This window comes from Phyllobates terribilis, unplaced genomic scaffold, assembly GCF_046119375.1.
Source record: "Phyllobates terribilis strain yellow unplaced genomic scaffold, ASM4611937v1 Scaffold_1__5_contigs__length_1240528914, whole genome shotgun sequence".
NCBI classification, from domain to species: domain Eukaryota; kingdom Metazoa; phylum Chordata; class Amphibia; order Anura; family Dendrobatidae; genus Phyllobates; species Phyllobates terribilis.
Window position 1 is genome coordinate 858,379,286 of NW_027362761.1, and position 72,089 is coordinate 858,451,374.

The 72,089-nt window shown below is 43.7% G+C and overlaps 1 protein-coding gene and 1 long non-coding RNA gene across 2 annotated transcripts; both read left to right on the forward strand.

Annotated features, from left to right (window-relative positions):
- Positions 1–2,585: 2,585 nt before the first annotated feature.
- LOC141171726 (uncharacterized) lies at positions 2,586–6,879 on the forward strand. The gene is made up of 3 exons (XR_012252370.1): positions 2,586–3,650; positions 5,861–5,970; positions 6,423–6,879. It is a non-coding gene; the product is annotated as an uncharacterized lncRNA (long non-coding RNA).
- A 13,646-nt stretch (positions 6,880–20,525) lies between these two features.
- Positions 20,526–51,852, forward strand: LOC141153760 (alcohol dehydrogenase 1-like). The gene is made up of 9 exons (XM_073638877.1): positions 20,526–20,680; positions 37,675–37,776; positions 38,531–38,672; positions 39,096–39,183; positions 44,178–44,397; positions 46,293–46,553; positions 49,099–49,234; positions 49,359–49,497; positions 51,567–51,852. Exons 1-9 carry the CDS (start codon positions 20,663–20,665, stop codon positions 51,598–51,600), a joined length of 1,140 nt encoding a protein of 379 aa, XP_073494978.1. The 5' UTR covers positions 20,526–20,662; the 3' UTR covers positions 51,601–51,852.
- Positions 51,853–72,089: the final 20,237 nt, after the last annotated feature.

A 72,089-nucleotide genomic window follows, 5' to 3' on the forward strand; every position in this document is an offset into this window, starting at 1 on the left:
GGCAGACAGTCGGGCTGGAGAGTAGACAAGCAGACGGACTGGACTAGTAGTCCGGATGGCAGACTGGACTTGTAGTCCGGCTGGCGGGCTGGACTTGTAGTCTGGCTGGCGGGCTGGACTTGTAGTCTGGCTGGCGGGCTGGACTTGTAGTCTGGCTGGCGGGCTGGACTTGTAGTCAGGCTAGCAGCGGGACCTGAGGACTGAAGCAGAGTATCACACACAAAGCTACAACCTTGCACGGGCACCTCCATATTGGAGGAGGTGCCTTTTATAGGGGAAGTCCTCCGGTCATTGGCCGGGGACTTTTTAGGACGGCGCGCGCGGCCCCTTTAAGAGGGCAGGAGCACGCGCGCGCGCGCCCTAAGCACAAGGACAAGAAAGCTGCGTGCACCAGCAGCAGCAGCAGGGAGGCCAGAAGACGCCAGAGCAGGACCGCGGCGGTAAGGGGGACGGCGTCTCTGCCGGGCAGGAGGCAGAGACGCTGATGCTACAGGAAGGGGAGCTGTGACTAAGCTTTCCCCAGAGAAAAGCACCAGAAACTGGACACCGGAGTCCGTGGTTGCTTGGGTACTGAAGTCCCGGCAGCTAAATCCGGAGGGCAGGAGACTGCAGGTCTCCTGGCCCCACCAAACACCCAGTGACTCAGCAGCATACTAGAGCCCGGAGCAGCCACAAAGGAGCGACACCTGTAACAGGCTCGAGCTGCCTGCCATATTGGCAGCAAACCTTCTTGCCACAGCTCGCATTGATGTGCCATCCTGGATGAGCTGCACTACCTGAGCAACTTCTGTGGGTTGTAGAGTCCATTTCATGCTACCACGAGTTTGAAAGCACAACCAACATTCAAAAGTGACCAAAACATCAGCCAGAAAGCATTGGTACTGAGATGTGTTCTGTGGTCCCCACCTGCAGAACCACTCCTTTATTGAGGGTGTCTTGATAATTGCCAATAATTTCCATCTATTGTCTATTCCATTTGCACAACAGCATGTGAAATTGATTGTCAGTGTTGATTCCTAAGTGGACAGTTTGATTTCACAGAAGTTTGATTTACTTGGAGTTATATTCTGTTGTTTAAGTATTCCCTTTATTTTTTTGAACAGTGTATATAAATAGTGATGTAGTCCTTTCTCTCTGCTCATATCTGAGAACCTAAAATTCATAGCATACACTAAAAATTTATCGCAGTGAATAAAACTTCTGTCTCTAAACTATTGAAATGCAAAAATGTATATTCTCACAATAGTAGAGTTTAATCATCGTTTACGATGTATTAACTCTGCCAGTGAAAGAAAAGCAAGATTCACAATGACTCTACTGTAATTACATACCCATGATACAATATTTGTGTGCATATGTGGGTGTAGCTCTCAAAGTGAACAATTAATCTACATGCATATATTTGTTTTATTCAGCAAGATTAAGTGTCAGACACATTGCCAATTGTTAAGCAGACACTGCCAAAAGTTATACGTGATAAACATAGTCAGAGTGGAAAAACTGGATTAAGGTTTCTAATGGTACAGTATAATCACAAAGTTTTTTAAGAAGTCTTTTGGAGAGGGTCTGTTCCAAAAAAACGCCTACTGAATAGCTGAAGAAACACTTGAAAGACTTTCGGTATTCATTTCTATTGTAAAAACACTTTGCAGTTCATATGCTGTGTTTTGAGCATTTTTTCTGTTTTAGGGTATGTGCGCACGATCAATATTTTGTGCAGAAATTTCTGCAGCGTTTCTGCACCTCTTGGCAGCAAAAATGCTGTCGAAATTCTGTTGCTTTTTTGCTGCATTTTGAAGCTTGTTTTTGCCAATGCATTAAAAACGCAGGCAAAAATGCACAAAGAATTGACATGCTGCAGATTTAAACGCACATGAAATCATGTGCACAGATCTTCAAAATTCTCATAGGCAATGCTGGCATAACGATTAACATGCGTTTTTGGGGCCAATTCTGCTCGGAAAAATGCATAAAAGATGCACCGTGTGCACACAGTTTAAGTGCACACATTGAGTATTTGGTGCACAAACCAGGAGCCAAACCAGGAGTGAAACAGTCAGAGGAAAAGTATAAAAGTAGAATAGAAATACGTCACTACTTCTATATTTATCACCCACTCCTGGTTTTGGCTTACAAATACTGATGTAAAAAACTCACCAAATACTCAATGTCCACGTAGATTTAGACTTTGAAACATGGCAAGACAAAATAAAAGTGTTTTTCACTTCTTTTTAACTGCTTCAGGACTGCCCATCAACTTTAAATGTCCAGGCAGTCCCGCTCCTACTCTGCAGTGTCGTTGTAAAACATCACTGCATAGGAGCGCAGCTGTGGCACCCCTGAGGGTTCAGTCGCCAGAGAGGTACTGCATCTCACCCAGAGGTGTGGTACCCCACTCTCAGGTAAGGAGGGAGTACTACCCAGGACCCACACATCCACACACTTGCATTCAATACACTCCACTTCAGTAGGAAAGGGCGAGATTGCTCCTAAGGGAGAGCACAGTCCCTGGTCCCTAGCTGGAGGGTGGAACCATTTAGTGGGTGTGGGTGGAGGAAGTAAGTTAGGGGAGCACCGTCAGAAGGAGTATAATAGAGAATGGAACCATCTAGAAGGGTCGAGTTCTGCTCAGGAGAGCAGTGGAGGAGGGTCCAGGCTCCTGTCCAGTGCTTGGAGCAGGAGTTGAGTGGAGAGAGAGAAGTCAGGCCTAGTCTGAGAGGCCCAGGAGGAGAGAGTGAGAGAGGACGGGAGCAGAAGAAAGGCTCCAGAGACAGAGGGGATCCCAGGGGCACGATGAGTGCAGGAAGTCAACCGTGCGCCCGAATCCACACGGACGTGGAGGGGTCAGGTCGCAGAAGGGGACCAGCCCCTAACTAGTGGAGAACAACCAAGCTCAGCTAGATAACCGGAGGCTGCTGTACTTGCAAGGTGCAGCTGCCAACCACCACAATTACATCGCCAAAAAGGGGGCCGCATAGGGTCCAGAGGATTGCAAGTCATCTGACAAGGCTACCGGCTTGGGACACTGATTGTGAGGCGCTGGGCAGGAGGGTGAGAGCCAGCGCAGGTATGACGACCGAGGAAGGAACATAGAGCGGGGTCCCGTTTAAGTACTTCTGAGAGACTTGAGAGTTTGCTGGACCCCTTCCCTGGTGAACACAGGATGACGTGGGAGGTTACACACTGGCATTGTAACCTGGAGAATTTAACAACTGTGAGTAAAACCTGAAGACTGCACCCCACTGTGTCCTGGAATTATTGCTGGTCATCACCAGCCCTGCTTTACACAGCATAAACAGCATCTACCTCATAAAATCACCATCTACTGCCCTGGAGCTAAGCTCTGCCTGTGGAGAGCTGAACCAACTCTGCTGCGTCACCATCAGCTCCAGAGGATCTGCACCGCAGCTGCGGCCCCATATAGCCGCATACCACAGATGGCGTCACGAACATTAACTCTAAAAACTTTATTCCCTTTAAACTTTCCCTTTAATTGACCGCCCTGGGTCACGGACCGAGTCACTGCCACCGTGACATCCCCCAGCATGGACCGGCCCAGCTACCGAGTACCCCACGGCCCAGGGGGCGCATCACAGCTACATGCAATCATGTAGCTGTGGAAGCGGTGGGTGTCCATAGAGAAGATACAGGTAGTTTATTACCTTCTGTGACTTTTTCATAGCTGTATACACAGCACTAACCCCTTCACGACCTTGGGATTGTCTGTTTTTGCTCCCCTTCTTCCTAGAGCTATAATTTTTATAAGTTTTTTTCCCCACCAACATGTGAGGGCTTGTTTTTTGTGGGACGAGTTGTATTTTTGAATGACACCATTGATTTTACTATATAGAGTACTGGAAAACGGGGAAAAAAAATCCAAGTGCGGTGAAACTGCAAAAAAAGTGCAATTCCTCAATTGTTTTTTGAGGCTTTTTTACCATGTTCACTAAATGCCAAAACTGACCTGCCACTATGATTCTCCAGGTCATTACGAGTTCATAGATACCAAGCATGATAGATTATGATGGTGAAGAAAAATCCCAAATTTGTTAAAAAAAATATATATATATGGCACCATTTTCTAAAACCCATAGCATCTCCATTTTTGCGCTCCGAGCTGACATTTTTATTAATACCATTTTGGAGTAGATACAATGTTTTTATCGCCAGTTATTGCAATGTTGCGGCAACCAAAAAAAAGTCATTCTGGCTTTTTTTTTTTTCTAGTTACGCCGTTTAACGATCAGATGGATTTAGTTTATATTTTGATAGATCAGCCATTTCTGAATGCAGTGATACCAAATATGCGTATTTTTTATTTGTCTTTATTTTATTTTCAACGAGGCAAAAGGGGTTATTTGAACTTTTACACTTTCATTTTTTTAAAACTTTTTTTTCTACTTTTTACTTTCTTCAATAGTTTCTGTAGGAGACTTGAAGCTACGAACATCCAATCGCTTGTGCTACACATAGCAGGGCTTCAGCCCCTCTATATGTAGCAGAAATGATCATCTCCTATGAACGCTGTCCATGGGCCGTCGTTCGTAGGAGATCTGCAATGACAAGCATGGGGAGGGTCTTCTGCAGACCCTGGTTGTGATGCCAACCCATTGGCGCCCTGCGATCATGTGACAGGGGCGCTGATGGGCCGTATTCGTGATGCGCTTCCTGTAAGTGTGAGTTAAATGCTGCTGTCAGAGATTGACAGCGGCATTTAACATGTTAACAGCCGTGAGTGGATCGCGATTCCACCCATGCCTGCTAGGGGCACATCAGTTGTCATGTGCCGGAAAAGATGCGGGCACAGCGCTGGAGCCCATATCAAATGCTGGGACATGACCTATGACGTACCTATATGTCATAGGTCGAGAACAGGTTAAAGAAGCACTGTGTACACAGTAATAGGAATCGCCCAAGGTGATCGCTATCTATCGTGAGGAAGGAAGAGCAACTGGGTCATAAGAGACGAAAAAGCTCTGCTATTCCTGCATTTCCCATTTAACTGGAGCTAATATATCAACACCAGTTATAAGGGAAATAAGATGAAAATAAAAATATTTCTATATTGAAATGGGCCTTGGAGGGCGCAATATATAAAATAAATGAAAAACAAAAAAAAACAGATTAAAAAAAAAATTAAAAATGCCACTTTCATTCCAATTCGCTGTTACCTGCCCTGCACCTGTAAAAGAAAAGTGTCCAAAATATAAAATGTATTTTAGCAGTACTGTGTGGCCGTAAAAAAATAAAAAATAAAAATGGGAAAAACAGACAGTTATTTCTGTAATTGTATAACTGATATCACACAATATCAGCAAAAAAAAAGAGAATATTACAGTGGCCTAAAAATGAAGTCCCATGTATGAGGAAAAAACACACGCTTAAAATTCTTTGAATATTAGAATGAGAAAAAAATGTATGTCTTTAAACCTCATGAAAAAAACAAAAATGAGCTTAGTTAGGAACAGGGGCAAATAGCCCGGTTTTGAACTTCTTAAGGATGAATTCCCCTCCAACCTAGACACAATCCATTGAAAAGGCAGCAAAAATAACTTCAAATACTTCAAGGAACAATTCAGGAAATAAAGTTTTTTCAAGGTGTTTTTTATTTAAATGTACAACTTTGTATTATCATAACTATGAATCTTTGTAGTGGAGGGTTCTCGAGAGCAGTGAGTACCTCCTATCTCATCCAAATAATATTTTATTTCTTTCTGTCAAAAATTTAAAAAAAAAACTTTTCCAAGAGGTCATCATATACTATAGTTAGCAGTACAACTTTTTTAGTAATTACTTATTTAATTTATGCATTTATTTATAACTATTGTTTCCCATCCTCAAAGATTACCTGTCGTTTCAGGTGACGTTTAAGAAAAGCTGTTGTGCGCATCATGAGGAAGAACACTACTTGCAATTATATGACTTGTATCCTGCAATTTTCACCTTTGAATGCAGTCGCTCTAATTTTCAGTTGAGTCTCAGCTTGTGGGTGAAATTATTTACCACAATCTTTCCCATACACTTCACAAACATGAGCGATTCCTCCTTTTCTTTCTCTATGAAAGACATGTACAGAAGCAGCAGCTGCTTGTAGGACATCATACCTCAGTACTAAGCAGTGTGGCATAAAATCCAACATTGAACAGTTAAAAACTGCTAAAAAGAAGCAGCACCAGCTCTCTCTCTTCTCCTCTACATTCCCCTCCCCCTATCCATAGACTTCAATAGGCAGTTATAGTATGATAATGTGATCTATGCATACTGTTAAAATAAAATCATTATGCAAGGTTGACTAGAGCCTAAGATATGAATTTATGTTTTCCTCGTCCTCCTTCAGATGTAACCAATATACAGGGTGGGAATTGTTGCTCAGGCCCTTGTTTTCTTATATTCTTTCTATATATTTTTTTGTCTTCTTCTAGTTTAATCCAGATTAACAGAAGAAAAGTAAAAAATAAAAGAAAACACAACAAAGTTTGGGATCAGATGCAAGCAATATTTCACTGAAAGACCACTATGTGAACGTGACTTATTTCTGGACCATAAATACAAAGGCAGAATTGAAAATGAGTCAGAACTATTCCAAGCAGAACAGTAGGAAAGCAAAAGATCATGGAAGAAAGTAAAGGCCCCCATGCACATTAGGGGGCACATTGCTGTTGGCCGAACAAAGCTTTTGCAGATCGTTCAGCCGGAAGCCATCCCAACCAACTCTCCCATACACAGGCGCTTTTTCAGCTGAGCTCTCCTATGTTTTCTATGAGATGGGCTGCCGGACCACGTGTCAGATACAGCTATCTCCAGTATAGGAATGTGACAGTCGACAGTGTAAAACTGGACATACCCAATATACATCTCCCCCGACAATCAGTTGACTGGTGCCCCCATACACATTAGATTGTTGGCTGAACCCATCGTTATCGGTGGGTTCAGCCGACATTAGTTTACTATTAGTGTTGAGCGAACATGCTCGACACTGCTCAGTACTCGCTCGAGCATCACACTACTCGGGATGTTGGGCGAGCACCGAGCATTTCCAGGTTACTCGGGCGGGAGCTCGGGTCTCCGCCCTGCATGTTTGGCGCTCTTTACAGAGCCAATGAACATGCAGGGATTGCCAGCCAGTCTCTGTAATGCCGCAGCCATGTTGTTTGTGGGCATTACAGTGATTGGCTGGCCGCACAGCGTCACCTCGAGTATTTAAAACCGGGCGCCGCAATCTTGGACACAGTCGCTCCGGATCAGACAGTGTAGGGACAGCGCTGCTGATTTAGGGAGAGATATATCCTGCAAAATAGTTAGTGTAGGGTCTGTAAAGGCTGCCAGATCAAACAAACAGTCCTTCTCAGGACTAATATCCATCCCAGGTATATCAGGCAGGCAGGCAGGCAGGCTGTATAGGAGACGCAGTGGTTATACCAGCAAACGCTGCATTACAGTCCTGTGTGCTGCTCCTGTTGCTGAAATTGCTGGACTTAGCTCCAGGTCCCGGGGGCCAGGAAAAATCCTTTTTTTATCTAAATCCTCTTTTTTTTTTCCTCCTTCACAATGTACAAATACCCATCTTATTAACCTTTTGGTGCCCCCCCCCCCTCCCAAAAAAAAAGTGTGCCTCTGATTTTTCAGACACAAATATATCTGTTGAAAATAGTCTGGTGTAGGCCAGAGAAATAGAAGTGTGGTTTTGCAGTTCTATGGGCCATTTGTATCTAAAAAAAACAGTTTGAGTGTGTCGCTCACTGTTCAGCCGCAAATATATATATATTTTAAAAAGCCTGGTATACACCAGTAAATTATTACTGTGGTTTTGACGTTCCACGGTAAAACATCTCTATTATCCTGTTTTTGGCATTTTTTGCTGTATAAAAATAATAAGTGTCTCCCTGATTTTTCAGACACAAATATATCTGTTGAAAATAGTCTGGTGTAGGCCAGAGAGACAGAAGTGTGCTTTTGCTGTTCCACGGTAAAAAATCTCTATTATCCTGCTTTTTGCATTTTTTGCTGTAAAAAAAAAAAAAATAGTGTCTCCCTGATTTTTCAGACACAAATATATCTGTTGAAAATTGTCTGGTGTAGGCCTGAGAAATACAAGTGTGGTTTTGCAGTTCCACGGTACAAACCTCTGTATTATCCACTTTTGGGCCATTTGTATCTAAAAAAAAACAGTTTGAGTGTGTCACTCACTGTTCAGCCGCAAATATATATATATTTTAAAAAACCTGGTATACACCAGTAAATTATTACTGTGGTTTTGATGTTCCACGGTAAAACATCTCTATTATCCTGTTTTTGGCATTTTTTGCTGTATAAAAATAATAATAGTGTCTCCCTGATTTTTCAGACAGAAATATATCTCGTGAAAATAGTCTGGTGTAGGCCAGAGAGACAGAAGTGTGATTTTGCTGTTCCACGGTAAAAAATCTCTATTATCCTGCTTTTTGCATTTTTTGCTGTAAAAAAAAAAAATAGTGTCTCCCTGATTTTTCAAACACAAATATATCTGTTGAAAATAGTCTGGTGTAGGCTCGAGAAATACAAGTGTGGTTTTGCAGTTCCACGGTACAAACCTCTGTATTATCCACTTTTGGGCCATTTGTATCTAAAAAAAACAGTTTGAGTGTGTCGCTCACTGTTCAGCCACAAATATATATATATTTTAAAAAGCCTGGTATACACCAGTAAATTATTACTGTGGTTTTGATGTTCCACGGTAAAACATCTCTATTATCCTGTTTTTGGCATTTTTTGCTGTATAAAAATAATAATAGTGTCTCCCTGATTTTTCAGACACAAATATATCTGTTGAAAATAGTCTGGTGTAGGCCAGAGAGACAGAAGTGTGCTTTTGCTGTTCCACGGTAAAAAATCTCTATTATCCTGCTTTTTGCATTTTTTGCTGTAAAAAAAAAAAAAAAATAGTGTCTCCCTGATTTTTCAGACACAAATATATCTGTTGAAAATAGTCTGGTGTAGGCCCGAGAAATACAAGTGTGGTTTTGCAGTTCCACGGTACAAACCTCTGTATTATCCACTTTTGGGCCATTTGTATCTAAAAAAAACAGTTTGAGTGTGTCGCTCACTGTTCAGCCGCAAATATATATATATTTTAAAAAGCCTGGTATACACCAGTAAATTATTACTGTGGTTTTGCTGTTCCACGGTAAAAAATCTCTATTATTCAGGTTTTGGTAGTTTTTTCCGTAAAGAAAAACAGTAGTGTCTCCTGACTGTTGTGACACAAAAATATATCTGTTGAAAATAGTCTTGTGTAGGCCCGACATCCCAGTGTGGTTTCGCAGTTCCACGGGTCAAATCGCTGTACTATTCAGTTTTGGGCCTTTGGTATCTAAAAAAAAAGCAGTTTGAGTGTGTCGCTCACTGTTCAGCCGCAAATATCTCTATTTAAAAAAGTGTGGTATACCCCAGTAAACAATAACTGTGGTTTTCCTCTTCCACGGTTCTAATCTACTCTTTATTACCCTTTTTCCATTGATAGTGCAAGTGTAAGCTATTTTACTTCATTTACAATGGGCAAGGCGCGTGGCAAGGGACGTGGAAGTGGACGTTCTGGTGATGGTTCGTGCAGAGGACGGGGCCGTGGCCAAGGTGAAAATGTGCCACAACCAACAGCCACATCTTCTCGCTCCCACTTCTTGACCGATTTACTAGGGAAGCACAGAACAACACCAGTATTGAGAACTGACCAGTGTGAACAGGTTATTAATTGGATAGCAGACAATACTTCCAGTTACCTGGGCACCACCACCTCCGGTCTGTCTTCCACACGGTCAACTCTTAGTAGCCGTGAGTCTCGATCGCATACTCCTCCTCACCCTGATGCTCCTTCCTCCCACCATGCCGAGTGTCGTCAGACAGCAAGTGATCCCACACTTGGACACTCTGAAGAGCTGTTCACTGGTCCATTTCCATATTTGGGCCCCTCGCCTGATACGCTTGAAGTGGTGGAAGAGGAGATCCCATGTTGCGATGCCCAAATATTTGAACAGCCACGGACACAGGAAGTCGACGTTGGCAATCTGTCACAAGAGGTGGACGATGACGAGACACAATTGCCAGGAAGTGAGGAGGAGGATCGTGGTGCGCAAGAGGAAGAGGAGGAGGTGGTGGATGATCTAGTAACTGACCCAACGTGGAAGGAGGACATGCAGAGTGAGGCCAGCAGCACACAGGGGGAGGGAGGCAGAGTACCCCAACAGGCAGGAAGAAGCAGTGTGGTGGCCGCAGACAGAAGGCAGGCAACCGTTCCCCGTAACACCAACACGAGGGACGTTGCCATTACAAGCGGTAGGTCTTCCAGAGTCTGGAATTTTTTTAAAGACTCTGCTGATAACCCCAAAAACTCCATATGTTCCACCTGCCATGCCAGCATCAGCAGGGGTGACAAAACTACCAGCCTGACCACCACCAGCATGATCAGGCACATGGCAGCAAACCACCCGACTTTGTGGGGCGAAACCCAGGGTCCACGACCAGTGTCAGCGGGTGTCACCACTGCTTCTTCCACTGTTGTGCGTGCAATAGAACCCCCTGTTGTGTGTGCAAGGCAATCCCCTGTCCATACTGCATGTAAAGATGCAGCCTCCTCTCAATCTTCACTTGTTAAGGCAGTTTCTCAAGAAACAGCATCAACGTCCACGTCCCACCGCAGCGTTCGATTGTCCATATCCCAAACCTTTGAACGAAAGCGGAAATTCGCAGCTAACGCCCCACAGGCCACAGTCCTAAATTCGCACATTTCACGACTGCTTGCATTGGCTGGTGGAGACGGAATCCTTCCGCAATCTTATGGCGGTGGCCGTCCCTCGGTACTCGGTCCCCAGCCGACACTATTTTGCCCGGTGTGCCATCCCCGCACTACACAAGCACGTGTCCCAAAGCATCTGCCGTGCCCTCAACAACGCAGTTACTGGCAGAGTCCACCTGACAACAGACGGGTGGACAAGTGCTTGTGGCCAGGGACGGTACATCTCTCTGACGGCACACTGGGTAAACATAGTGGAAGCCGGGACCCAGTCGGACCTTGGGACGGAACACATCCTCCCCACACCGAGGATTGCGGGCCCTATGTCAGTCAGAGTTGCCCCCACAGTGTACAGCTCCTGCGCATCCTCCTCCTCCTCCTCCTCATGTTCAGCCTCCATCTCAGATATCACCACATCAGTTACAAGCTGGAAGCATTGCAGTACTGCCTCCGCCAAGCGGCAACAGGCTGTGCTGAAACTCATAAGCTTAGGTGATAAACCTCACACTGCTTGTGAGTTGTGGACAGCTGTGAAAGAGCAGGCAGATCTGTGGCTGAGACCGCTGAACCTACATCCCGGCAAGGTCGTGTGTGACAATGGCCGTAACCTGGTGGCGGCTCTGAGGCGAGGTGAGATCACACACGTACCATGCCTGGCTCATGTGCTTAACCTCGTGGTTCAGCGGTTTCTTAAATCGTACCCCGAGTTGCCAGATCTGCTCGTGAAAGTACGCCGCCTGTCAGCTCATTTTCGCAAGTCGGCTACAGCTTCCGCCGTCCTTGATGTGTTGCAGCAGCGTTTGCAGCTTCCGGCACACCGACTGGTGTGTGATGTCCCCACACGTTGGAACTCTACCCTCCACATGTTGCAAAGGATTTGTGAGCAGAAGAGAGCAGTTGTGGAGTACCAGCTGCAACAAGGCCATCGATATTCAGGTCAGACTCCACACATAAGACCTCAGGAGTGGACCTGGATGTCTGACATATGTACCATCCTGACAAACTTTGAGGAGGCCACCAAGATGGTGAGTGGCGATGACGCCATCATTAGTGTCAGCATCCCACTTGTCTGTCTTTTGCAACGCTCTCTGCAGAGAATTAACGAGGAGGCATTGCAGCCAGAGTATGATGAGATGGATCAAGAAGCCGTAGCGGGCGATTACACACAGCCCAGCCTCATCTCATCCCAACGTGCATTGGGGGACAATGAGGGAGAGGAGGAGGAGGAGGAGGAAGAACAGGAGCTGCTATTATGCGTTGTAGACGGTAGTACCTGTACAAGTGTCATACCGTCGGTTCAGCGTGGGTGGCCTGAGGACAGGGGGGAGGAGGAAGAGGAGGAGGAGGAGGAGAGCATGGTCAGTCGTCATCTTGGTGAGGACACGGAAATCTTGCCCGTTACCAGTCTGGCACGCATGGCTGACTTTATGTTACGCTGCCTTAACCGTGACCCTCGCGTTGTCAAAATGTTGGCTGACAGTCATTACTGGTTGGTGACACTTGTAGACCCCCGCTACAAGGAGAACTTTCACTCTCTTATTCCTGAGGTGGAGAGGTCTACAAAAATGGGGCAATACCAGAAGGCCCTTGCTGCAGAACTCTTAAAAAAATTCCCATCTGAACACGCTAGCGGCAGAGGTCACAGTTCGTTGCCCAACCAAGGCGTACAGGCGAGAGAGATGCAACTCCAATCCAGCAGAGGCAGGGGAACACTGTCAACGTTCTGGGACAGTTTTCTGACACCCGCCCAGCTTACAGGCCCTGAGGCGTGGGGTACTCTCACAAGGAGTGGAAAGTTTCAAAAGATGGTGAGGGAGTACGTTGCCGATCGTACCAGCGTCCTCCGTGATTCCTCTGTGCCTTTTAATTATTGGGTATCCAAGCTGGACACTTGGAATGAACTCGCTCTGTACGCCTTGGAGGTCCTGGCCTGCCCTGCCGCTAGCGTGTTATCAGAGCGTGTTTTTAGTGCCGCTGGGGGAAATATAACTGATAAGCGCACTCGCCTGTCAACTGACAATGCTGTCAAGCTGAACCTTATCAAAATGAACAAGGGCTGGATTGGGCCAGACTTCTCATCACCACCAAATGACAGCAGAGTAACATAAAGTCAAATCCACTGTGTTATTTCGGGAGGTGTATTCACATGCACCGCTTCACACCCACACATGGGTATACGCTTCCTCGTTTCGGCTGTTTAATCTTCTTCTCCTTATCCTCAGCCTCCACCACCACTATACCACCAGGGTGCCAGCATTGCAAGTTCCTCCGTACTAATTTTTGGCAGCTTTTGCTGGGAAAGCATAAGCAAATACCATGGGACACCCACTCCCCAATAATGGGACTTATGTTTGTAATATACTGTACTGCATGGCTCTTGTAAGGGGCATTGCAAGTTGCTCCGTCCTAATTTTTGGCAGCTTTTGCTGGGAAAGCATAAGCAAATACTATGGGAGACCCACTCCCCAATAATGGGACTTATGTTTGTAATATGCTGTACTGCATGGCTCTTGTAAGGGGCATTGCAAGTTGCTCAGTCCTAATTTTTGGCAGCCACTACCTCATCCATCATTTATCACCTGAAGCTTTGTTTTACCGGGAGTCATAGAACTTGGATAGTAGCAGGAAAACATCCAGCAATCCTCGGAGGAGGTAGGATATGCGCCAAAACGCTGACCTCCTCAGGCCTAGCCGCTACTACATACATGCGCTTGCATTACAACAAAACAAAGCAGATGCTAACTTCTATCATCCTCATCATGCTCCTCACCTTGGCACTCTCAACTCCCCTGATGGAGAAGCCAGGGCCCACCGGAGGAGTCTGATAGTCCGGTGGGCTCGGCCAATGCTACCCTAAAGCAGGCCAGAAAAGTGTGGGAAAGGTTACTGGTACAAATAGGGGTGGCTGGGGACCGAGTATGGACACCCGGCCACCCCCTGGAGGCTGGGGAGCAAGCGGGGACACCCGGCCACCAGGCGGCTGGGGACTGAGTATGGATACCAGGCCGCCAACACAGCCATGACGTGGTGGCCAGATTCCGCCTCCACATGCCTAAAAGGCCCAATTTCAAGTTCAAGCAAGCAAGCAGTATGGTATTGCAGCCTGGGGGTGGGTGGGTGGCAGGCTGCATACTTGCGCTTGTATTGCAAGGAATGGGGGAGGTACAATTGAACACTGCCCTGGGACTAGAACTTGCATGGGGATAGTTGCAAGTCTGCATCTTCTGATGCGGCAAGGATCACTTATGATGGGCACTCTTTTAGACAGTGACCTGGGAGTCAGAGATGCTTCCAGGGGTCTTCCCCATGCTGTTCCCATGTCTTTTCAGCACTTTATGCATGTGTCACACAGCACATGGCCAGATAAGGTTGTAAAATGTTAAAATGACATTTCCCGGTGAATGCATTTGTCATAGTTGAAAGCAATACAAAAGTGCAAAAACGCATAAAAAATGCAACTTGTGAACATAGCCGAAGGTGTGGAGGAGTATTTTTGCTTTTGGTCATTTATTTTAACTTATACACAAGTCTTTTCCCTGGAAAGGATGTTCCTTAACATATTTCATAGGAAAAAAGTTTCACTTTCGTTTTATTGTGAGCCTGTAAAAGTGGCTTAATACCTCTGACCACGTTGTTGACAGCAGTGACCTGGGGGTCAGAAATGCTTCCTGGGGCGATCCCCATGCTGTCCCCATGTCATTTGAGCACTGTCACTATCGTTTTGGGCACTTGTTAGGCTTTTAAAAGACTGCCGGGGGTGCCACCGAAAAAATGCTCGAGTCTCCCATAGACTAACATTGGGCTCGTTGCTCGGGTCGAGCACCCGAGTATCACGGCGAGCTCGGCCCGAGCTTCGAGCACCCGAGCTTTTTAGTGCTCGTTCAACACTATTTACTATGTATTTGGGCCTCAACCCAGCATAACAATACAGATTTGGTAGATGGGCATGTATGAGAAGTGTCAATCCTGTCTTCACTTCTACAAATGTATTTGGATGCCCAAATCTCACATGCACATATTCAATATTTTATTTCAACAGCATCTATAGAGGATTACTCCCCTCTTTGAGACATGTTTCTATGAAGAAAGGTTTTCACTATATTTTGCATATTGACTAGACATTAGTGTTCAGTTGGTTTATTGGGATGTGGCAACAGGATTTCTAACTAGCTTTTTAGTTTATTTCAGTGGCAATTAATGAGGTTGTGGCCATGGCTATGTGCAGTAAGATTTTTCCACATCAGACTTGGAAAGCCATTTTTAGGAAATGAGCTTTGTGCATGAAATAATAATGGGGAAATACTGTAGATACTAGTAGGATATCCTTTTGTGTTGTCATTATATTATATACAATATGTTACACAGTATGTGTTGTAAAGATGTGTTTTTCTCTGAAGCTGACATGCCCTGTACAAACCATGAACATCAGTTCCATAATATTGTAATTCCTCTACCTATGTTCACAGATAGCAATTCAATATTTTATTAAATCATGACATCACTGAATAAGAATAAATGGAGAGGTTAAAATAATACTGAGCATAACACATGAGGCTCGTGCACATAGCTGTATTTTGCTACGAATCTGACACTCAGACAGGTGTTATTCTATGGGGTCGTGCACATGTCAGATTTTATTCTCGGACCGAGATGGTCTGAGGAAAAAATCGCAGCATGCCCAAGTATGATCCGGTAATCAGATTGCACTTGGTTATGCAAGTCAATGAGTCAGTGCGAAACATAGAAGCTGAGTGCAGTCTGGACGCATAGAATGGAGAAGATGGCAACATTTTTTTGTTCGTGTTCTCCTCATCTGACAGAATCAGATCATACTGTGATCAAACTCTGGTTTGATCAGAGAGTGATTTGCATGATCGACCCGCTTCTCTCGCATAAGAGAATACATGGTCGTCTTGCACCAAGCCTTAGGCCACAGCCAGTATTTTTTCTCAGGAGTGAGAGACAAAACCAGGAGTGGGTGATAAATGCAGAATTGGTGACTTGTTTCCATTGTACCTTTTCTCTGATTGTTCCTCATCTGGTTTTGGCTCCCACTCCTGAGAAAAAATACTGACCAAATACTGACCAAATACTGATAGTGGGGCCTTGGCCTTAGGGTTCATACTCATATGCGAGAAAAACGAACGAGTGCAATCCGATAAAAAATCGGATTGCACTCTGACCAATGTTATTCTATGAGGCACATCTCATCTACGATTTTTTTCTCAGCTGAAATCGGATTAAAAAAAAAAATCGCAGCATGTTGCGTATTGCTGCGCATATTGGACGAGACTCGCCAAAGTAAGTCAATGGGTGAGAGAAAAAAAACAGATGGCGTATGGACCATTCTTATGGCATCCGATATTTACGGATACATTACCATTCTGTAGCATAGAACACTGTAAATTATCCTGCAAATGACTGTAGAATAATAGTTGCAGAGAAAAAAAGTGTATTGCATACGGATGTCATACGGATGCTAGGTGTGAAAAAACGCATTGTCCTTTGATGAAAACCGCATGACACTTGCATGGCACTCGTCCGTTTTTTCGGTCCAGAAATCGGGCCTTTTTTTTCTCACATATGGTTATGAGCCCCAAGTTGTATAGTGGCTGAGAACCCCTCCATTCCGGACACTATACAACTAAATATGTGCTATAAGTTTTTACTCAGTACTTTTTTATCTTCTCCATATTTGTCTCTTGGATATTAGCAGAAGTAACAGTAAGTATTAGGAGTTACTTATCGAGACTACATATTATTCATCTACCTTACTGTTTTACTACCAATTATACATGTGGTCATCTTTCATTAGCCTTTGTACTGCCCCACACTTCAAGAGCAACCTTGTTATTTTACATATTTTTCTTAAATAATAAAGATGAATATTTTTATATGGGATACTGTTTCATTGCACTTTCCCTAGAGAGTTTTTGCACAGCTCTAGGATGTTGGTCACACCCTTTTCCAATAACCCACACACCCTGTGAAATAAGCTGCAAAAGTGACTAAAATACCTAATAAATGTGGAGCACGGCCAACATTCACCAGCATTTGAATAGTAAGAGTATGTAAGACATTTCTGCACCACAAACGTGCCTCTTGGCTGAAAAAAGCTGCATAAAACACATGCATTTTTGCTGTGTTTTTGTATTTTTTTTCCCCATTAAAACTCTGCAAAAATGCTGAAACGATTGACATGCTGCAGATTTGAAACTGCTTCCAATCTGCAAGGAAAAGGTAAGCAACATGTGCATGAGATTTCAGATATCTCATTCACTTTGCTGGTACAGTAAAACTCAGTTTTTTATGGCAAAAAAAAAAGTGCAGAAAGAAATAGGCAAAAATTGTTAACATACCCTAAGTCTCTTCCTGTATTTGCAAAATATGTGTAAAAAAGAAGCATAAGAAACAAACAGAAAAGCAATGAATAGAACACGCAGCATGTTAAACTAATGATTCACAAAACACACAATGAATAATCATGATGAGATATTGCATCTGAACACGTGAAGAATATATCTGGTCTGTTTGATTAAATTATAGCAATGATTTGTCTTTAAATACTCATCATGACTCCTACTAATCATTTCTGGCAATAAATCACATTTCTATAAAATAAGAATTAGCTAAAAGATTTAGGCCACGTTCAGTATTTGGTCATTATTTTACCTCAGTATTTGTAAGCCAAAATCAGGAGTGGAACAATCAGAGGAATAGTATAATAGAAACACGTCACCACTTCTGTATTTATCACCCACTCCGGGTTTTGGCTTACACATAAATACTGATGTAAATTACTTGCCATATACTGAATGTGTGAACGAGGCCTTAAACATATTTTTTCACACAATGTATTGGTCATTCCTTAATAAAAGAGCCAAATAAATTTCTTAATATGGCGTAAACAAAAAACAGGCGCAAACACACACAGCTTGGCAAAAAGAGGAGCAAAAGCAATGATGAATTTGCTCTTAAAGTTTAGAGAAAATATTAATCTGTCAAAAATATTTAACATATTCAGAATTTTATTTATCTCTTATTTAAAAGTCATTTTTTAGGTGTTTTTTTAGGTTGCCATTGTGAGTGGGGTCTAGGCTCTCCAGATGATTCATAATTCATCATTTGTGACTTTTGTAAAAGTTGCAATTTTTTTTCGCAGAAATTGTTCTCCAGTTCCATCTAGAGAGATGATTATGTATGCCAAATAGTTTTGCGCAACTTTTGCTACATTTTACGAAACGTAATTTTTTGTGTTAAAAATATAACAAAAAAAGGTTAAAGACAAAAAAAAAGATCACTTTTGACTTTGTGTAACATTCCTGAACTCCCTGCACAATCTTGAAGTATTTGGTTAAAAAAAAAATACTACAAGACAAAAAAAGGTGATTTTAAAAAAGGCAAATGAGGAATTGAGGGCTTTGCCTTCTTCAGTTATTTCTAATACAATAGAAAGTTAAATATCCAACAGCAGAAATAAAAAAATTTTTTTTGAAAGTATGAAAACTGTCATTGCATGGAATATCTTTAAATATCTTTAATTTTTTAAATTCTGCTACTCATGCAATATATTTCATTTGGTAGATGGGTGGGAGTGATCTTAAAGGACCTATTTCCTTTAATATCTAGGCATACATCACTACAGACTCCAAACAATACATCATAAATACCTTCATAAGATTATGACATTGCTCATTATATTTTTACAATCTCTGCCTTCTTTATGCAATGTACTATAATATTCCTTGTGCTAAACATGGAGTTTATGCAATAGCAACATATTACACAATGACATAGTATAATATGTACACTTCAGGGATAAGTTTCACTTTCTAGAAATAAGTCTAAACAGTAATAGGAATTAGGAATATCTTTAATAATAAAATGTATTACATGTAAACTGTTATAATACGCTAGAAAAAGACAAAATTTAAGGAATGACATCAATCCAATCATGAGCTTTTCTTAATGTCTAACTCCTGCAGAAATTAATTATAAGTAAACTAATAATATAAGGTAGATGAACCCTCTGACAATTAGGTTAAGTTCCCACAATGAGTTTTTAGTTTGATGCTGCATAGTTTCACTGCTTGGGAAGGAAGTGAATCCAGCTTCCATCCGTAAAATCAGAAAATTCTTTATTTGTCGATTTAAAATAAACATAGTAACACTATCGTACGCCTAGGCATAGGCTTAATTGGGGATAAGGGGTGTGAGGGAGTTTCTCTGAGCCAAAAACCACAGCGTCCTACAGTTCCAGCAAAGTGTATGGGATTTATAGATCTCTTATGCCCACTGTGCTTTTTTTATGCTGTGCAGACTGACCTACTGTACATTTTTTAAATCCGCAACGTCAGTTTCTCTTTCATGTACGATAAGCTTTATGTGCGGATTGTCCCTAAAGAATTGCATTAGATGCTGAAAATCTGCAGGTTAAAAAGGGATGTGTGGTGTTAGTGCATTTTTGCTACATAAACAAACTAAAAACGCATGTAATCTATACATCTGTATAATTAACTGTTGTCAAAGCCAAATACCAGGAAGTATTCAAAACATAGTAGCTTTATTTTGAAAATGACATACCAAAATGAGATAAGAACCGCAACGTCAAAAACCCATGTTAAAACCGGACTTAAGACGTAATGAAAAAAACACAAGTAATCTCATTTATCCAACAGATGCAAAAATTCTCCAACATCAAAACTTCACCAAATACTCATCCTGGGAAATTAGCCTTAAGCCACATTCACACATTCAGTATTTGGTGAGTTTTTTAAATTAGTATTTGTAGAATAAAACCAGGGCTCCGCCCATGATCATCCCTGATTTGCCACACTGTCATGCAGATGTTATCTGCGTGACAGCATGGCAAATCAGGGATGTTTTTGGACGGAGCCGATTTTTTGGCGCGAACAAGCCGGAACCCCTGAACACGAACACGAATTTGAAATACCGAACAAATTCGCTCAGCACTAGTCATGAATTCTCTCTCACAAAACTATCTATGGACCAATAGCCTTATCAGCGGTGGTCTCAGGACCCGAACCATCAGCAATCAGCATCACTGTGCAGTGCCTGTCATAAATAAAAGCTTTTATATAGTGACAGTTAGGTTGTGTTCCCACGATGAGTACTTGGTGAGCTTCGGATGTTGCCGACTTTCTGCAGTATTTCTGCACCTATTATGCCGATTAGGTTACTTGCATTTTTTTTTCATGCATTTTTTTCGTGTTTTTGAAGTTACACTTTTTGTCTCTTCTTTCATGCTTTAAATAAAGCTCCTTTATTTCTTATACTTCTTGGTATTTGGCTTTGACCAAACTTTCTTGATATAGTCATGACAGAATTACATGCGTTTTTAGTGCGTTTCTGCAGCGGAAGAGCACTAAAAAAAACATTTTTTACCTTCTGATTTTTCGCGTCTAATGCAATTCTATGTGCATTTAAAACTCAGCGTACCCACAGGAGGACTTGAACATTTGCGGATTTGAGGATTTGAAATGGAAACTTCTAGAAATACTATCTACTTTGCTGGAACTGTAAGATGCTGAGTTTTTGGTGCAATAAAAATTCACAGTATCAAAAATTCACCAAAAACTCCTCACCTTACAATTTAAGCAGAATGACTTTGCTAAAATGGCAGCATGACTAAAAATAATAGGTAGTGATGAAATACTTGTGTGGACCTGTACGTCTGTCACACCTGGTGAAAGCTGTCTTCTGGCTTCATGTTGATTTGTATAAATGCTGCCAAAAGAAGGCTCTTTAATGGGTGTATTCAAATTTTGGCACAGTCCTCTATATAAACTGTGCCTGGTTCAGTCTCATAGCAGAAAAGTTTTGTCGGGCAGAATAATCTGTTCTTCCTTCATCTCAGGACCTTCTATCTGAGCAGAGATGTCAACTGCAGGAAAGGTAAGCGTGCACCCATCGGGATCACATATAAAGTGTAGTGGAATGTGTAGCTAGTTTACAATATGGTAAAATCTGCAAAAGCTTTGCCGAGTTTATAGCACGGTGAATGTCTGTATAAATCTGGTGTTTTATAATAAATGTATACCCACTTTTTTATATGTAGATCACTTTCTGGAATTAATATATGCATTTATATGTACTTTGTGCAAACAGCTCTATGGGGAACATTTACACTCACACACACAATGCACCCACTTACAAAGTCAGGAACACGCAGTTTAGGATCTCAAGACTTCGTCAGATACAGTATTCTACAAATAACATTAAAAGCTCACATTACTTTTAAACACCAGTCAAAATATTTCCTGTGATCTAAAGAATTCTAGTAGAATCGAGTTTACTGTGTAGCCGTGTTATCTAGATTACTACTACATTTACATTATCGGAGTAGAGAAATAAGCAGACTGAAATCATGAAGTGATAACAGATGTAATAAATAGAAATGTGTTCATATTCATGACCCTGTCGCATTGACATTTAGCATCGAAAACTTCAACATAAGACCGCTTCTTTTAGAAGACCAGATCTAGACCAGATTTTAATGTGACATTGGTTTCCTTACATCATCTATGTATTTGCCTTTCTTCTCAAACCACATATCTAGGAGACCATTTTAAACTCATTTTGGATGACCATCTCAAAGAGAATTCGGTACTTGTCCAATTCATGTATTTTCAGACACTTCTTATATGTAAATGTTTTATTAATAGAATTATAATGCTATAATGTGCATAAAAGCAAACAGTAAAAAGATAAACAGAAACCAATTAACAGTTTTATAGGGCTTAGAATAATCTACTAATTAAATACAACGGCACATAAAGAAGAACAGGGAATAGCTTTAATTTATTTAATTATAGGTGTGTATCTCTGATTATATCACCTGGTGCTACCTAGAAGCCATTTGTATTTTAGCACATGCATAATATATTGGTTTTACATGACACTACATGTGTATTTTGATGTATTACTTTAAATGCTAGAATCCACCTCTGAGTAAGTGTTCTCCGTTATAGTTGATAACCCTATGTACTGCTGCTTCATAGCTCAGATGGCCGAAATTAGGGAATTTGTCCATGCACATTAACTTGAATGTTTTTCATTATCCACCATTCAACCTGGATGGTGAAAAGGGAAACTGTGGCTGCATTCAGCAAATATGGATTGTGAGATTTAAGCAAGGGTCACACGACAGAAGAATCTCTCATCCGAGAGAATCGTGTCGATTATGCTAATGAAAAGCCGATCAAACTCTGAACTAAAACTGTCAGCATAGTTTGATCCAATTCTCTCGGATGAGGAGAAGATGGAGAACAAATTTTTTCCATCTTCTCCATTGTGTGAGTTTTCAGAAATCAGACTGCACTCATATGTCATCAGACTGCAGTTCGAGGTTTTCCATGCACCCATAGCCCTGAATGGGTGAGTGGCTTCCGATTTCAAAGTGACAAAAATCGGTCATCAGCACTACACAGTTAAATAACATTGGTCCGAGTGCTATCCGATAAAAAATCAGAAAGCACTAGATCGATTTATACGCTCGTGTGACCCTGGCCATATGATGCCACACCCTACTGAACTCCTGAATCAGGGCTCATTGACGTACGAGTTCAATTCATGGTTTTCATCGATAGAACATGTACCTATAAGGCTACGCTCCCACAATGAGCTTTTGGCGAGTTTTTGAGTGCATTTTTTGACATTCGTTTTATCGGGTTTTTAATGCTGTTTTTTGTCCCTTGTCATGTTTCAAATAAAGCTGCTTTGTTTTTAATACTTTCTGGTATTTGAATTTGACAAAAGTTTACTGATACAGCCATGTGTCGATCACATGCGTTTTTTCCTCAGCCCACTTGGTCCGTGGAAAAAAACGGACATATGCACAGCTCTATAGAATATCATGGGTGCGAGTGCTATCCGTTAAAGTCACGCATAACACTTGTCAGATGTAATCGGTCATGTGCACGAACCCTTACAAAAAAGCACTGTGTCCTAGCAGATTAATTACAGTAAAGAAGCCCATACACATTGACAAAAATGGGAGATTTTACCTATAATAAAAATATAATAAAAATTAATCTGGTGGAATCTCAACAGTGATCGATCATTTTAACCAACTAATGTCACATAGCCATTGGCTGGAATGAAGTGAGAAATATCATTTTATTTTATGATGGATGTCAATATTAGAGATGAGCGTTGTTCGACTCGAACTGTTCGCCAATCTCAAATTCGAGCTGTTTTGGGCGGTGTTCGAGCCGTTCGGCGAACACGAACAATTTGAGAAAAATTCGGCTGTTCGAGGTTATGTTCGATAACTGTTCGTGCACCAAAATCATAACTGGATTTTTTCTCAGTAATGATGAAAATTAATGTTAATACGCAGTTTGAGTGTACAGCGGGGTGGGGGGAGGGGCAGGGGATGGATCTCTGCAGGAATAATGAAGATCTCCATTTTTTTTTCTCTTTCCCGCATTTACAGTGGGGAGGTGCAGTCTGTCAGCCTATCAGCAGCGCACACACGGAGCGAAGTGCTTTTTTTCACACAAGCAAGGGCATGTGTCATTGGCAGTGTATGTCACATGTCCTTGCCCTATAAGACCAAGCCATTTTCCCCGTCGCCACCATTTTCTCACTGCTGCAGCTGCGTGTTAGATGGCACCGCTGTTGCTGTGTGCGCTATACCTTGTTAATTTCAAGCCAATTTTCGCACAAATCTACAGATAGCTTGGGAGTAGGGAAGAGTTGTGATTGCAGTCCTTTTAAGGACTAGGTTACAGCATTTCCTACGACTTTTATCAGGCAGGTCTGTGCTCTTAAATAGATAGATTGTGGGAGTAAAGACTAATTGTAATTGGAGTCCTTTTCAGGACTAGGTTACATCAGTTCCTATCAGTTTTTGCCAGGCAGGTCTGTGCCAGTGCTGTGCAAGTTTTTTTCACAGCATTTGGCTGAATCTAGCAAAGCTAATCCTTTTTGGCCTATTGCAGAGTGTGTTAGTCAGTGGAGTAGCCTATCTGTGTTGCAAGATATACCACCTGTGTATAGAATACCAATTTTTTTACTGCACCTAGTGAAGTAAAGTCTTTTGGGCATAGCATCATTGTATTAGTCCATCTATACTGACCTCCATCAGGTTGCAAATTGAATATAATTTTTTTCTGCATCTAGCTCTGAAAAAATATTTGCCCTTCTAGCAGTGTGTGGGACTTTCTCTATTAGTCCATCTATACTGACCTCCATCAGGTTGCAAACAGAATATATATTTTTTCTGCATCTACCTCTGAAAAAATATTTGGGCTTCTAGCTGTGTGTGGGACTTGTTCTATTAGTCCATCTATACTGACCTCCATCAGGTTGCAAACTGAATATAATTTTTTTCTGCATCTAGCTCTGAAAAAATATTTGGCCTTCTAGCAGTGTGTGGGACTTGTTCTATTAGTCCACCTATACTGACCTCCATCAGGTTGCAAATTCAAAATAATTTTTTGTCTGCATCTAGCTCTGAAAAAATATTTGGCCTTCTAGCAGTGTGTGGGACTTTCTCTATTAGTCCATCTATACTGACCTCCATCAGGTTGCAAACTGAATATATATTTTTTCTGCATCTACCTCTGAAAAAATATTTGGGCTTCTAGCTGTGTGTGGGACTTGTTCTATTAGTCCATCTATACTGACCTCCATCAGGTTGCAAATTGAATATAATTTTTTTCTGCATCTAACCCAGCCAATAGTTTTGGCCTAATACCACAGTTTGGCCACTCAGCTCTGCTCGGTTCCCATCCATTGTTTTTTTGTGCAAACAACTCCAGAGTTGTGAATTAGTTAACCACAAAAATGAGTGGAAAAAGGCCTGCTGCTGGTGGAAAGGGGAATAGGCGTGTTGGGAAGGGGAAAAACGGTTGTGTCCGTGGGGTAGGTGTTAAAGCAACAGTAACATCTGCAGAAGAAAGACCATCTTCCAGCCAAACTAAAATGTCTACTTCTTTTAGCGGACAATGTGATAAGATCCCTTTCTTACGGCCACGCCAATCGCTACAAATTCCAGATGAGGCACAAAAACAGCAGGTGCTTCAACGGATATCAAGTGCTCCTTTAAGTGGGCTCTCCTCCACATCAACTTCAACATCACAAATACTCCAGTCCTCAAAGGTGTCACCCCAATCGCACTTGCTTCCTCACAGCTCCCAAATCTCCAGCTGCCCATCTGAGTATGAGGTAGAACAGATGGTTGAGTCTGCAGAGCTGTTTACTCATACTATAGCCTGGGAATCAGAGGTCGACTCCAGCGCTTCTGTGAATCCAGACGAGGAAATGATCTGCACTGATGCCCAGAATCTTTATGAGTCGGATCCAGGACCAGACGCAGAAGGTTCTGACCATAATGTAGACCCTCATTCCCAAACTGTAACTCCTGTTGGTGGAGACAATGAGGAAGACGATGATGAGACTCAAATACCTGATTGGAGCGACAACTTTAGTTTTTTGTCAGGGCAGGAACAGGTTGGCTCTGAGGACGACGGGTGTGATAACGCACAGGGTGATGATGATGAGGTTGGAGATCCCACTTACTGTCAACCCACAGTCAGCCAAGAGATGAGGTCAGCAGAGGAGGTGGAGGAAGATGCTAGTGACGATGAGGTCAGGTTGCGCCTCACTGGACAGAGACGTAGTACTGGAAGCACGTCAACAACTGCATCCTCAAACACAATTCTGCCTCTCACCACAAGTCGTGGTGGCTCTTCAGGTCGCATGGGTGCTAAGCCTTGCATAGCCTGGGCATTTTTTCAGATCGATAAAGATGACCCAACTCGTGTTATCTGTAACATTTGTCAGCAAAAGCTAAGTAGAGGCCAAAAAATACATAGTTTGAGTACTTCATGCATGAACCGGCACATGGACATGAAGCATAAGTTGCAGTGGGAAGCTCAGTGTGCTACAATGCGGCCTAGCCGGCCGGGCCAACCACCGTCTGCCATATCTTGTGCATCCGCGGCCTCTTCATCCTCTGTGACTGGGGGGACAGCAGTCACACCTGTTTTGGGGCGCAGACCTGCCACCTCTTTACCCGCAACAGCCAGCGTGATTGGCAGGTCATCATTTTCTTTGGAGGTGGTAACACCAGCTGGTGTTGAGCGCTGTCCGACATCGATAGCACCACCTTTGGATCAAGGCAACCTAACATGTCCGCCTGCATCTTCCTCACAGACCGGCAGTTTGCCGGACACACCCTTATCAACCCCGTCTAAGCACAATAGCCAGCCCTCGGTCCCTCAGATGTGGACAAGTAAAAGACCATTTCCTCCTAGCCATGAGAAAGCTAAGAGGTTGAATTTCACCATCTGCAAGCTCTTGGCTACAGAAATGCTGCCTTTCCGCCTGGTGGACACAGAGGATTTTCGAGACCTTATGTCCATCGCAGTGCCCCAGTACCAGATGCCCAGTCGGCACTATTTCTCAAAGAAAGGTGTGCCTGCGCTCCACCAGCATGTCGCACACAACATCACCGCTTCATTGAGAAACTGTGTGTGACAGGGTGCATTTCACCACAGACACTTGGACGAGTAGGCATGGACAGGGGCGTTACATGTCGCTGACTGGGCACTGGGTAACTATGGTGACAGCAGGACAAGGGGCTGCTGTCCAAGTCTTGCCGTCCCCACGAGTTGTGCGTCAATCCTCTTTATCTCAAAGTTCCTCCACTGCTTCTGCCTCCTCAACCTCCTCTCGGTCTTCCACCTGCACCCAAAGCCTGTCTGGTCATGCCACAAGCTTTCTAACTGCGCAGAAGGGATCCTGCACACCTCCTTACTATGCTGGCAGTAGGGCTGAACGTCATCAGGCGGTTTTTACTTTGAAATGTCTGGGAAATGTGAGTCACACAGCTGAGGAGTTGTGGTCAGCTCTGGAGAACCAATTTCATGAATGGTTGTCTCCACTGGACCTGAAACCAGAGAAGGCTGTGTGCGACAATGCTGCAAACCTGGGTGCGGCCCTTCGCCGGGGCAATGTCACACACGTGCCTTGTATGGCTCACGTGTTGAACCTGTCCAGCAATTTTTAGCCCACTATCCCAGTCTAGATGGCCTTCTGCAGAGGGCACGGTCGCTGTGTGCTCACTTCTGCCGTTCGCATCCCGCAGCTCAGCGACTTACTTCTCTACAGAAGTCGTTGGGCCTGCCACTTCACCGGCTAAAATGCGATGTGCCTACCCAGTGGAATTCAACTCTGCACATGTTGCAGCGACTGTGGCAGTACCGACAAGCCCTGGTGCAATACGTTCTGACGTATAGCCTGGGCCAACGAGATTCAGAGGTGGGGCAAATCACGCTGGAGGAGTGGTCTCAGATCAGGGACCTATGCACCCTTCTGCACAGTTTTGAAATGGCGACGAAGATGTTTAGTGCTGACGATGCCATTATCAGCATGACTATTCCGGTGATTTACATGCTGGAGCACATGTTAAACAGAATTCGGAGTCAGGTGGTGGCATAAGAGGAGGTGGAGGAAGTAGAGGAGGAGGAGTTGTATGCGGAAGGGCTAACATCTGCAAGGTCCAGACGGTCGGCAGCACCAAGGCGGCAGGCATGTGAGGGTGGGGGAGATGGTTTTACCAGGGCGCATGGTAGCAGCCAAACTAGTGAGGAAGGTGCAGGAGCCCAGGAAGAAGTGGAGGACGAACTGATGGAAGACTCATCAGATGAGGGAGACCTTGATCACATTTCTGTTGTGCGAGGTTGGGGGGAGAGGACAGAGGAAGGAAGCATGATTGTTACCTCACCACCAACACAACAGGGACTTGGTGCTCCTGGATGCGCAACACACATGAGTGCCTTCTTGCTGCACTACCTGCAACATGACCCTCGAATTGTGAGAATTAGAAATAATCCTGACTACTGGGTTGCCACACTGTTAGATCCCCGGTACATAAGTAAATATGCAGAAATTATTCCTGCCATAGAAAGGGATGCACGCATGCAGGAGTATCAGCAGAGACTGTTGCAGAATCTTACATGTGCTTTTCCACAAAACACCAGTGGTGCACGTAGTGAATCTCACAGTTCCAACTTGCCAACCGTGGGACCGTCAAGTGTTCAGCACTCAAACCGTAACAGAACCACAGTATCTGCTGGTAACATCAATTTTGCGGAATCATTTCACCACTTTTTTAGCCCATCCTTTGCAAGGCCACAGGAGACAAGAAGTCTGACACATAGTCAACGCCTAGAGACGATGGTACAGGAGTATCTCCAAGTAAACATTGAAGCCATGACTGTGTCACTGGACCCTTGCTCTTTTTGGGCTTCCAATCTGGATAAATGGCCGGAGCTAGCCACTTACGCCTTGGAGATCTTGTCATGCCCCGCAGCCAGCGTTCTGTCTGAACGTGTGTTCAGCGCTGCTGGTGGTGTGCTGACAGATAAGCGCACGTGGCTCTCCACTGATAATGTAGACAGACTCACGTTCATAAAGATGAACAAATCATGGATCCGAAACGACTTTTCTACCCCTGTGTCATCCTGGGGAGAGTAAAAGCTTGATGATTGGTTAAAATCACCCTACCAACCGTTTTAAGCTTTCAAATTACTAATCATGTTTATCTGTATCTTGGGTGGAAAATAATTTGGGCTTTGTAGCAGTGTGCAGCACTGATTCTATTAGGCCATCTATAATAAGCTCCACCAGATTTAAAATTACTAATCATGTTTATCTGTATCTTGACTGGAAAATAATTTGGGCTTTGTAGCAGTGTGCAGCACTGATCCTATTAGGCCATCTATACTAAGCTCCACCAGATTTAAAATTAATAATAATTTTTAGCTGCATGTAGCCCGGAAAATAATTTTGGGGCTCCGAGATGCGCAAGACACATAAGTGCCTTCTTGCTGCACTACCTGCAACATGACCCTCATATTGTCAGAATTCGAAGTAATCATGACTACTGGGTTGCCACACTCTTAGATCCCCCAAACTTTTCGATCAACCTTTTCATTTTAATAAAGACCAAAAAAATGGTCATTTTTGAAATTATAAGCATTAGCAGGTTATTAGAAACTGAAATCAAACAGTTTTCAACTCAAAACTTTATTCTAGGTGATGTTACATTTTCACATAGGACCCCTTGTTCGAAAGGAGCTTCTGAACTCTCTCGTCCATTGAATTTGTCAGGTTTTGGATGGTTTCTGCTTCAATTGTTTTGCATGAGGACAGAATACCCTCCCAGAGCTGTTGCTTAGATGTGAACTGCCTCCCGCCATCATAGACACTCCTTTTGATGATGCTCCAGAGGTTCTGAATGGGGTAGAGGTCAGGGGAGCATGGGGGTCACACCATAAGTTTGTCCCCTTTTATGCCCATATCAGCCAGAGATGCAGATGTTTTATGTGCAGCATGAGATGGTGCATTATCATGCAAAAAAATGATCTTGCTGTGAAATACACGGTTCTTCTTCTTGAACCATGGCAGGAAGTGCTGTTTGAGAAAATCCACATACATTATGGAGTTCATCTTTAGCGCCTTCAGGGATCCTACAGGGGCCGACAATCTCTCTCCCCATGATTCCAGCCCAAAACATTACTCCACCTCCTCCTTGTTGGCGCTGTAGCCGTGTTTGCGTGGGGTGTCCATCAACCAGCCATCCTCCACTCCATCCATCTGGACCATCGAGCGCTGCATGGCACTCATCCGTGAACAAAACAGTTTTGAAATCAGTCTTCATGTAATGTTTGGCCCACTGGAGCCGTTTCTGCTTGTGTGAAGTGGATAGAGGAGGTCGACAGGATGGCGTATGCACAGCTGCAAACCTCTGAAGGACCCTGCATCTTGTTGTTCGGGGGACGTTGGAGGCACCAGCAGCTTCAAAAACTTGTCTGCTGCTATGACAAGGCTTTTTTGCCGCTGCTCTTTTAACCTGACGTAATTGCCTGTAGGAAAGAGTCCTCAATTTGCCCTTATCAGCACGCACACGTGTGTACTGTGAATCAGCTACATACTTCTTGATTGCCAAGACACTTCATCCTGATCATCGCACAATGTTGATTGTAGTCATGCCTTGACCTAAACACTCCACAATTTGTTGCTTCTCAGCAGCCGACACATCCTTTTTCTTTCCCATTTTGGCAGAAAATGTAGGCTGCTTAATAATGTGAGACAGCCTTCTTAAGTAGTCTTGCCTTTCATTGGACACACCTGCCAAACTAATTAGCACAGGTGTCTGCAATTGCTTACAGTGATATAAAGAGCCCTGACACACATCACCATCAATGAGTTTAACTGACAAACAAACAAATTCTTCCCTTATCACTCCTAAACACTTTTTGCATAATAATTTGGAACACAGTGTACATGTGCTTTTCCACAAAACACCAGTGGTTCACATAGTGAATCTTACAGTTCTAACTTGCCAACTGTGGTCTGTATGGAGTTGTTCAATAAAGGGACCAAAATTAAGATAACATAGATGGGAGAGGTCTCTATGAATAGGAATTCCTAAGTATTTGATACCCTGTGAGTGCCAGGCAAAGGGAAAGTTGGACTGGATGGAATCCTATATGGATTTGGGGAGGGAGACATCGAGGGCCTCAGACTTCGCTGCATTGATTTTAAAATTTGACCATGTAACAAAGTGATCTATTTCAGCCATAACAGCATGGATGGATATATGTGATTGAGTGATATATACTAGGACATCATCAGCAAATAGAGAGCACTTGTACTCGGTGCCTCCCACCTCAATCCACCTAATATTGGGGTTATGGCGAATTGATGAGAGCAGGTGCTCCGTCACTAGGATGTATAAGAGAGGGGACAGAGGACATCCCTGCCTTGTCCCATTGGTGATTGTGAAAGGTGATGAAAATGTTCGGATGCACCCCCTGTGCCTTGGGACACCTGGAGCCGGACCCTTTTTGTTGGATGCTGGTGGTTGTAGTCTTCGTGGCGGCGACCCGGTTCCGTGGCTCAGGGTGGTCAAACCAGTGGCGGAACTATTTATGTGGTTTTATGTTTAAATGTCCGACTCCGCCACCCGTGGATTGCGGTCAGAGTGAACCGCCGCTGCAGGGCAGACCGCTGAGGCTGGTGTTGTGGGTGCAGCAGAGCGTATCATAACTCCCCACGGGAGGAGTATAGCCTCAGGGCAGTGTATGCGGAGGATGGGGGTGATGGTGCAGGGCAGCAGCAGTAACGACACGGAGTCAGTGATGCAGTCCAGGGCCTTTACTCACAGTTCTTATTATCCAGACCACGTCTGCAGGTAACGGCTGCCCACGTCGTACTGTGCTCACCAGGTGAGGGGCTCAGACAACTCCCAGATAACTTTGGAGCGCTTCACAGGACCCCCTTTGTGTGTCCTTTGTCTGGCCTTTCTTACCAACCCTTCTGTCCGGTTGCCTCGGGCCTCCTCTTGGTAAACTTGGCGCCAGTTTCCCTGACCCTATGTGGTGCCTTCCTAGCGGGTGTAGCGAGGGGCTGCGCCACATAAAATGTCACAGCCTCCGGTTTTGTAGCTGAGGGTCGTTTCCTGCCTCCACTAGTTTCGGGGACCGGTCTCCCCCTTTGGCCTGACCCCTCCACGCAGGTGGATTCGGGCGTGCGGTGGCGACTCGCCCGTCCGCACCCCTGGGATCCCTTCATTCCTCGTTCCTGGAGCCTTCTCCGCTCCTCTTCCTTCCTTCTCCCTCTTCCAGGCCTGGGCCTCTGTTACTAGGCCCGCCTCCGGAGCAGAGCTCATGCAGAGCCCCTGCTCCCTGCCACTTCTGCTCAGACTTCTCTGCACTGAACTAAGATGGTGCCCACCTTTTATACTCCCTTCTCAATGCACCCAGGAACTGCTTCCTCCCTGCTCCTGCACTACAGGGTTCCCCTTTCTCAGTGTTCCCTCCCCCCACTCCAGCCAGGGACAGGGACTGTCGTGCCCATCTCAGAGGCATATTGGTCGCCCTGCCCCACGGCAATGTGGTGTAATGCATGCAGGTGTCGGGTCCTGATCCACACTCCATCCTTACCTGAGAGTGAGATATCACACCTCTGGGTGAGGTGCAATACCTCTGTAGCAACCGAGCCCTCAGGGTGCTACAGTTCCATTTATCTTCAGCCTAGGTGACGTATTGTGATACAGGGCCGTGATTTTGGCTATAAAAGGGTCCCCTAGACCCCTACCCCAAGCTTTTTAAGAGAATCATATATGGCGTGCCAGGAGACTCTATGGAATGCTTTCTCAGCATCCAACGAGAGTATCTAATTACAAATTTTTAACTGCATCTAGCCCAGGAAATACTTTGTGCCTAGTAGCAGTGTCTGCTAGTCAGCGGATTATCCCGGCTGTTAAGCAAGCTACACCACCTGTAGTTTGGACACTTAATTTTTTCAAAGGAAATTCTTCGGGACCACGGTATACTCAGTGAAGAGCATCAGGAGGCACCCCAAGGCATAGGGGCTGGGACTGGCAGTAGGATGCCTTGCGGTGGACAGCCGAGCTCGATCCTTATAAAAGCTTTGTAACTGCAGCAGCTTTAGTGGACGCTACTGGAGCTGGAATTACGCGGCTGCTGGCATGAGACTTGCCCTCCAATAGATCCTTGTAAATGGATTTAAAGTGTATTCATTTAAATTAGAGAGACAATTTAAATTAAAAAGCTTAGAGCTGCCTCCACCACAGGGGGGCTCGCTCGACCCACCAGCGGACAGGCACCAGTATTGGGAGAGGGGGGCTGGCCGTCAGGGTTCACCGCGGCTCTGGCACAAACCCGGCGACACGGAGGTGGCACGGGCAGGAGCGGACTGAACGTGTCGGCTTCTCACTTTTTGGATTTTAGAAGGGCATGACATGCCTATATCTGTGTCTCCCCCTCCTTTTACTCCTCCACCTCTTTTCTTTTCGCATGACTATATGTACTTGTCACTTTTCCATGTGTTAGTTGTGTCTTCTGAGCAGTTTGTCAGCTTTTGGACACCTTTGAAGGTGTTTTCTATGTGTTTCTATGTGTTTTTGTTTGCCTGCCATTGGTTTTAACGGTGTTCGAAGGTGTTCGACGAACAGTTCGACGAACAGTTCGGCGAACACACGGGTGTTCGACGAACCGAACCGAACTCGAACACTACGGGGGTGGCTCAACACTCGTCAATATACCAGCTGTTATTTCACCGGTGTACGTAAACATTTATGTATTAAACTATCACTAGTAAAGTGTGGATGTTTGTGTTGGTCGGAACCATTGTTCATCAGGACATTCCTCAAACAGTTGTTCAACCATTAACCCTCTTCACCTACTTCTATCTAAAGGTACAGTATGTTCACATAGAAATTAGTCCAAGTCGGAAAAAGTCAGACATGCCTTTGCAGTGAAATATGAGGCTGACTTCAGATTTTTTCCCCATTCCGTACTGCTTTGTGTCCGCGAGTGACAACCTGCTGCATTTTTGAGATTGACTTAGTGCACAAAGCCCTTCAGTGAGTGAAATGTTACTTATTGAAGCAATTTTCTTAGTAGGTAAAATAATGTTTTGTCACTTTAAAAGAAATGGGAGGAACTTGTGGACACATTCTATGCAAATTCCCATTAGAATATGCATAAACTCTGTGTGAACAAACCCTAATGTGTACGGCCTCTTAAAAATTAGTTTCAATAATGATACTTCAGAGCGCACTACTAGTTTTAGAAGATTTTCCAGCAATCAAAGTGTATAGGTCAGCAGTTGTTTTTAATGTTTTAGCCACTTAGACATGAAACATGGCGAGAAATGTCAACACTTGAAGTAGAATCTTTTTACATATCAGATGTAAATATATGCCACATTCTGTAGTGTGAATGCCATCTTCCTATTACATTCAGGCATGCACATAAGAACTGGAGAAGAAGGGGGGGGGCAGGAAAGCTTTTACTTTGTTATGAATATAGTTGGCAGGCACAATGTTGCCACTTAAGGTCATTCAAGGATAAAGTCAGAACATTGGTCATATCTAGTAGTGATTGACTTGCATAAAAAAATAGATATGTGCATAAAGCAGCCAGCACAGGATTCAGACTTTTGGTTTTGTTCTATTTTGCTAAAAGTCACTCAATTTCCTTCTTACAAATGGATGATTGTAACAGTGCATAACAATGCTAGCTATACAAAATGCTATATAGAGTGTGATATCTTAAAGGGAATCTGTCAGTTAGATCAACCTCCCCAAACCACATATATGGACATGCGGGTCTTCGAAATGTATCTCTATTGACACCTTTATATACTCTATCTGTTGCTGCATTCCTTAGAAATTAGCACTTTCAACATATACAAATTAGGCATTAAGTGTTCTAAGTTGTGACAGAGCACTTAAGGAGCACTACGTCCTGAGGTTTTTTCCCTACCAAGCACCTCTTTTTTTCCCTACCCAAACCTCTTTAGCTTCAATGATAGCCCACTGTCTGTTTGATTTCAGATATCAGACAAGGACATCCGCTGGTCAGCGATCAATCAAGCAGCTAATGCTGGGGAGCAGAGGCTTGTTAAATTCTCTGAGCTATTAACAAGCCTCATTTGCATATGAATGAAAACACTAATTAATGCTGAATGCAGCAGCAAATAGAAAATGTAAAGGTGTCTATGAATTTATATTTCAAAGACCTGCATGCCCATAGATGCAATTGTGATCTTACTGACAGATTCTCATTAATGACTCATTAAATGTTTGCTAACTACTTTGCCCTATTACTAGACCCAAGTCTAATGATTTGTTTACATGAACAAACTGGCAAAATTAAATGACTGCCAATTGGTAAATATAGCTTAAAGCAGGCTTGACACCAGATTTTATACTACAGTCTCCATACATTTTTTAAATAGATTTCTCAGACCTGAAGGGTCTGATGTACTTACTTTGCTAATCTATGTCAGAATGTTTGCATAACCATATTTTAAATTTAACATTAGTCTCCAGCAGCCCAACTTGATTGCCAGCTCCTCAGTCTATCTCCATCTTTTTGCTAATTAAATTCCGGCCACTTAGTCTGAATGACAGTTCCTCAGTGTCCATCCACCCTGCTGCTAGCTCTCACAATGCTCAGAACAAGCTGCAGCTGTGAATCAAAATGGCTAAATACACTTAGGTGGCAATTTATCAAAGTGTTATTGCCAGAAACAGGCGAAAAACACTTTGAAAAGTCACAAAAATTTTGTGTAATTCAAAGTGTCACAAATATGTTTTTACTTTTGGCTTAAATAACTGGAATGGAGCTGGGGTAGGACAGGGTGTGACAACACTCAACCATCAAATTAATTGAAAGTGACAAAATACATTATCCCACAAATGTTACTCCGGTCTTTGGAAAAGCACAAGGAAGACACACCATGAATAAAGTGTGCCAAATTCATTAAAGGAAATATATCAGCAGGTTTTTGTTATTTAATCTGAGAGTAACATAATACAGTGCGCTAGGAGCCTGATTCATCAGCAGGAGATTATCACTGCCTGACTAGGTCTCATGTGCAGAGCAGTCAGGATAATCTGTATAGCCCCGCCCCCACCACCGATTGGCAGCTTGCTGACTATGCACATTGTACACAGGAGACTACCAATCATGGGTGTGGGGGGGGGGGTTATACACAGCTCAACCTTCAGAGCTATATCTACAACAAAGAAAATAAGGATTCTAGAAAAATTGCACCAATCAGCCCAGTAAGTGATACATCCTTGGAATCAGGCTCTCAGACACTCTATTATGATACTCTCAGAAAACATTACAAACACCTGCTGACAGATTCCATTTATGTGGTCTGGTCTGTTAATGAATTCAGTGCATCGTAATCTTATAACGCCGGTGTTAATGAATCAGGACTTAAACTCATGAGCTCTCACACTCTTTAGCTGATAATTCAGGAAAATTTGGAAAAAAAGATGTGTTCATTCTAGCATGATTTTTCATACTGAGTCCACCAGTCTGGCAGATGATAACTATCTATTAAATAGTATATGCAGTTTATATTGTGAAATTTGCCGACAAATCTAAATTAAGATCACATAGTACACAGGTACTAAATTACATTTCTGACTGTAATGTGTTTTGAAATAATAAATATCATTTAGCAGTTTTACACATTTGGACCTCATTTCCATTCACGAGCCATCCATCTGTTTCTCCCACATTCGTGATCCAAACCCTAATAGTTTTTTATGGGATTGTTCGCAGTCATTCAATGCATCAGTTCTTGCAACGTGTTGATTTTATAGCTGGGATCAGACAGTGTAGCATGCAGGGTTTTTTAATGTGGTTATGGATGCTAGACATTGCACAATGTGCTAAACTTTGCATCAGTTGTGTCGAGCTCAGGCTTAAAAAAACCTGATCGGATGAAACTGATATATGTAAATCCAGCCTTAGGCCCCATCCAGATATCCATTTTTCGTGTACTTGTTCTGTTGATTTTCACAAAAAGAACAGGTTTCCAGTATAGTCTATGGAGCTGTTCAAATGTCCATGGGTTTTATTTCTGGGTAGAGAGCTTCGCAAAAATTCATGGGGGCATGTCTGTTTCTGATCAGAATCACATATGAAAATTACCCATACAAGTCTATGCATCTAACAAAATCATGGACGGCACATAGATGAAATCAGTGTGCACTTGTGTGCTGTCCATGATTAAAGAAGCACTCCTCCTCCCATCAGTTGTTATCCTCTTAATATATTGCAATCATCATATTATATAGCACTGTGTACTTACAATTGCTTATTTTGCCTTTCTACCCAGCTAATTCTTCTCTTTTCTCAGCTCTATGTAGAAACAGGAAGTCTCTTGTCCCTGCATTTATCATTCCCCTCCCTTCAACTCTGGACTAAGATTCTCCGCTCCTGCGTTCTGCCAGGGACTTTTGCAGTGACTCATGACTTGCGCAGAGAAAATTTACCTCCTGTTTCTACATAAAGCTTAGAAGGATTTACCTAGTCAGTTTTTAATCACGTGATGTCATAGACCTAATGGAAAAGAGAAGAATTAACTGGGTGGCAGGGTAAAATGAGCAACTGTAAGTACACAGTGCTATATAATATGATGATTGTGATATATTAAGAGGATAAAACGTTGATAGGAGTGCTTCTTTAACTTTGTACTGGATAAGAGAAGCTTTGCAACTTATGCATTTATTTTTTCATCAGTGAAAAATGCTGCTGAGACACTTATGTTAAAACTGACACTGAAGAAATTTGGTTCCAAATCATTGAAAACAAAAGTTGCAGTGGGTGAATCAGGACTGTACACATGTTTACATGGTCTGTACCCACTAAGAAAATTCAGATTAATGCTGCTATTAGATTTCTGTGCTAACAATTACTGTCACATGAGACTTTAGCTTACAGTATAGCGCCACCTATATGTTATATAGCATCTAATCATATATAGTAACACTGGTTACAAACAGTCCATTACAATAAATACTTTTATTTAATGCTTGTAATGAAATCTTATTCTACAGATTAGGGCACAGTCTGAGCCATATAAATCGGACCGCAATGCACGGACTGGCTGCGGCTCTCTCAACCCGAGCGTGACAGCTGTACAGCAATATATGATGCTGGGCCTGGAGAGCCGCGGGCCAGTCCGTGCATTGCGGTCTGATCTCAGTCTGATTTATACGTCCGACTGACTGCGCCCTTATTGACTTATAGACTTACGCAGTAAATGGTATTATCGTGCTCACTATTTTGAGTTTTTGATACATATTTTTATTATTTCTTATTGTTCTACCTTTGTGTTTGAAAATATTTAAGTTTCTATTAAAAAAATATATAATACCAGTATGATAGTTTTGCAACATATTTTATTGCTCAGCTATAGATCTGTAATAAACCATAAACTTCTTTTGAAACATTCATACACATGGATCATGGATTCTCTGGGTAATATAATTTGAATAATATATTACCTGTCAATACAATTCTTTGCTTTTATTCTAGGTCATAAAATGCAGGGCTGCTGTCGCATATGAATTTAAAAAGCCATTGGTTGTTCAAGAAATTGAGGTTGCTCCACCCAAGGCTCATGAAATTCGGGTCAAGGTAATTGGAGTTTACTCCTATCTTACAGTTAATATTTTGTTGTTTTGAATTAAGACATAACATTTTAAATGGCTGTCCATTTTTGATGTTAAAAAAATAGAATGGAAAAATATTTTCCTCCATAGTATTGGATGAAGTTATTCTCTGTTCACATCTGCATATGGCATCTTTCTTAGGGGTTCCATTGGGATTTCCACCATTTTCAACAGCAAGTTGTATGGATCAATTGCATGATACGTTTGGCACGTCACTATGACATCACTATACATAAAAGCCATAATGCAGATATGAATAGAGCCATAGACCTCTCCTGCCCACTGTAACAAATGGAATATTTGAGTTTCCTTTTTTGTGCAGATGCATCAGTAGAAGTCCTGCATAGACAAAAGATCTATTGTTCTTCTTTTAAAGTAGTTATAATAGGTAGAATAATTACATATATTGCTGAGATACTGTAATTATCATTGTTAAAGTGCACTTATTTAACTTTGGCTGGTCTGCATGCAAGACATGGACATCAGTTGTAACTGGAGTTTTAAACATATATTGAAATCATTATAGCACTACGCTGGAGTAAAGTCTGATTTTTCACTGTAGTGTGAATGGTCTGTTAGGCCGTGGTCACAAGCTGTGGAATCTGTAAGGTCTTAGCTTTCTATGAATCCAGTAGCATTTCACATTCAATTTACATGAATGTGTCATTTATGCTCTATAAAAGATTCCCATCATGCAAACGAAAATGTTTCTTTTACAGGTTAGCGCAAGTGGAATTTGCCACACTGATGACCATGCCCTGAGCGGTGGAATGGCTAGTTTAAATTTTCCTGTAATCTTGGGGCATGAAGGCGCTGGAATAGTTGAGAGTGTTGGGGAAAAAGTATTCAAAGTTCAACCAGGTAACTGATTACAGTGATATACTAAAATCAATATAGCAAATGTCTATACTTCTTCCTAAACATACAAGTTCCCCAAATACAATTTTCTCAGTGGGCTGTGCATAAAGATATCAAGATGTACAATACTTTAACCACTTTGCGACTAATGTCGACTTGAACTTACCTAATACAGAAACACATCAAGAAATTCCTAAATTACCCCTGTACTCTTGTATTGACCCCAAAGTAGTTAGCCACATCCATAGTAGAATAAACATAAATCTAATATCCTGACATTGTTTTCAGGGATCGCTGTAGAATATGAGGAAATTGTGGCACATTATATTTACTTTCATGGAAAAAGAGAGTTTGTCAACTATGTAGAACTCACAAAAGTCATTGTTGTTACCATATTATTAATTATTATATCTATCTTTATTTTAGGAGATCATGTTATCCTGTTGTGCAGTCCAATGTGCATGAAGTGTAAAGCCTGCCTGCATGAAGACAGCAACTTCTGTGAAAAAAATGAGTATGTTATTTTCCCTTTAATATTTTATTACCTAATATGTTATTCACTGTGCAGTGGTTAGATCCATAAAAAATGGCTCATCTCATTGGCCAATAACACATTTAAAAACTCATCTGCATAGAATAGTAAACTGTCCCCATGAAGATCAGAGGGATCACCAAAGGGTGTAGATGCTGCCATGGACATTATCTTTCTAAATTGTAGGTCAGTTTGAGAAGGGAGTTAAATTTCAAAATCTCCAACATATCTACTGACATAGTGTATGTGTGTGTGTGTGTATATATTGTAGGGGTTTGGTACTCACTCAGCCGCGGTTCAGGTAGGAACAGGAAACGTTTTCATAAAAATGTTCAGGCAGGTTTATAGGGACTTCATAAACCGCTTAGCATAGGCAAACACAAAGGCAGCCTTTTCTGGCACGAAGGGAAAACACAAAGCAAAGTGTCCATGCAATGGTGTCCAGTTCTCAAGGACTTGGCACAAACCAACACACTGGAGATCCACACGTCTCCAGACACAGACAGCAAATGAGACACTTGGCCTCCATTTTATTTACAACAAACCATGCCCCGGGTTGGGGATATGTAAGCAGCCACTCCCACCCATCTCTTATGACTGCTCATAAAAACGGCCCTGATATGCCCTATTAACCCTCACAGCACTATGCGTGCTGGAGCATACTTTTCCGGTTTCACATCACCGAAGCTACCAACCTTGGTGATACATGTGACGCACTAGCCCTCCCTGGGAAATGGGGTTACTCGGAGCCGGGCCTCTTGATGATGTTGAGGGGATGCAGTCGTGGCCTAGACCCGTTCCGTGCCCAGGGCTGTCACATAAAAATAATGGGCTTCTTTTAGGATGAGTGGTATTTCGACTACTCCACCTGTGGTGTCTGGTGTGGGCCACCAGCGCTGCTACAGTCCACTGAGGCTGGTGTTATGGGCAGCTAGGATGGGATGACTCCCCAAAGGCGGAGCAGGCCTCAGGGCAGTGTTTGGTGATGGTGGGTGCAGTGCCGCGCGGGAAATAACAGGCTGAAGCGGGGTGTGAAGTCATCCAGGGTTTTTACTCACATTCAGATGAACTTTATCCGCAAAGCTTCCCTCTGCTACACACGTCGTACTGCGGCCACCAGGAAGGGGGTTCAGCACTTTCCAGGTAGATCAGGAGCACAGTCTCCCACTAAGTCTTCTCCTGACTGTATGCGTGGTGCGAACGTAGTGTAAGGCTGGGTCCCACTGGGTGAATACAGTATGAGAGAAAAAGGTGGCGTAGGCCGCTCCGTCCGTATCCCCCCTGGGATCCACTAAGCCTCTGGGCTTTTCCAACTGAGACGTGAAGTAACAAAGTCAGATATCGGGGGCCGGTCACCCCTCTTGCAGCAGGAATCCCTCTGACTAGGCCAGAGTGAGGTATACAGGTGGCGTATGCCGCTCCGTCCGTATCCCCCTGGGATCCTTTTGCCTGTGGAGCCTATCTCCTCTGCTCCCCTCCAGGTCTTCTTAGGTAAGGACCTTGACCGGGTAGAGGCAGTGGTTAACTCTAACCCGCTCCCCGGTTCAAGGCCAGAGAACGAGGACCGTGTATCTTCAGTCAGATGCGGCCTTAGGCTGAACTCTGGTGGGTAACCACGATCAGAGACGGAGACCACAATCATCGATGAAGATCACAATCAAAGACCTTGAACTTAAGATGGCCGTTAGTTATATATGTTGCTATAAGTGCTTCCTGTAAGTGTGTCCTCCACCCTCACCCACTACATGGTTCCCCCTATCTTTGGTTCCCCCCCATCTCCTCTATCCCGGGACGGGGCAGCACCCTGGTGCATTTAGGCCCCCTACAGGACAGGAGTGGTGTAGTGTTGAGTGGTAAAGTAGGGTCCTGAGAAATGCTCCATCCTTACCTGGAAGAGGAGATACCACAACTCATCTGAGGTGCAGTACCCCTGTGGCGACTGAACCCTCAGGGGCGCCACAATACATATCTCCCGTTAAGGACCTGTCCGGCGGCTATCTTACTCTATATATATATATATATATATATATATATATATATATATATACTGCTCAAAAAATAAAGGGAACACTCAAATAACACATCCTAAATCTGAATGAATGAAATATTCTCATTGAATACTTTGTTCTGTACAAAGTTGAATGTGCTGACAACAAAATCACACAAAAATCATTAATGGAAATCAAATTTATTAACCAGTGGAGGCCTTGATTTCTAGTCACCCCCCAAAATAAAAATGGAAAAGTGCACTACAGGCTTATCCAACTTTTTCTTGTACTGTCCTTAAAACAAGTCAAAATGAGGCTCAGTATTGTGTGTGGCCTCCACATGCCTGTATGACCTCCCTACAACACCTGGGCATGCTCCTGATGAGGTTGCGGATGGTCTCCTGTGGGATCTTCTCCCAGACCTGGACTAAAGCATCCACCAACTCCTGGACAGTCTGTGGTGCAACGTGACATTGGTGGATGGAGCGAGACATGATGTCCTAGATGTGCTCAATTGGATTCAGGTCTGGGGAACGGGAGGGCCAGTCCATAGCTTCAATGCCTTCATCTTGCAGGAACTGCTGACACACTCCAGCCACATGAGGTCTGGCATTGTCCTGCATTAGAATGGCATAGAAGGGAGGAGGGGAGGGAAAATGTAGAACGCTTACCACGTTGTCGATTTCAAAACCATATGTCAGCCGGAATCCATCCTGAGGGTGCCGCACCCATTGGTGATCACAAGCAAATGAAAAAGAAAAGGGAAATCTACCGGCACATCCAACAGGAAATAATTAAAAATTGTTCTTTATTGAAAAAAAACTAAAACATACTAAAATGAAACCTCAGAAACCTGACGCGTTTCTGGTGTATACAACACCCTTATTCATAGGTCGTCCTAGGAATAAAGGTGTTGTATACACCAGAAACGCGTCAGGTTTCTGAGGTTTCATTTTAACATGTTTTCGTTTTTTTTTCAATAAAGAACAATTTTTAATTATTTCCTGTTGGATGTGCCGGTGGATTTCCCTTTTCTTTTTCATTGTCCTGCATTAGGAGGAACCCAGGGCCAACCGTACCAGCATATGGTCTCACAAGGGGTCTGAGTACCTCATCTCGGTACCTAATGGCAGTCAGGCTACCTCTGGCGAGCACATGTAGAGCTGTGCAGCCCTCAAAAGAAATGCCACCCCACACCATTACTGACCCTCTGCCAAACCGGTCATGCTGAAGGATGTTGCAGGCAGCAGATCGCTCTCCACGGCGTCTCCAGACTCTCACGTCTGTCACATGTGCTCAACGTGAACCTGCTTTCAAGAGCACAGGGCACCAGAGGCGACTTTGCCAATCCTGGTGTTCTGTGGCAAATGCCAAGCGTCCTGCATGGTGTTGGGCTGTGAGCACAACCCCTATCTGTGGACGTTGGGCCCTCATACCACCCTCATGGAGTCGGTTTCCAACCGTTTGTGCAGACACATGCACATTTGTGGCCTACTTGAGGTCATTTTGCAGGGCTCTGGCAGTGCTCCTCCTGTTCCTCCTTGCACATAGGAGGAGGTAACTGTCCTGCTGCTGGGTTGTTGCCCTCCTATGGCTCTCTCCACATCTCCTGGTATCCGCTCCATTCTCTGGACACTGTGCTGACAGACACAGCTACCCTTCTTGCCACAGCTCACACTGATGTGCCATCCTGGATGAATTGCACTACCTGAGCAACTTCTGTGGGTGGTACTGTAGACACCGCCTCATGCTACTGTACCTCTAGGAGTGAGAGCAATGGCAAAATGAAAAAGTGACCAAAACAACAGCCAAAAAGGATGAGAACAGAGAAATGGTCTGTGGTCACCACCTGCAGAACCACTCCTTTATAGGGGGTGTCTTGCTAATTGCCTATCATTTCTACCAGTTGTCTGTTCCATTTGCACAACAGCAGGAGATATTGATTCACAATCAGTGTTGCTTCATAACTGGACAGGTAGATTTCACAGAAGTTTTATTGACTTGGAGTTACATTGTGTTGTTTAAGTGTTCCCTTTATTTTTTTGGGCAGTGTATATATATATATTGTATATACACTGTGTTCCAAATTATTATGCAAATAATATTTTCTCAGATTTTCCCAAATTACCTATATCAACTGCAGTCATTGTAATTTTCCAGTCAAATAACTATTAGAGTACAATTGAAAGGTTTTTGTACAAACTGCCTATGATAACAGTATATTTTTAAAAAAATAAAAAACTCAAACTGCACTCAAAATGCATGTTCCAAATTATTATGCACAGCAGCGTTTTCAACCTTTTCATTTTAATATGTGTTTTTGTAATAAATTTCTGGGAGAAATACTTCATTTTCTGGAACAATTTTAATGGTGCCAACACTTTCGGTCATGACTGTATATTGCATGGTTAAGATACATTAGATCACAATTAGTTGCCATAATAGTTATGTAAAAAGGTTTTGATCCGTGTTGTCCGGTCACAACATATTAATGAGGATTCTTGGGATATGTCATCGGTATCAGATCAGTGAAAATTCGGCACCCATCACCACCCCTGATCAGTTGCTATTATCTCCAGCAGCGGCCGGATGTAAACATTGAACAGACCTTCACTGCACATTGAATTTGTTTATATCTGGTACTCCCAGGAGCTTTTAACAGCTGTTCTATGGACCCCCTGTTCTATGGTCCAGATGCTGGACCCCTAAGTATAGTTCATCAATATCTTGTGACCAGATATCCCCTTGAATCTTGCATGGCTTTTCATACTTCAAAATCATACTGTGTTACTTTTCTAATTGTGAAATTGTCCCTTATGTGTGTGTAGCTTAAATTCTATTATGAGAGACTATTGTGAGCGATCACAATCTAATGCATTACGAAATATGTTACAGCTATGTAAGCAATGCAAAATAACTGCATTTTTACTTAGAATCATGTTTAGATATATGTTTTGCTTATTAACTAATTTGTATTTGTTTTTTTAGTGTTGGAAAAAATGTTGGACTCATGCTTGACAAAACCTCCCGATTTTCTATCAAGGGAAAAATGATCCACCACTTTATGTCCACAAGTACATTTACCGAATATACTGTTGTGGATGAATTTGCCATTTGTAGAATTGACAAAGGTGTTCCTCTGGACCAAGTGTGCCTGATCGGCTGTGGCTTTTCTACAGGTTATGGAACAGTTCTCAACACTGCAAAAGTAGGTGATCTACAGTGGTGGCCAAAAGTATTGGTACCCCTGCAATTCTGTCAGATAATACTCAGTTTCTTCCTGAAAATGATTGCAATCACAAATTCTTTGGTATTATTATCTTCATTTAATTTGCTTGCAAGGAAAAAACACAAAAGAGAATGAAGCAAAAATCAAATCATTGATCATTTCACACAAAACTCCAAAACTCCAGACAAAAGTATTGGCACCCTCAGCCTAATACTTGGTTGCAGAACCTTTAGCCAAAATAACTGCGAACAACCGCTTCCGGTAACCATCAATGAGTTTCTTACAATGCTCTGCTGGAATTGTAGACCATTCTTCTTTGGCAAACTGCTCTAGGTCCCTGATATTTGAAGGGTGCCTTCTCCAAACTGCCATTTTGAGATCTCTCCACAGGTGTTCTAAGGGATTCAGGTCTGGACTTATTGCTGGCCACCTTAGAAGTCTCCAGTGCTTTCTCTCAAACCATTTTATAGTGCTTTTGGAAGTGTGTTTTGGGTCATAGTCCTGCTGGAAGACCCATGACCTCTGAGGGAGACCCAGCTTTCTCACACTGGGCCCTACATTATGCTGCAAAATTTCTTGGTAGTCTTCAGACTTCATAATGCCATGCTCACGGTCAAGCAGTCCAGTGCCAGAGGCAGCAAAGAAACCCCAAAACATCATTTCTTTGAATGCCTCTTTTTTTTCCTGTACACTCTATGTTGATGCTTTTTCCCAGAAAGCTCTACTTTTGTCTCGTCTGACCAGAGAACATTCTTCTAAAATGTTTTAGGCTTTCTCAGGTAAGTTTTGGCAAACTCCAGCCTGGCTTTTTTATGTCTCGGTGTAAGAAGTGGGGTCTTCCTAGGTATCCTACCATACAGTCCCTTTTCATTCAGACGCCAACGGATAGTACAGGTTGACACTGTTGTACCCTCAGACTGCAGGGCAGCTTGAACTTGTTTGGATGTTAGTCGAGGTTCTTTATCCACCATCCGCACAATCTTGAGTTGAAATCTCTCGTCAATTTTTTTTTCCATCCACATCTAGGGAGGTTAGCCACAGTGCCATGGGCTTTAAACTTCTTGATGACACTGCGCATGGAAGACACAGGAACATTCAGGTCTTTGGAGATGGACTTGTAGCCTTGAGATGGCTCATGCTTTCTCACAATTTGGTTTCTCAAGTCCTCAGACAGTTCTTTGGTCTTCTTTCTTTTCTCCATGCTCAATGTGGTACACACAAGGACACAGGACAGAGGTTGAGTCAACTTTAATCCATGTTAACTGGCTGCAAGTGTGATTTAGTTATTGCCAACACCTGCTAGGTGCCACAGGTAAGTTACAGGTGCTGTTAATTACACGAATTAGAGAAGCATCACATGATTTTTCAAACAGTGCCAATACTTTTGTCCACCCCCTTTTTTTGGTTTGGTGTGGAATTATATCCAATTTGGCTTTAGGACAATTCTTTTTGTGTTTTTTCATTGAAGACAAACTAAATGAAGATAATAATACCAAAGAATTTGTGATTGCAATCATTTTCAGGAAGAAACTGAGTATTATCTGACAGAATTGCAGGGGTGCCAATACTTTTGGCCACCACTGTATGTATAATACAGTACCTGAGCGTAATTAAACTTTATGTTGTCAGAATGCTGAAGATCTGCACACTAGGGACAAATATATGCATGCTAAAAATGCCTATGAAAATACTACTAAATGTTAATTAAATAAAAATTACCTGAAAATCTGTATTTCTGAAAAGTAAAGTGGCGAGACCGGCAAATAGAAGACAAGATCTACTGTTTTTTCTTGAGATAGATCACTCTTGTCCTAGGATCCTAGGATAAGTGAAAAGTGAATTGGGCTGATCTGCTTCTTTTTTTTTTTGGACAGGTGAAGCCAAGAAGCTCATGTGTGGTGTTTGGTCTGGGTGGAATAGGCATGTCAGCTGTCATGGCCTGCAAAGTTGCTGGTGCCACAAAGATAATTGGAGTTGACATCAATCCAGCTAAGTTTCCCAAAGCTAAAGAGCTGGGATGTACTGACTGTGTAAATCCAAAAGATTGTTCCAAACCAATCCATGAAGTTATTACAGAGATGACCGATGGAGGAGCTGATTATGGATTTGAATGCATTGGCAAGGTTGATGTGATGGTAAGATTTCCTTCATATGAATATATTGAAGTTTTAGCAACCAATCAACAGTTTACAATTTTACGTTCAGGACATAGAGAATTTAGCTGTTTCTTAAATTGATAGTATAAATATAGTTTTTAGTATTGGTACAATAATGTTTTAGAGTGATAACTAGTGCTTTAATTAATTTCTTATCCTCAGAATGAGTCCCAAGCGTCCCCCTAGTATTTCATCTTTCCTGGAATACAAATTATCCCTTTCATCACTGATATTCTGGTGAATATCTGATACTGAATACATAGCTGCCCGTCTGAGGAGGCAGAGCTGCATGGAGAGGAGCATGAACCAACGATGGAGGTGTTTCTCAGTCTACTTCAGATTACCTGTAGGCACTATAGCTAAACTACACTCACATGTCACAGCTCTGCCTTAACGGAGTTAAGCTAAAAAGCAGCCAAACAGCAATTAGAGCATTGAAAATTATATACGGTATTAATTAAATTTCAAAACATAACACTGAGTGACGATGGATAAAATTGGCCACAGCAGCTTTTATTAATTAGAATACAAATATAACAAGAAGTTGAATCACCCTTTCTACAGAGGATATCCTGGATGGCCAACCAGAACCCATTGGGCAGAACAAACGAAAACACTCCCCAGTCACATCGCTCCAACTCGGGGTTGACAAATTGTCATAGTACTGCCCATATAAACTTTTCATTGTGCCCCGGAAACCGATCCAGTGGGAACTAACCACACCAATTGATTAAGGGTCACCATCCCTCTGATGTGCTCAAACCCCAATTAACCAAGGCCATCCGTGACCTTCTCACCTCCAGCTGCCACAACAAGACAAACATAACAAAGGAGGAATCCCACACCACACCACTGGATTTGGTCAATGATAGATACCAAGATAAGGGAGGGTGGGATGGACGTTCACTGGTCCTAAATCCTGTGAAGAAGCAGTTGGTCCAGGATCCTCCTCTTCTATATATAGGTACCCTACACTACTCCACCCCTGTAACATCCCCCCAATGAATGCTAATGCCCTTTTGGTGACCTTCCCTTTAACCCACACACCCTCTTCCCCACTTCTTCAACTCTGAGTGCAAAAACAGCAGTTTACCCTTCTCCTACCTGCTAATTTTGAACTCCTGTCATGTCCGGGCTTCCATTCCAGCCCTATCTAGAGAAAAGTAAGAAACAACTATTCATAACCTGTAGGGACTAACTTCTATAACAGTTTTTGAGGCAATTGCTGAAAAGTTGCTTTCATTTTAATGCAATAACCACTTTATATAAGTTCTACTAGGATCTATAGACATCAGAGAAAGGGATCCCTAACTCAGGACCCACTTTATAACCAAGCACTGAGAGGTAGCATACTATGACTCTCAATAGCACAAAACCCGGCATTCAAAATTGTGATGTCACAGCTTCCCATACTCTCCTCCTTTCAGAATGATCTTTGCACACGCTCATTAAATGCTTTAATACAATGGTGTAGGGTCTGAGTCAGTCTATTGCTGCTATTGTGGATGTGGATTTTTTTTGAAGAACAGAAAGTATAAGTTTAGAATAGCCCCAGTGACCAGTGTTAAAATTGTATGAACTTTTTCAATATAGATTGAGATATGAAAAAAAAGCAAGAAATATTAACAAACATTAAAAAAAAAAAAGATAAAAACATGATTTAAACAGTAGGTCATTTTTAATGACACATTGCCTTTACATACTGTAAATTCATTTTATTTAAATAATTTAAAAAACCTACTTGCTATAAAGCTAGAAACCTTTATATACTAGACATTTATAAAACATCTTTTTTCATAAAAGTAGAGGGCAATTATTCTCCAAATCTTATTGTACACCTATACTAATCAGTTAAGACTTAATAAAACCATATTATCATACAAAACTTTGTAATTATCAAATAGATATCTGTGTGACACAGCGTTTAAAGGGAACCTGTCACCAGAAGAAATGCTATTAACCTGCAGATATGGGGGTAATCTGCAGGTTAATAGCGTTATTAACCTGATCGGTGCCCGCACTTAGCCGAATGCTGCGGGGAGAAAATAAACTTTATTACCCCCTGCAGCATTCTGGTTTCAGTCACGGGGGAGGTGCAGGCCCTGACTGACAGCCGGCTCCAAAGTAGAGAGAGTGTCAGTCAGAGCAGGGGGCGCTGTTACAGCCGCCGCTCTGTATACTCAGAGCAGTGACTGAATCAGTGCTGGCGCTGCCCCTGGGACTGAAACAGGAACACTGCCAGGGTGAATAGAGCATGATAGGGAGGCAAACTTATAGTTCAGGGCAGACAAGCCATTGGACAATGCATTTTGGGAAATGAGAAAAAAGTTCCAGCAGCTGTAGTGCTGTCAAAATGCTGATAAAGATTAACTGACCACTTCAAAGAATTCACCGCACGTTACAGTGCATGAGAATGTTACTGTTTCTGGATACGTTCTGAATACATTAGACTATGCAGCATTTGCAGTTTATTCCTACATTAGCATATGCAGCAATACATTTTTTTGATTTTTTTTATACTTAGGCATCCATGATTCAGTCCACTCATTATGCATATGGATCTGCCAATATTATTGGTGTTCCCGTTCACACAGACAGACTATGCACTGATGTGATGTGGCTCTTGACTGGACGCACAATGCAAGGAGCCTTCTTGGGAGGTGAGTTCTAGACATATTAAATTTAAGTGACAACTAACAATATGGTTAATGTTGTTTATCTACCAATTATAACCATTTATATTTAATTGTTCAAAAGATAAAACCTATTTCATTCTGTTTGCAGATTACAAGGCATGTCAAGATTTTACTGGATTAGTAAATGATGTCATGAATGGTAAGATTGACCTTAATGCCCTGGTGAGCTACAGACTGCCTTTGGATGAGGTCAATCAAGGCTTTGATCTAATGAGAAATGGAAAAACGTAAGTGAACCTTTAAGAGTGACATTCTCAAAATGATAACCAATAGTGGGACTTTATAAAGAATGGCATTAATAAAAAGTCTGTTGGACTCTTGTGAAAATGTCTAGCTAAATTTCTGGTGTAAAACATAGTACATTTGTTACAATGCATGTGACCTTCCCCACTAAGCTGCACCCACTTTCAGAATGACTCTAAGGTCTTTGCCTTATGACTTAGGATAAGAAGCCAAGCCAGAAACTCCTTTTGTAGAAATGTGTTTCACAGTGTTTGCCCCTCATCAGTGCAAACGCATGGACTAAAGGGTAAAGTTTCTCCTTGTGCAAGGAGAATTATAATCCATGAAATGTTCCTCTGGGAAATTAATTAAGCAACTTGCCTTTACAGAGAGGAAGAAGACAGGAACACTTGTGCCATCTACTGGATATAGAAATCAATAGAGTCAATATTGATTCTGTAAAGGGCCTTGCCACATACACATACTGTAGATAGTAATGCTGCTGTTTCTGACATATATTCAACACCACACTGTTCCTGACTGTCAGCTCTTTCCTCTTCCTTGAATCAGTGTTGGGCCACATTCACATGTTCAGTATTTTATCAGTATTTTACATCAGTATGTGTAAGCCAAAATCCGGAGTGGAACAATCAAAGGAAAAGTGTAATAGAAACATGTCACCACTTCTGTATTTATCACCAACTACTGGTTTTGGTTGACATATACTGATGTAAAATACTGATCAAATACTGAAGGTGTGAACATGGCCTTAGAGATGCTCTACTAGCAGGTTGTTGTGAATAGCAGATAACAATGTGCAGTAGAAGAGAAGCATCCAAGTCTTCAGGAAGAGCAGATCCCACTGGCTGCACTATGTCAGAGCGCAGATAGGGAAGATAGCACACATCTAGGGGTATGCAAGGGGAAGGAGGGTAGAATCATACAGGCAGTGTATCAGATCCAGTACGCATCTCTCTGTACTTTGAACAGAGTGATGAGAGAACCCAATGCTGACTCTACAGAGAAAGGAAGAAATCACAAATTCTTCAGCATCAATATCTGTCAACACGAACGAGAAGAGAACCCTCATAGGTTGATTAAGGAGAAAGCTGTACCCAAAAAAAGCTGTGCAGATACATGAGAAGCAGGGAAAGCAGCAACATCCTAAAGCTATAAAACGTCATGTAGTACTGACCAACATAAAAAAGTGGTATTACAAAAAGGGACATTATGACAAATCAAGCATCTAATGGTTAGGTAGCCCTTGACCAGCTGTCATAGACCAAACGATAGACATCCAGGCAAAAAATATGAATATTTTTTAAGCATTATTGACATCTGTAATGTAAGTAAGTATTGTAAATATAATGGAGCGAACAACAGTGCCTTCAATGATCCGAAAACTAGTCAGGTGACTGACCTGCTAATTAGATCTAGCAAAGCTCTTATTGTGAAAAGTGTTATATTATCAGGGCTATTTTCCCTCATAATAGGCACTGCTATGGCATCTCCATTTATTAGGCAAATAGTCTCTAAAAGGCCATGACTCCACTATCAGTATTTGGTCAGTATTCGGTCAGTATCTTTTCTCAGGAGTGGGAGACAAAACCAGATGAGCAACAACCAGAGAAAAGGTATAATAGAAACAAGTCACCAATTCTGCATTTATCACCCACTCCTGGTTTTGGCTCCCAGTCCTGAGAAAAAATACTGACCGAATACTGATAGGGGGGCCGTAGCCAAATAGTAATATTCTCCAAAGGTCTTTTTTCATAATTTGGTGAATGTGTTATACTAAAAATTTGGTTGTAAAAAAATCAAATATATTAAGAATTCAAAAAAATATTTAAGAGAAAAAATACCAGCACATCGCATGACAACCCAGATTAAAAAAGATAATGGAGGGAAAAAAAAGATTATATTTTTCACATGATTGAGAAAAAAAAACGTAAAAACAAAATTATAGCGTAAAGCTCAGCTTTACAGAACATTAGAGCTTCTCCAAATAGTATTGCTGATTTTTTGCTATAAAATCTAAATGTTAATACAAATCTTTATTTTCTTTATATTGCAGTATCCGTACAGTCCTTTTATTGCAAAAGCCATGAAGGAGTTTCAATCAATGAACTGCCTGTGACTGAGAAACACAAATATACTTTCATTTCAGTTTTATGTTAACTAATCGAAATGTAGTTTTCACTTTGGCTTACTTGCTTCGGATGTGGGGTTGGGTGACTGCTCCTATATTTTAGATGATTTTTCTATATAAAGTGATCAGAAATATTTGGCTTTTTATAGTCATTTCTTTTATAAACTTTCTTAGAACAAATAATAAAATATATGATTATGGTTTCAAAGTCTTATCGTTTTCCTGATTTTTTTTTTTATTGATTATAATGATAAAAAATGGGCACAGTATTAACCATAAATGTTTGCTGAAAATAGGTATCACTTCTAGGACCTATGTATCACACCATTTATAGCTCATAGCCTCCACAAAGTGTTTCACTTACTGGCATCCTCAGGGGGATGAGGCTATAATAGCGTTTTAAACCCTGCATGACATATTATGTATATTTACATCTTGTTTCCTGTCCCCGACTTTGATGCGATGCGGGCTTGCATGGTGATTTAATCAGTCATTGTTTGCCTTTAGCAGCCACAAGTGGTGCATTGCCCCGCCCCCTGCTGTTAACCTGTTAAATCCCTGACAGTGGGATTTAAGACGCGCTGACAGGAGCGCATGTAGTTCCACGCTCTCATTGACGCGCCCTTGACGTGGGTCATGACAGTCGAGGGACTGCTGGTGACTCCAGTGCCTGAACTTTTTTCAGCTGCTGTTCACTATGTACTTTCATGTCAGGTTCCCTTTAAGAGACAAAATTCTGGCAGCCAGCTGCCTCTGGCGTAAGAGATCTGCAAATAGATAGTACTTTTTTATAAAAAAAAAAGCATTTTTACTGTGTGATAGCAGCAAAACCTAAAAAAAACCATATAAATCTGGTAGCGCTGTAATCGCACCAAACCAAAGAATAAATCCACCTAACTACTTACACCGCATGGTGAACCGCGCAAAAAAAAAAAAAAAAAAAGAACTATTTTGGTACTGCTGTCTATTTCTTCATTCTGCCTCCAAAAAAATCGGAATAAGGTTTAGCTCACGTTTATCCTGCGCTCTCCGCTGAGCGCTTACGTTGGGATTGCCATGTAAATTCACCAAAACCACGGACAAAAAACCCAGATGGAACCACTCACTTATGAGGCCGATGGAGTCCCTTTTGACTGGTCTCTGTTCTGGCGGCATACCATCACTTTAGGCTTTTTTTTAGCTCACAAATGTGGACGACCACAGATCTGTGCACGCCTAAATAGATGGAGACCACCAGAGCAGACATCAAAAGGACTCGAAAGTGTCTCCATCTGCCTCTTTGTGGTGGGTGGTTCCATTGGGGGTTTTGTCTGAATTACATTTTTGTGGGATTTACATGGAAAACCCATCATAAGTGCTCAGTGTAGACTGGCGATCCAGTCTTCATCTGGAAGCAATCAAAAATTATGTACCCCAAAATGTTTCCAATAAAACCCCTAATTTATTCCACACAAAACCAGCCCCCTCTCAGGTTCATCATATGCCACTGGGACTATAGGGGGTCCCACGTTACTGGTAGAACAAAGACTCTTGAAAAACGACATGACTCCAGCTCCCTCAAATGAAATCCAGTGAATTCTGCGCTCCCAAATCCAAATGCCCCCTCCTTTTGAGTCCCACTGTGCCTAAACCGCAGTAAGCGGCCACATGTTTGGCATTATTGTAGAGGGGAGAGCACTTAATTTACAGGGTGTGAGTCACCAGGAGTAATGTATGGGGGCACAATGTATGGGGACTAAACTGGCATATTTGGAACTCTCCAGAATAAAGACTGGCGTGGATGTTATATAATAGTCACTGCAGCAGTAGATGAATTCATTGAAATGTGTAATTTCTACAATGGGGTCACTTTTGGGGTTTTTCTGCTGTTCTGGCACCTTAGAGGCTCCGCAAATGTTGCCCACAAACTATTCTAGCAAAATCTATGCTCCAAAAGCCAAGTAGTGCTTATTCCTTCTCAGCCCTGACGTGTGGCCTCTTATTAATTTCTGATGACATATGGGGCATCACCGTGTTCGGTAGAAAGAGTACAACAAATTATGGGGTCTGTTTTTTCTATTAAACATTCCAAAAATTACAAACTTGGGGCTCAAACTACATTTTCGTGAAAAAAATGAAAATTTTCAGTATGATGACCTAATTAGTGATGAGCGAGCACTAAAATGCTCAGGTACTCATTGCTCAGGTCGAGCAAATTGGAATACTCGGGTGCTCGACCCGAGCAACGAGCCCAATGTAAGTCTATGGGAAACTCGAGCATTTTTCAGGCTTCTGCCCCCGGCGGTCTGCAGAGGGCCTAAAAATTGCCCAAATCGGTGGGAACAGTGCTCAACTGACATGGGGACAGCATGGGGAAGACCCCTGGAAGCATTTCTGACTCCCAGGTCACTTCTGTCAGCAACGTTGTCAGAGGTATTACACCACTTTTACGGACTCACAATAAAACATAGCAAAACTAAACAAAAATGGAATTTCCTGGGAAATATGTTAAGGAACATCCTTTCCAAGGTAATGACTTGTATATAAAGCAAAATAAATAACCAAAAACAAAAAAGCTCCTCCACATCTTGGGCTATGTTCACACTTAGCGTTTTTGATGCGTTTTTTCACTTTTGCATTGCTTCCAACCAAGACAAATGCATTCCTGGGAAATGCAATTGTAACATTTTAAAACCTTATCTGGCCATGTGGTGTGTGACACATTATCAGACACATGCATACAGTGCTAAAAAGACATGGGAACAGCATGGGGAAGACCTCAGGAAGCATTTTTGACTCTCAGGTCACTGCCTAAAAGTGTGCCCATCATAAGTGATCCTTGGCGCATGCGAAGATGACTCCCGCCATGCACCTGTCGTTGCAGACTTGCAACAATCACCGTCCACGTCTTTGTCTCAGTGCAGCATTCAGTTGTCCCTACCCTATTCCTTGGAATGCAAGTGCAAGTATGCAGCCAGCCACCCACCCTCCCACAGGCTGCAATACTAGAGGCATAGAGGGAAACCTTATCCACTCTGGGTGTTATTTCTCCCAGGAAGTCCTCTAAAGCTGCTTGCACTTGAAATGTGGCCTTTTAGGCTCATGGAGGCGGAAGCTTTTCATAACCTCATACGGCTGCGGCCAGGTGTCCATACTCGGTCCCCAGCCGCCACTACTTCTCCCGCTATCGTCTCCGCCTTCCACAAGCACGGGTCCCACAACATTACCCGTGCCCTCCCCAGTGCACTTACTGGGAAGGACCGCCTAACCACAAACACGTGGACAGGTAAATGTGGACAGGGACGGTACAGGGCCAGTCTACAGCTTTTTTTGCTGAGTTGTATTTAGCTCGGTGAAAGGACTGGCATAGATGGAAACTGTATCTACTCTGGGTGTCATTTCTCCCAGGAAGTTCTCTAATGCAGCTTGTTGCAGAAGCAATGGCCTGATCTGCAATATGGTTTGAGAAATAACATGCATAAGCACGTCCGATCCATGTTAAAAAAGCAGCCTTAGTGTCCGGGAACCTTCCCCCACACTTTTTTTTAGCAGGGCTGCTTCTCGGCAGGGATGGATGGACCCACCAGAAAACCGGAGACTCCTCCGGTGGGCCCTGGCTTCTCCTTCAGGAGAGTTCATAGTGCCGAGGTGAGCCATGATGATGATAGAGACCACCATCTGCTTAGTTTTCTGTTACTTGGAATGCAAGCGCAAGTATGCAGCCAGCCACCCACCGCCCACTCACAGGCCGCAAAACTGCCTGATTTCTGGGCAGCTGCTTGCAATGAAATGTGGCCTTTTAGAATCATGGAGGTGGAAGCTGTCCATAATCTTATGGCGGCGGCGACTGGGTATCCATACTCTGTCCCCAGCCGCCACTATTTTTCCCGGTATCGTCTCCACCTTCCACAAGCACGGGGCCCACAACATTACCCGTGCCCTCCCCAGTGCACTTACTGGGTAGGACCGCTAAACCACAAACACGTGGACAGGTAAATGTGGACAGGGACGGTACGGGGCCAGTCCACAGCTTTTTTTGCTGAGTTGTATTTAGCTCCGTGAAAGGACTGGCATAGAGGGAAACCGTATCTACTCTGGGTGTCATTTCTCCCAGGAAGTCCTCTAATGCAGCTTGTTGCAGAAGCAATGGCAGCCCGTCCAACATCAACTCGCACTTGTCGGTGGTGCTTTGACACACAGACATCTTTCTTTGCGCATTTAATTTCATGACTACAGAGTTGGGCAATGGCCTGATCTGCAATGCGGTTTGAGAAATAACATGCATAAGCACATCCGATCCACATTAAAAAAAGCAGCCATAGTGGCTGGGAACCTTCCCCCACACTTTTCCTACCCAGGACTGGTTCTCGGCAGGGTTGGATGGTCCCACCAGAGAATAATCTGGTGTGCCCTGGCTTCTACCTCAGGAGAGTTCATGATAGCACTAACTTTGCAGCTGCTATGGGGCTCTTGAGCGGGGGAGAAAGGTGAGCCCTCAGAATCAAATCCTCTGGTGGGCACAATGTTTTTCAATCTGAAACAGCTTCTCAGTGGGAGTTGTATTTCACCACAGCCATATTCTTTAGCTTGGTGAAAGGACTGGCATAGAGGGAAACCGTATCTACTCTGGGTATCATTTCTCCGTCACCAGGTTCAGCCCATTGTCACACATGACCAGGCCTGGCTGTATGTTCAGCGGTGAGAGCCACAGATCAGGCTGCCGTGTTACAGCTTTCAACAACTCTGCAGCGCTGGGCGGTTTGTCACCTAAGCATTAAGCATGTTATCTTCAGCACAGCCTGTTGCCGCTTGGCCAAGGCAGTGCTGCAGTGCTGTCAGCTTGTGACTGATGTGTTCATTTCGGAGATGGAGGAGGAGGTGCAGGAGCTGAACAATGTGATTTCATTGAGGTTAAATTGGTGACGCTGTTTTTTATACTAAAGAAAGATCATATTGTTTTGGGGTTTTTTTACGTTATTTTTTAAGACAAATGCATTCCCCTAGGAAATGACATTTTAACATTTTACAACCTTATCTGGCAATGTGGTGTGTGACACATCATCAGACACATCCTGTTTTATTTATGATGGAGGGACTCTGAAAGTCATAAAGCCTATTTTTATAGGGCCATCAGACAGCCCTTACTATTCTTAAAAGGCCAGCAGTCAGCCCTCGCTATTGTTAGAGATGCTTTGTTGTTCCCATTATCAACAACTGGGTCTCCTATACTGGCAAAAATTTGGACACAACCCAATACCCCTTTGAAGAGACATAGAAGAGTGTCTCAGTAAAAAAAATGATCTCATTATAAAGGAGCGGGTCTTCTATAGTGGTAATGTCCATGCTGTGACTGCAAGGGCTGCCAAAATTTGGGAAAAACCCCACTAAGAATTTCAAGACACATAGAGCACGGCCACAGTAACGACAAATTCCCATTATAAAGGAGAGAGTCTGCTATACAGTTATAGGGTATGCAGTGAGTCCAACGGCAGACAAATTTTAGGAAAAACCCCAGTAAGAATTTAAAGACACATAGAGCACGGCCATAGTAACAACAAATTCCCATTATAAAGGAGAGAGTCTGCTATACAGTTATAGGATATTCACTGAGTCCAACGACTGACCAATTTTAGGAAAAACCCCACTAAGAATTTAAAGACACATAGAGCAGGGCCACAGTAATGACAAATTTCCATTAGAAAGGAGAGAGTCTACTATACAGTTATAGGGTATTCAGTGAGTCCAACGGCTAACCAATTTTAAGAAAAAGCCCACTAAGAATTTAAAGACACATAGAGCAGGGCCACAGTAATGACAAATTCTCATTAGAAAGGAGAGGGTCTCCCATAGTGTTGGCCTATGCAGTGAATGCAATGCAAGGGTTTCCAAAAATTGGGAGGCACTCCAATGCCCCTTTGAAGAGACTTAGAGGGCCTCATAAAAAAATGTTCCCATTAGAAAGGAGCGGGTCTCCTATACTTGAAATCCAATGCACTAAGTGTATGGGCTGACAAACATTTACCCCTGGGGGGTATACATGAACATACTGTATAATTTTTCTTTTTTACGGGTATCATGGTGATATGGTGGTGAAGGATGAGATTGAGGAGAAGCAGGAGGCCAAGAGCAAATAGCCAAAATCAGGAAGCGTATACCCATGTGTGGGTGTGAAGAGGTGCATGGGAATACACCTCCCAAAAAAAGACACTGGATTTGAGTTTATGCTACGCTGCTATCATTCGGTGTTGTTGAGAAGTCTGGCCCAATCCAGCCCTTGTTCATTTTTATAAGAGTTAGCCTGTCAGCATTTTCAGCTGACAGGCGGATGCACTTATCAGTTATAATTCCACCAGCGGCACTAAAAACCCGGTCTGATAAAACGCTAGCGGCAGGGCAGCCCAGGACCCCCAATGCGTAGAGAGCCAGTTCATTCCACGTATCCAGCTTTGATACCCAATAATTAAAAGGCACAGAGGAATCACGGAGGACGTTGGTACGGTTGTCAATGTACTCTATCAGCATCTTCCCAAACTTTGCACTCCTTTTGAGAGTACCCCGCACCTCAGGACCTGTGCGATGGGAGGGTTTGAGAAAACTGTCCCAGAACTTTGACAGTGTTCCCCTGCCTCTGCTGGATTGCATTTGTGTCTCTCTCACCTGTACTCCTTGGTTGTCCTACGAACTGTAACCTCTGCCACTAGCGTTTTCAGATGGGAAATTTTTTTAATAGATCCGCAACAAGGGCCTTTTGGTACAGCCTCATTTTTGTAGACCTGTCCACCTCAGGAATAAGAGATATAAAGTTCTCCTTGTAGTGTGGGTCTAGAAGTGTCACCAACCAGTAATGACTGTCACCCAAAATTTTGAGAACGCGAGGGTCATGGGAAAGGCAGCAGAACATAAACTCAGCCATGCGTGCCAGACTACTAACAGGCAAGACTTCCGTGTCCTCACCAAGAGGATGACTGACGATGCTCTCCTCCTTCTCCTCCTCCTCCTCTCTGTCCTCTGGTCATCCACGCTGAACAGACGGTATGACAGCTGTGCAAGTAGTACCGTCTATAGTGCATGAAACTAGCTCCTGTTCTTCCTCCTCCTCCTCTTCCTCATTGTCACCCAATCCACGTTGGGATCAGATGAGGCTGGGCTGTGTGTAATCACCCTGTATGGTTTCTTGCTCCATCTCATCGTGCTCCGCCTGCAATGCATCCTCTTTGATTGTGAGCAGAGAGCGTTTCAGAAGACAGAGAAGTGGGATGGTGACGCTAATTATGGCATCATCGCCGCTCACCATCTTGGTGGAGTCCTCAAAGTTTTGGAGGATGGTACATATGTCTGACATCCATGTCCACTCCTGAGGTCTCATGTGTGGAGTCTGAACTGAATACCGACGGCTTTGTTAATGCTGGTACTCAACAACTTCTCTCTTCTGCTCACAAATTATTCCCAACATTTGCAGTGTAGAGTTCCAACGCATGGGGACATCACACACCTGTCTGTGAGCCGGAAGCTGCAAACGCTGCTGAAACACGGCAAGGGCGGTGAAAGCTGTAGGTGACTTCCTAAAATGGGCACACAGGCAGCATACTTTAACAAGCAGATCCGGTAGCTCCGGGTAGGATTTGAGAAACCACTGAACCATGATGTTAATCACATGGGTCAGGCATGGTACGTGTGTGAGCTCGCCTCACCTCAGAGCCACCACCAGGTTCCGGCCATTGTCACTGACGACCATGCCTGGCTGTAGGTTCAGCGGTGTGAGCCACAGATCTGCCTGCTCTTTCAGAGCTGTCCACAACTCTTCAGCATTGTGTGGTTTGTCATCTAAGCATATTAGCTTCAGCACAGCTTGTTGCCGCTTGGCCGAGGTAGTGCTGCAGTGCTTCCTGCTTGTGACTGATGTGGTCATTACGGAGATGGAGGCTGAAGAGGAGGAGGAGGCTGAAGAGGATGAGGTGTAGGAGCTGTAGACCTTGGGGACAACCCTGATTGACCTAGGGCCCGCAATCCTTGGCGTCGGGAGGACGTGTTCCGTCCCAAGATCCGACTGGGTCCCAGCTTCCACTATGTTAACCCAGTGTGCCATCAGCAAGATGTACCGTCCCTGCCCACAAGCACTTGTCCACGTTTCCGTGGTTAGGTGGACTTTCCCGGTAACTGCATTGTTGAGGGCACGGCTAATGTTTTGGAACACGTGCTTGTGTAATGATGTGGTCATTACGGAGATGGAGGCTGAAGAGGAGTAGGAGGCTGAGGAGGATGAGGTGCAGGAGCTTTAGACCGTGGGGGCAACCCTGATTGAACTAGGGCCCACAATCCTTGGTGTCAGGAGGACGTGTTCCGTCCCAAGGTCCGACTGGGTCCCAGTTTTCACTATGTTAACCCAGTGTGCCTTCAGCGAGATGTACCGTCCCTGCCCACAAGCACTTGTCCACGTGTCCATGGTTAGGTGGACTTTCCTGGTAACAGCGTTGTTGATGGCACGGCTAATGTTTTGGGACACATGCTTGTGTAATGCGGGGATGGCACACCGGGAGAAATAGTGGCGGCTGGGGACTGAGTACCGAGGGATGGCCGCCACCATAAGGTTGTGAAATGCTTCTGTCTCCACAAGCCTAAAAGGCAACATTTCGAGTGCAAGCAGTCGGGAAATGTGAGAATTTAGTAGTGTGGCCTGTGGGGCGTTGGCTGCGTATTTGCACTTGCGTTCTAAGGACTGGGGTATGGACAACTGAACGCTGCGCTGGGACAAGGACGTGGACGTGCTTCCTGATGCTGCTACTTGAGAGTCTGCAACGACAGGTGCAGGGCAGGAGGCATCTTCGCATGCACCATGGACAGGGGATTGGCTTGCATGCACAACAGCGGAAGGAGCAATGGTGCCACCCGCAGACACTGTTCCTGGACCCTGGGGTTCGGCCCACAAAGTCGGTGCTTTGCTGTCACGTGCCTGATCATGGTGGTCAGGCTGGTCGTTTTGCCACCCCTGCTGATGCTGGCCTGGCAGGTGGTACAAAAGGCCTTTTTGGGGTTATCGGCAGAGTCTTTAATAAACAACCAGACTCAGGAAGACCTAACAGTTGTGCTCGCAACTTTCTTTGTGTTGGTATTACGGGGAATGGTTGCCTGCCTTTTGTCTGCGGCCACCACACTGCTTCTTCATGCCTGTTGGGGTGCTCTGCCTCACTCCCCCTGTGTGCTGCTGTCCTCGCTCTACATGTCCTCCTGCCAGGTTGGGTCAGTTACTATATGATCACCACCTCACCTTCCACTTCCACACCCTGGTCCTCCTCCTGACTTTCTGGCAATTGTGTCTCATCATCGTCCACCTCTTGTGACACTTTCCCACCATCGCCTTCATGTGACCAAATATTTGTGCGATCTCCTCTTGCCTCGCTTCAAGTGGACTGGGCTAGAGGCCCGAATCTATAAATGTAAAAGTAAACAGCTCTTCAGAGTGTCCAAGTGTGGGATCATTTGTCTCAGAATGGTGGGAGAAAAGAGGATCAGGGTGAGGAATATGCAGTCCAGACTCACGGCTACTGAGACTTGACTGTGTGGAAGACAGGGTGGTGGTGGTGGTGGGTAAGTGACTGGAAGCATTATCCGCTATTCAACCAACAACCTTTTGACACTGCTATGGGTTCAATAGTGGTGTGCTGTGGTCCCCTAGGACTTGGGACAGGAAGGTTGGGCGAGAAGATGTGGGTGTTCTTTGTGGCACAATTTCAGCTTGCCCAAGGCCTTGGCCTCGGCCTCTGCATGCACCATTACCATCATGTCCAGTTCCCCATCCCTTACCACGTGCCCTGTCCATTTTAAATGGAGGACAATATCTTCCACTCTCACTACAAATGACTGAATTTGGAGCAAACTTATATGTGATCCGTGTGACGGAAAAAACACAGTTTTAAATACCTGGCCTGTAGGTAACTAGTTTGAACAGCAATCTGGTGACAGTTGCTTCACTGACACACTCAATCAAATTTTTAATAGAGGTCAGAAATTGCAGTATTTTCTGAAAAACGTATATGTGATCCGTGTGACGGAGAAAACACAGTTTTAAATACCTGGCCTGTAGGTTACTATTTGGAACAGCAAACCGGTGTCAAAAACTTTGCTGACACAGTGAAAAAAAATTTGAATGGAGGCTAAAAATGGCAGTATTTTCTGAAAACCTATATGTGATCCGTGTGACGGAGAAAACACAGTTTTAAATAGCTGGAGTGCCAAAAAGCTAATGGCGCAGAAAAATGGTGTTCTCTGGATTGTCTTTTAAGCAAATAATGATGGATTAAGATCCAAAAAAAATTATTCTTGGCCCCTGAGACCTGGGCCTATTTCTAGAAATATCTAACAGCAGCAGAAGGCAGCCACTTGTGCTATATGCACTTCAGTTTGCTTTATACACTGCCTGCCTATACACCCTGCCTGCCTGATATCTCTGCAGATGGATTAGCCCTCAGAAGGACTGTTTGTTGAGATGGATATGTGTAATGTTCGTGTTTTCTCCCTACACTACCTTATACACAAGCAAATCTCTCCCTATCTCAGCAGCACCTCTCCCTACTCTGCTTTATTCCGGAGTGACTGTGACTGTGACGACCACGGCAGCGCCAGGTCTGATATAGAACTGATGACGCTGTGCGGCCAGCCAATCACTGTAATGCCACAACCACTATGGCTGCGGCATTACAATGAGTGGCAGGCAATCCCTGCATGTTGATTGGCACTCTAAAAAGCTCCAAACATGCAGGGAGGGGACCCGAGCATCCGCTCGAGCATCTCACAAGTACTCGGCGAGCTCCGAGCATCTCGAGTACTGAGTACTTGCGAGTATGCTCGCTCATCACTAATGCCAACGTCACATACTGATTGCTCAGAGTATAGTAATGAGCGCAAGATACCAAGTGATGAGTTTCTAACACTAAGTGAATGTGCCCTATAAAGTTCACTGAACATCAGGGATAGGTTTGTATCAATCACAAACTGTAGTGCTAAAGTCACATAGCTGATTCTTCAGGGTATTAATCATGAGTACAGGATACCAAGTGATAAGTTACTCACACTAAATGATTGTGTCCTAGGTAGCTCACTCAACATCAGAAATAGGCTTGTATCATGGACAAATCATTAATGCTGTTCATGTGTCACTGACAATGAGAGGGAGAGATTCTAGAGTATATAATTACCTGGTGGTCTGTGGTGTTGTGTGCTGCATTCCGACCCCTATGTGCGTTTTTTCATCGCCCTGGTCTCTGTTACCTCACTGCACCTCGTGATCAGGAGATCAGACCTGTTTAGCACGATGGCAGTGATTTTGGTTCATGTGCGCAAGGCAAGCTGATAATGGGGGTGATATATCGAGCGGCCCAGAAATGCCAGATGGCCAGTCCGGCCTTAGGCATCATGTACCGGCATCTCTGATGTGGAAATAATTTTCTATATTGCCACAGTATCATTCTATTGCAGTTTTCAGGTTCTGGAGTCAGAAGATAAGCTGTGGGCATCTCTGCATAAATTGACTAGGAGCTACAGTTCTTTACAAGCACATAAAGTGACATCACCACCTACTGTGGGAAAAGTGAACTGGCCAGCAATGTGAGCATGTCATCCTTCTCATCATCGTCTTTCTTGTAGCCAGGAAGAATCCACAAGTAGTACCCGGTCATTAACATCATCACAACCATTATCATCTACTGCTCGTCATACTTTTTCTCCTCTTCCTCTGTTGCATCATTAGCTATCCATATGTATCACCAGAAAATATGAATTCACATGCAGTCATCCATTTGTGTAGAAACAAAAGGCCATGGCCGGCTCCTTGGAATTATTGTCATATGGCAAGGGACACTTTAACATAGACACCTGGAAAGGAACTTATGGGTTGGTATAGTACGTGTTCATGGCCCACTGGGTTAATGTTTGAACCGTGACAATGCACCACCACAAGCAGGGCGTTTAGTGACACCTCCGCAGTTGGGCACTAGGTCTTCCTTTCAACACCATATGGCACTCATGGAACTTAGTGATGAGCGAGTACTAAAATGCTCGGGTACTCGTTGCTCGGGTCGAGCACATTGGAATACTCGGGTGCTCGACCCGAGCAACGAGCCCAATGTAAGTCTATGGGAAACTCGAGCATTTTTCAGGCGACTCCCCCCTGTGGTCTGCAGAGGGCCTAAAAATTACCCAAATCGATGGGAACAGTGCTCAAATGACATGGGAACTGCATTGGGAAGACCCCTGGAAGCATCTCTGACTCCCAGATCACTGCTGTCAACAATGCTGTCAGAGTATTACGCCACTTTTACGGACTCACAATAAAACATTCAAAAATGAAACCAAAATGGATTTTCCTGGGAAATATGTTAACCCTAGAACGCATGACCATAAAAATCTACACTTTCACATACCTGGGGCCTTTTAGGCCCGTGTGCAAATAACATGGAATAACTCAAACAAAAATGACAAACAACTATATACCTGAGGAATACCTAGAGTTTCAAAATTCTAACTAAAGTAATCTTGCAGAAAATAGAAAACAATTAACAGGGCGGGCCTGCGAGGCCCCAGGTATGCGTTCTAGGGTTAAGGAACATCCTTTCCAGGGTAATCACTTGTATATAATGCAAAATAAATAACCAAAAACAAAAATACTCCTTCACAACTTGCGCTATGTTCACACGTAGCGTTTTTGATGCATTTTTGCACTTTTGCATTGCTTTCAACAAAGACAAATTCATTCACCAGGAAATGTCATTTTAACATTTTACAACCTTATCAGGCCATGTGGTGTGTGACACATCATCAGACACATGCATACAGCGCTTAAAAGACATGGGAACAGCATGGGGAAGACCTCTGGAAGTATCTCTGACTCCCAGGTCACTGCCTAAAAGTGTGTCCATCATAAGTGATCCTTGGTGCATGCAAAGATGCCTCCCGCCATGCACCTGTCATTGCAGACATGCAACAATCACCGTCCACGTCCTTGTCCCGGTGCAGCGTTCAGTTGTCCCTATCCCATTCCTTGGAATGCAAGCGCAAGTATGCAGCCAGCCACCCACTAACCCACAGGATGCAATACTATACTGTTAAATTTTTGACAGCTGCTTGCACTTGAATTGTGGCCTTTTATGCTCGTGGAGGCAGAAGCTGTCCACAATCTTATGGCGGAGGGGACCAGGTATCCATACTCGGTCCCCAGCCGCCACTATTTGTCACGGTGTCGTCTCTGCCTTTCACAAGCACGGGTCCCACAACATTACCCGTGTCCTCCCCAGTGCACTTACTGGGAAGGACCGCCTAACCACAAACACATGGACAGGTGACGGTACAGAGCCAGTCCACAGCTTTTTTTGCTGAGAGTTGTACTTCACCACATTCATTAGCTCGGTGAAAGGACTGGCATAGAGGGAAACCGTATCTACTCTGGGTGTCATTTCTCCCAGGAAGTCCTCTAAAGCAACTTTTGCAGAAGCAATGGCAGCCCGTCCAACATAAACTCGCACTTCTCGGTGGTGCTTTGACACACAAACATCTTTCTTTGCGCATTTAATTTCATGGCTACAGAGTTGGGCAATGTAAAACCAAACAGAGACCAGAAGTATAAATGGCTTATAAAAGAAGATTGTTTATTAATAGATAAATATAAAGTACAAAACTACATTTTAAATATCATAAATGTAGGAAAAGGGGAAAAAAAGTGCAAAGTGCCTAAACCAAGGTCTCTGGTTTTATATATGCTGTGAGTAGGCTGTCTGGGTAAGGCCCGGTTATCCGGGATTCTAACCCATTTTTTTTGGTTATTTGACATGTTGGCTGCTGTTTATAAAGAGTTGGGCAATGGCCTGATCTGCAATGCGGTTTGAGAAATAACATGCATAAGCACATCCGATCCACATTAAAAAAAACAGCCATAGAGTGTCCGGGAACCTTCCCCCACACTTTTCTTAGCCAGGGCTGCTTCTCGGCAGGGTTGGACGGACCCACCAGAAAACCGGAGACTCCTCCGGTGGGCCCTGGCTGATGATAGAGGCCACCATCTGCTTAGTTTTCTGTTACTTGGAATGCAAGCCCAACTATGCAGCCAGGCACCCACCCACAGGCTTCAATACTAAACTGCCAGATTTCTGGGCAGCTGCTTGCACTTGAAATGTGACCTTTTAGGCTCATGGAGGCGGAAGCTTTTCACAACCTCATGCCTCATACCTCGTGTTCATACTAGGTCCCCATCCATCACTATTTCACCCGGTGTTGTCTCCGCCTTCTACAAGCGCGGATCCCTGAACATTACTGCTGGTACTTTTCTGTGGGAATTTGCTTGCCTCCTACCAGCCTGAAATATTTCCAGTAAACTATGTTACAATGCCATGGTATTAGCACTGCCCCCAGTAACAGTAGCGAAGCCATCCCCAATTTCCTTCTCAGGAATTTTATTTGGTAGACTGAGTGGCTGCCCAAATACATTAGTTTCTCACAAAGGAGCTGAAGATAGAGTGGCAGTAGGTGCAAGTTTCTCCAGCCTGTTAGATATTAGAGGGTGAACGGCAGCACATTGGATCAGTGGTTAGCACTGAATCCTTGCAGCGCTGGGATCCTGAGTTCAAATCCCAGCAAGGACAACATCTGCAAGGACATTGTATGTTCTCCCCATGTTTGTGTGGGTTTCCACCTCAGTAAAAAAGCAGCCATAGAGTGTCCGGGAACCTTCCCACACAGTTTTCTTAGCCAGGACTGCTTCTCGGCAGGGTTGGACGGTCCCACCAGAGAATCCTCTTGTGTGCCCTGGCTTCTACATTAGGAGAGTTCATGATAGCGCTAACTTTGCAGCTGCTATGGGGCTCTTGAGCAGGGGAGAAAGGTGAGCCCTCAGAATCAAATCCTCTGGTGGACACAATGTTTTTCAATCTGAAACAGCTTCTCAGTGGGAGTTGTATTTCACCACAGCCATATTCTTTAGCTCGGTGAAATGACTGGCATAGAGGGAAACCGTATCTACTCCGGCTGTCATTTCTCCGTCACCAGGTTCCGCCCATTGTCACACACAACCAGGCCTGGCTGTATGTTCAGCGGTGAGAGCCACAGATCAAGCTGCTGTGTTACAGCTTTCTACAACTCTGCAGTGCTGGGCGGTTTGTCACCTAAGCATTAAGCATGTTTTCTTCAGCACAGCCTGTTGCCGCTTGGCCAAGGCAGTGCAGCAGTGCTTTCAGCTTGTGACTGATGTGGTCATTTCGGAGATGGAGAAGGGTATGCAATGAGTCCAATGGTTGACCAAACTTAGGAAAAACCCCACTAAGAATTTAAAGACACATAGAGCAGGGTCACAGTAACAAGTACGACATGTTCCCATTAGAAAGGAGAGGGTCTGCTATACAGTTATAGGGTATGCAGTGAGTCCAACGGTTGACCAAATTTAGGAAAAACCCCACAAAAAAATTAAAGAAACAAATAGCAGGGCAACAGTAACGACAAATTCCGATTAGAAAGGAGAGAGTCTCCCATAGTGTTGGCCTATGCAGTGAATGCAAGGGCTGTCAAAAATTTGGAGGCACTTCAATGCCCCTTGGAAGAGACATGGAGGTCAGAGGGCCTCCTCAAAACAATTTTCCCATTATTAGGAAGTGGGTCTCCCATAGTGTTGGTCTATGCAGTGAATGAAAGGGTTGCCAAAAATTTGGAGGCACTCCAACGCCCCTTGGAAGAGACGAGGAGGAGGGCCTTATAAAAAAATGTTCCCATTAGAAAGACACTGGATTTGAGTTTATATTACGCTGCTATCATTCGGTGGTGTTGAGAAGTCTGGCCCAATCTAGCCCTTGTTCATTTTTATAAGAGTCAGCCAGTCAGCATTTTCAGTTGACAGTTGGATCAGTTATAATTCCACCAGCGGCACTAAAAACTCGCTCTGATAAAACGCTGGCGGCAGGGCTGCCCAGGACCTCCAAGGCATAGACAGACAGTTCATTCCACGCATCCAGCTTAGGATACCCAATAATTAAAAGGCACAGCAGAATCACAGAGGATGTTGGTACGGTCGGCAAGGTACTCCTTCAGCATCTTCCCAAACTTTGCACTCCTTGTGAGAGTACCTCGCGCCTCAGTGCCTGTGCGATGGGAGGGTCTGAGAAAACTCTCCCAGATCTTTGACAGTGTTCCCCTGCCTCTGCTGGATTGCATTTGTGTCTCTCTCGCCTGTAATCCTTGGTTGTCCAACAAAGTGTGCAATCTGCCGCCAGCGTTTTCAGATGGGAATTTTTTTAATAGTTCCGCAACAAGGGCCTTCTGGTACAGCCCTATTTTTGTAGACCTGTCCGCCTCAGGAATAAGAGATATAAAGTTCTCCTTGTAGCGTGGGATGCTGGTACTCAATAACTGCCCTCTTCTGCTCACAAATCCTTCCCAACATTTGCAGTGTATAGTTCCAATGCGTGGGGACATCACGCACCAATCTGTGAGCTGGAAGCTGCAAACGCTGCTGAAACACGGCAAGGGCGGCGGAAGCTGTATCTGACTTTCTAAAATGGGCACACAGGCAGAGTACTTTAACAAGCAGATCCGGCAGCTCCGGGTAGGATTTGAGAAACCACTGAAACACGAGGTTAAGAATATGGGCCAGGCATGGTACGTGTGTGAGCTCGCCTCGCCTCAGAGCTGCCACCAGGTTCCGGCCATTTTCACACACGACCATGCCTGGCTGTAGGTTCAGCGGTGTGAGCCACAGATCTGCCTGCTCTTTCAGAGCTGTCCACAACTCTTCAGCATTGTGTGGTTTGTCATCTAAGCATATTAGCTTCAGCACAGCCTGTTGCCGATTGGCCGAGGCAGTGCTGCAGTGCTTCCAGCTTGTGACTGATGTGGTCATTACGGAGATGGAGGCTGAAGAGGAGGAGGAGGCTGAAGAGGATGAGGTGCAGAAGCTGTAGACCTTGAGGTCAACCCTGATTGACCTAGGGCCCACAATCCTTGACGTCGGGAGGACGTGTTCCTTCCCAAGGTCCGACTGGGTCCCGGCTTCCACTATGTTAACCCAGTGTGCCATCAGCAAGATGTACCGTCCCTGCCCACAAGCACTTGTCCACGTGTCCGTGGTTAGGTGGACTTTCCCGGTAACTGCATTGTTGAGGGCACGGCTAATGTTTTGGGACACGTGCTAGTGTAATGCGGGGATGGCACACCGGGAGAAATAGTGGCGGCTGGGGACCGAGTACCGAGGGATGGCCGCTGCCATCAGGTTGTGGAATGCTTCCGTCTCCACGAGCCTAAAAGGCAACATTTTGAGCGCAAGCAGTCGTGAAATGTGAGAAAAGAGTAGTAGTGTGGCCTGTGGGACGTTGGCTGCATATTTGCGCTTGCGTTCCAAGGACTGGGGTATGGACAACTGAACGCTGTGCTGGGACAAAGACATAGACGTGCTTCCTGATGCTGCTACTTGAGAGTGCGCAACGACAGGTGTAGGGCAGGAGGCATCTTCGCATGCAGCATGGACAGGGGATTGGCTTGCATGCACAACAGCGGAAGAAGCAATGGTGCCACCTGCAGACACTGTTCCTGGACTCTGGGGTTCGGCCCACAAAGTCAGGTGCCTTGGTGCCATGTGTCTGATCATGCTGGTGGTGGTCAGGCTGGTAGTTTTGCCACCCCTGCTGATGCTGGAATGGCAGGTGGTGCAAATGGCCTTTTTGGGGTTATTGGCAGAGTCTTTAAAAAACAACCAGGCTCAGGAAGACCTAACAGTTGTACTGGCAACTTCCTTCGTGTTGGTGTTACAGGGAACGGCTGCCTGCCTCCTGTCTGCGGCCACCACACTTCTTCTTCCTGCCTGTTGGGGTGCTCTGCATCCCTCCCCCTGTGTGCTGCTGTCCTCGCTCTGCATGTCCTCCTGCCAGGTTGGGTCAGTTACTACACTGTGTGCAGAATTATTAGGCAAGTTGTATTTTAGAGGATTATTTTTATTATTGATCAACAACTATGTTCTCAATCAACCCAAAAGACTCATAAATATCCAAGCTTAATATTTTTGGAAGTTGGAGTGGGTTTTTTTTTAGATTTGGCTCTCTTAGGAGGATATCGGTTTGTGCAGGTAACTATTACTGTGCAGAATTATTAGGCAACTTAATAAATACCAAATATAATCCCATCTCACTTGTTTATTTTCACCAGGTAAACCAACATCAGTGCACAAAATTTAAAAATAAACATTTCTGACATGCAAAAACAAAAAACAAAAAAATTAGTGATCAATATAGCCTCTTTTCTTTATGATGACACTCAACAGCCTTCCATCCATAGATTCTGTCAGTTGCTTGATCTGTTTTCGATCAACATTGCGTGCAGCAGCCACCACAGCCTCCCAGACACTGTTCCGAGAGGTGTACTGTTTTCCCTCCCTGTAGATCTGACATTTTATGATGGACCACAGGTTCTCTATGGCGTTCAGATGAGGTGAGCAAGGGGGCCATGACATTATTTTTTCTTCTTTTAGACCTTTACTGGCCAGCCACGCTGTGGAGTAGTTGGATACATGTGATGGAGCATTGTCCTGCATGAAAATCATGTTTTTCTTGAACAATACCGACTTCTTCCTGTACCACTGCTTGAATAAGTTGTCTTCCAGAAACTGGCAGTAGGTCTGGGAGTTGAGCTATACTCTATCCTCAACCCAAAAAGGTCCCACAAGTTCATCTTTGATGATACCAGCCCATACCAGTACCCCACCTCCACCTTGCTGGCGTCTGAGTCAGAGTGGAGCTCTCTGCCCTTTATTGGTCCAGCCTCTGGCCCATCCATCTGGCCCATCAAGAGTCACTCTCATTTCATCTGTCCATAAAACCTTTGAAAAATTAGTCTTAAGATATTTCTTGGCCCATTCTTGACATTTTGTCTTATGTTTCTTGTTCAAAGGTGGTCGTTTTTCAGCCTTCCTTAGCTTGGCCATGTCCCTGAGTATCGCACACCTTTTTGATACTCCAGTAACGTTGCAGCTCTGAAATATGGCAAAACTGGTGGCGAATGGCATCTTGGCAGCTTCACGCTTGATTTTCCTCAATTCATGGGCAGTTATTTTGCGTCTTTTTTGGCCAACACACTTCTTGCAACCCTGTTGGCTATTTGCCATAAAACACTTGATTGTTCGGTGATCACGCTTCAAAAGTTTGGACATTTCAAGATTGCTGCATCCCTCTGCAAGACATCTCACAATTTTGGACTTTTCAGAGCCCGTCAAATCTCTCTTCTGACCCATTTTGCCAAAGGAAAGGAAGTTGCCTAATAATTAAGCACACCTTATATAGGGTGTTGATGTCATTAGTCAACACCCCTCCTTATTACAGAGATGTACATCACCAGATTTACTTAATTGGTAGTTGGCTCTCAAGCTTATGCAGCTTGGAGTAGGACAACATGTATAAAAAGTATCATGTGATCAAAATACTCATTTGACTAATAATTCTGCACACAGTGTATATCATCCACCACCTCTTCTTCCACTTCCGCAACCTTGTCTTCCTTCTGACTTTCTGGCAATTGTGTCTCATCATCATCCACCTCTTGTGACACTTTCCCACCGTCGCCTTCTTGTGACTGTGGCTGCTCAAATATTTGGGCAGCGCTACACGCGATCTCCTCTTGCCCCGCTTCAAGTGGACCAAGTGAGAGGCCAGAATCTATAAATGGAAAAGTGAACAGCTCTTCAGAGTGTCCAAGTGTGTGATCAGTTGTCTCCGGGCACTCGGCATGGTGGAAGGAAGGAGGATAAGGGCGAGGAATATGCGGTCCAGACTCACGGCTACTGCGACTTGACCATGTGGAAGACAGGGTGGTGGTGGTGGTGGTGGTGGCTAAGTGACTGGAAGCATTATCCGCTATCCAATCAACAACCTCTTGACACTGCTCTGGGTTCAATAGTGGTGTGCTGCGGTACCCTAGGAATTGGGACAGGAAGGTTGGGTGAGAAGATGTGGGTGTTTGTTGTGGCACAATTTCGGCTGGCCCACGGCCTTTTCCTCGGCCTCTGCATGCACCATTACCATCACGTCCAGTTCCCCGTCCCTTGCCACGTGCCTTGCCCATTTTAAATGGAGGACAGCATCTTCCACGCTCACTACAAATGACTGAGTTTGGAGCGAACTTATATGTGATCCGTGTGATGGAGAAAACAGAGTTTTAAATACCGGGCCTGTAGGTAAGTAGTTTGAACAGCCAACTGGTTTCACTGAGACACTGAAAGAAATTTTTAATGGAGGCCAGAAATGGCAGTATTTTCTGACAACGTATATGTGATCTGTGTGATGAAGAAAACAGAGTTTTAATTACCTGGCCCGTAGGTAACTAGTTTGAACAGCAAACCAGTGTCAAAAACTTCGCTGACACAGTGAAAAAAAATTGGAATGGAGACCAAAAATGTCAGTATTTTCTGAAAACTTATATGTGATCCGTATGAAGGAGAAAACACAGTTTTAAATA

Coding starts and splice junctions, on each gene's coding strand:
- LOC141153760 (XM_073638877.1), top strand. Junction 39,184..44,177: donor AACTTCTGTGAAAAAAATGA/GTATGTTATTTT, acceptor TTGTTTTTTTAG/TGTTGGAAAAAATGTTGGAC. Junction 49,235..49,358: donor GCAAGGAGCCTTCTTGGGAG/GTGAGTTCTAGA, acceptor TTCTGTTTGCAG/ATTACAAGGCATGTCAAGAT.